Source organism: Nematolebias whitei, chromosome 11 (assembly GCF_014905685.2).
Source record: "Nematolebias whitei isolate Nwh7 chromosome 11, NemWhi1, whole genome shotgun sequence".
NCBI classification, from domain to species: Eukaryota; Metazoa; Chordata; class Actinopteri; order Cyprinodontiformes; family Rivulidae; genus Nematolebias; species Nematolebias whitei.
In genome coordinates this window covers 27,098,307-27,163,712 of record NC_056508.1, presented here as the reverse complement: position 1 = coordinate 27,163,712, position 65,406 = coordinate 27,098,307, and the positions used below count along the sequence as shown (strand labels likewise).

The window sequence follows — 65,406 nt, the reverse complement described above, 5'->3', positions numbered from 1 at the left end:
TATTATTATTATTATTATTATTATTATTATTATTATTATTATTATTATTATTATTATGATGATGATGATGATGATGATGATGATGATGATGATGATGATTATTATTAAAGAAAATGCCACCAGGGTCAGATAATACACACTAATGAAGCTCCATTGTGATGCATCAAGCATTCAGTGACTGCCAGAATGTATGTTGCTGCTGCAGACGGTTCAGTTCCAGCACATACATCTCCATCCTGCTCTGATGCAGATCTGGCAGAGCGCAGATATTTTGGCAGATGGTGTTCACCAGGGACGTCTTGTTAATGTGAATCAGCCATCTGTCTGCATTCAAGGCAACTCTCTCAGCTATTTCTACATCTGTGGGGTTAATGCAATAAAACAGGTGTGCAGGGGCACATTAGGAGCATAATGTGTAAAACAGAAAATGCAGTATCAGATAAAAAAAACATATGATTTTGTAAATGAGTCCTCCAGGCTCAATGGGATTTACCCATCTAAATAAAGGTTGAATGAATGAAATGTTTTCTGTTGAAAGGTGTACAAAAATAAAATTGCCTCAGTTCAAAGTTGGAAGAGTCACTAAAAAAATGATTAGAGGAAAAAAAATAGAATAATTTGTAGCTGATGTACTAATTTTTTTACATACCAGTTGTTTAACTTGGCTTGAGAATCAATTCACTAAAACAAGACATAACTGTTTTTTTTTAATAAACACAAACCTGATATAAACTGAAAGGTTATCTGTCTTGTAGAATAAAGGCAGTTCTACAGCATTACGACATTTCAGATGAGCAAAAATTATGGATTCACTCTGTCAGTGTCAGTGCATTCTGGTTATTTTTGGTAGTTCTTTGTGTTTAAGATCAAGTTTAGTTCCCATTGTGCTCATTATGTTTTAATTTTGTTTTTTTTTATTAAGTACCAATAATGGTCAATCAGGTCATCTGGACAGTTTGTTTTTTGTGAAAAGACGTTTCGCCCTCTATCCGGAGGGCTTCATCAGTCTGAGGAGTCCCAAGTAAACTGTTTTCCCCACTAAGCAGTACACTCCTTTAGTGGACCAACCAACAAAAAACTGTCCAGATGACCTGATTGACCATTGTACCTGGATGATTGAGCATTAACTTTGATGGTTTGAACCACTTTGGCTGTGGCTGCCTGCCTGGGAGGAGTCGATGGGGGACAAGACAGCCCCCAGAAACCATGTTATCACCAGCAAACTGGTTGGTCCACTAAAGGAACGTACTGCTTAGTGGGGAAAACAGTTTACTTGGGACTCCTTAGCTTAGGATCTCGGAGCGACCTCCATCACTGTAACTTTTTTACTCCAGATGTTGGAATCTACCACTCTTACAGTGTCATGTCTGGTCAGAGGAGCTAAACTGCTTGAAGATTTGTCATAGTTAGCTTTTTACTTTAAAGATGTCTCAGTTTCTCTTTAAGCTCTTTGATCCCTTTCTGCTGAACCATAGGGAAGGGAGATGCATAGCCTACGTCCTATAAGAAGCTCAGCAGGAGATTTACCATGTTCCAGTGGTGGTGCTCGGTTACTCAGACAAGGGTCAGATCTGCTGTCTTGAACCTTCTTGAGTAACTGCTTGACAAGGTGAACTTCTTTCTTAGCTTTTCCATTTCACTGGGGATGCAAGGGACTTGAAGTCAAATGTCGAAAACCATATTCTTTTGCAAAACTGGAACTCTGCAATTATAACATGGTCCATTGTCACCGTAGACAAACTGAGGAATTCCATATCTTGCAAATATTGATTTCATGTGTCTGGTAAGACCTGTAGCAGACATGCTGGGAAGTAGCACCGTCTCTGTGTAGTTTGAAAGGTAGTCAATCACCAGCAGATGTTTTTTTTCCATCCAGATGAAACAAGTCTGTTCCACCTTTCTGTCCAGGTTCATCTGGTATATCTGTTACTGCCATTGGCTCTTTTCTATTTTCTGTCTTTTCTTTTTTTTACTTTTGGAGAACCATTCCTTTGCAAAGTGATATTGTTCTTTACACTTGTCATAGACTTGTTGTAGACTATTCTGGACATTGTTTAGGTTTATGTCTGGTTCCACATCTTTTACAGTTGAAAGTATCCTGGTCTTTGCACCTTTTATCATGGAATGCTCTGTTTTTTGTATCCTAGACACAGTGGTTACTGCTGCACTGTCTTCTGTTGTTGTTTCACCAAATGTTTTAGCATGCTGCAAGGCAAGTTCACTAGCATGACATATCTTTACAGCATCAGCTAGAGTTACCTCTGTCTCTCACAGCAAACTTTCTCACAATATTTTGTCCTTAATCCCAAACAATGATCACTGAATCATGCAGCACTCCAAAGTTACAAGTCCTGTGGCTTGTAACGTGAGCGAAACACGTAGCATTCAAAAGACTCAATTTTCACGGGTGAACAATGTTCATCAATTTTTTGCACAACTGTGTCAAACATATCTTTGTCTTTATCATCACTGTACACAAACATGTTGTAGGCCTCTACTGCCAGAGATCCTGCAATGGTAAGAAATAATGCAATCTTCCTTGCATCTGGTTTGCTGTCCAGGCCAAGGGCATGCAGATGCAGCATGAAGTGCTGTTTGAAAGTTCTCCATTCATTCCCAGTCCAGTTCACAGGATCATGTGGCTTCAAACTTTCTACAACTCTTGAAGCTGGATCACACCTAGCACCATGTCATGTTTCAGTGAAAATGCAGAGACATTTTTATGTTTTACAAACTCAGTCCACTTTATTCCAATCACACCTGCTAACATTTATTAACCTTTATTTAACCAGGCGAATCCCATTAAGATAACAGATCTCTTCTCTTTTGCAAGGGAGGCCTGGGCCTGAAGGCAGCCTAACATGTTTTTGGTTCATACCACTACTCAGTACTCTTCTTCATATATAAAGGTGAACACACTGCCACCAAGAGAATAGGAGTACAAAGACTCGTATCACCACAGTCTCTGCATTTAACCTGTCGCACCTGTGATGCACCCAGGTGGGGCAGTGGGCAGCTATGTTATCACCCAGGGAGCAATTTGGGATTAGGTGTCCTGCTCAAAGACACCACGAGATGTGCAATGACAGGGGATTGAACCCAGAACCTTTGGGTCCTGAGTCAGCTGCCCTGCCCCTACACCATCTCAGCCCCATATATTCACAAGGCAGTAAGATATGGAAAGACATACAAATAACTTACCAACATTTTCTCAGTGTTTAGTGCATCATTCATTTTACTTTCATTTATCATAACAGCAAGTGGTGTGCTGCGTTATACACACGGTACAACAAAGAAAACCTCTTATGCTTCTGGATAAATTATTCTTACAGTTAACAGCTGAAGTTATTTTTTATATATGTGGAGTTGGGGATATGAGGGACTCTATCATTTAAGAAATATCTATAGAAACAAGTGTTTTGCAGTAAATAATGCAAATACTGAGAGGAATACATTAAAGATTCCAAATGAAACAACACTTTTTAAAAATTATACAAAATTTTGTCAAATGATAGCCCGCAAGATGTGTTTTGTTTAATTTCAAAATCTTGGTAATATCAGGTTCCAGGCTGTGGTGGCTTGGTGTTTAGTGCTGCAGTCTTGTAATCCTGAGGCAGCAGGTTTGAGCCAAGGTTTCATCAGGAAGGGCATCTGGTATAAAACAATTGCCAAATCTTTCATGCCAGTTTGCTCGCTGTGACGAATCTTGCAGAAGGAAGCAGCTGCAAACAAAAACTGCTCTGATTTGTTTTCTGTTTTAACTCTTATTCAGATTATCAGAGCAATTAACAGTCCAGAGAGACAGTCTAATGATGGCTAATATGTTGTGACACATAAATTATGGAAAATGTTAAAGAATATAATAAACATATTCAAGCACAGTCAAGTATCATAAACTCATCCTGACACATACTAGTATAATATGATGATAAATTCCAAATATCTAAAAACAAAATCTAAATTACGTACAATTAATTCTCCCTAACCCTTTTGTGCAATTATTACTTCCAAAGATAAATATTTGCACTGTTTCGTTAAATAATAATAATAATAATAAATAAAAAATCAACTGAGTCCTGCAATATATTTATTTATCTTTAAATTTTACTCACATACAAATGACTTTCTCTCAAAAGATGTAATCAACTCTTTTATACAGTCTTTTATCATTTTAAACAAAAATAATAGATGTAAGCTTTTTCACAGTGTACCTGAAACTTTACTGACAACAATCAATAATTTAGTTACAGAGTAAATTTACATATTTACAACCTTATAGATTAAAATTTTCCATGTATAAACAAAAATATTTGTTCAGCACGTCACATTCAGCCTTGGTTGTGCATTAAGAATTAGGGGAGAGTGGGTCTGCTAAAGAATTTATATTTTTATATGGCAACAAAATAAAGTGCATTCCAACTATTTCTTTTTCTTTGCAAAGCCGTTTGACTTTGTTTGCACAAGTAAAAAATTGTGGTAGCATCTTGACTAATTGTTAAACAATTAAATGACTGCAGAAGACAACAACACATAAAGGAAATTGTCAAATAATTTAGAAAGATTTTGAGGTTGGAGCATCCAAAGCATGATCGTAAACTATTGTAAATGTTGCATAAAAATCTGCTGACTCAGAGTCTCACATCCGGAACTGAACTGACAGACTCAATGTTTTGATGCTGCATTCCCACAGCTAAGATTCAGTTCTGAGAGAAACACGTTGAACAAAAAGCATTGATGAGACGCCTTCGATGTACTGACGAAAACAGCAGATTTTATAAAGTGGGTGAGAATGATGACTGCATGCAGCTCGAGGTGCTTCATAAATACTTCTGCTACATCAGCACTTTGATTTCTCTGTAATTAAGCTTGTAGCTGAGAGGGTGGAATTACACTTGGACGAGCAGTTATCTTTTCTACTTGAAGTTTTAATGACGAATGCTTAATTCTTCAGATTTAAATTGAAAAGTTAATGCACACGCACCCAATTAAAAACAGTTAAGTAACTAGACAAAGTGGTGGACATGAAATGACATTGCATGTGTTTAAAGAGGAGTTAACTCTACTGCCAGCTTTATCATCCAAGCTGAGGGTGAACATTCTGCTGGTCCCATGTTGGTATCTGCTCGGGCCTGGACACAAGCAGAGGTTTGGTGCAACAAAGTCATACTTCTCCTTTGGCAGATTAGCACTGAGTTGATGCTGGTGAGATGATCCTACTGTTTTTGTTGAGAAAAGATTGGGGGACTTTGCTGGTCAGGAGGTAACCTCAACATGGCACAGGCAGTCGAGATGCACGTCTTGTTGAAAGAGCTGACCAGGGTGTTGTCTCAGGATGGATAAGACATTTAGACACAGGCTATAACACTGTTTCATCGGTTTCTCCTGAATCACTATCAATTGCTCAGTAATGGTACAAACCCAAAAGTTGCCATCTCCTCTCTAGTTTTAACGGCAGCCATAGGAAGAGAAAGTTCATCTGATGCCATTTTATTGAGACATGGCACGAATGACATGAAGTTCTGTAATGCTTGGCACATAATACAACTCTACTCCATTGTGTGGTCTGTCTTGGGTGATCGCAACATTCTTGACGTGTGTACCTGCTGTCATATACTCTTTGGTTTCAGCATTTGTGTTGTCTCACATGTTGGGCAATTTCACAATAGACTCAGGAAAACCCAGTGTGACCCATACCAAGCTCCGTCAAGAGATGGTAATACTGCCTCATGCAAAACATTTTAGAGTCTGGATACCTTTACTCATCGTTTTGCCTGTCTATTAGATGCTCCAGCAACTACCTGATAACAATTTCTCTCCACTCACAATGCCATCACTTGCAGTCTCTTGTTCTCATTCCAGAAGTGTTAGCACCTTACGTACACGTCTATGGTCTTCATTTAAACTAAATTGCATTCAGTTTGCCCTTTAACTTCTGGATTTTTTTTCTTTTTGTCAGTAAGTGCATTTTACAATAAATTAGGGGACATAAATCCCCTTGCTTAAAGCTACACAAAGCATACAGTTAAACTGTAAAATCCTGTATTTCTCACTTCCAGTGCTGTGACTCAAGAAAGTAATCGATGCAGTGGAAACAAAGCAAACTAAGATGATGAATTCTGTCTTTACATTAGGGTTATGTACACAGAATGTTGTTGTTAATATCTGGACAAACAATAACCAGGAATTTATTTGGACATTATAAGGGACATTATAAAGCTCTCAACAACTTAACTCCCTCTTATATTACAGATCTTATTGTTCTATATTTTCCTAACAGAGCACTTCGCTCTCAGACTTCTGATTTACTTGCGGTTCCTAGAGTTTCAAAAACCAGAATGGGAGGCAGATGTTTCAGTTATCAGGCTCCTCTCTTGTGGAACCAACTTCCAATCTCTATCCATGAGCCTGACACATTGTCCAGTTTTAAGACTGAGCTTAAGACTTTCCTTTTTGATAAATCCTATAGTTAGGGTTGGCTTGAGCTGTCCCTTAGTTATGCTGCTATAGGCTTAGACTGCTGGTGGACAAACTGACCACATTGCTTCACTCTGCTAACATCTTTACTTACTCTGCTCAACCTGTTTTGTATTTGTAATTATTTTTTCTATCCTTGACATGTGTTTTTGTTTTTCAGGTACACCTGCAAATTCCTTCTAAAAGGGAGTTTTTCTTTCCACTGTTGCCGCTGTGCTTGCTCAGGATGCGAGACTGCGACAAAGTGAAGATTCAACATGTCTGCTGCCTCCTTAGATAGAGAACTTTACTAACTGGCTTTTCTATGTATGTGAACGTTCCTGTAAAGTGCCCTGAGACAACTTTGTTGTGAATTGGTGCTATATAAATAAACTGAATTGAATTGACATTATAGAAACTTAAAAATATATATTTTTCATTGGTATTTTGGTGTGAATTTTGTTGTTCTTTCATCCACACAATCAATTTGCACAAAACATGAAAATATCTGGAATTAAACAAATGGGTGGGATCTACTCAAGCTTCTGTTTTTACAAGAAACACAAATACTTGAGGCCCAATAGCACTGTCTGAGCCATTTCATGGCAACGTTAAAATAGTAATGTTAAAAAGCAGCAAGAAGCATGCTTAATTCTTCAAAACATGGTGAGAAGAAACATTTTCGAAAGTAAATGGTCTGAAGCTAAAACATAAAAAAATAAAACCCTTCATCACGATTTCGACACTGCAAGAGATGTTTTCATTCTATGTGCACATTCTGACTGATATAAATAGCTGAATATCTTTGGGCATTTGTACAAATTCATATCTACACGCATGCAGATATATACACAAATGTACACCATGTTCGATAAGTGTATGACCCAGGTGAGAGTGGCTCATGACACAGAATAAACACCTACAGTTTGCCATTTTTGAATAAAAGAGTAGAAAACAAAGACATCAGATCCTGAAGTTCACAGTTGGGTTTTGGCCACAAAGTTAAAACAAAGCCAAACAAAAAAATATATATTTATCTCCAGCAGACAGCCCAAAATCAAGTTATTGATATGTTTAATCTTCTCATAGTTAATCTGCATATCGGTAGAAAAATATGAGTGTCCAAAACAGCATTTTTGCTTTGACAGTGATTGTTCAGATGACTGTAACCTTTGGTTGCTGAGTGACTGGCACAACGATCATCTTGCATTTCACTGTTTCTTAGGTTTTTACAATCGTTTTCTCATTTCAGAAAAGTTCCAGTCAGCATGTAACTTCCATCAAGGCAAAGGACATCAGATGAGAGAGAAAAACCACTTTGTTGCCTTTATATACCATCATGCCAGGATTTTCACAACTTGAATACTTATTTTAATTTCATCTAAGAGGTTACATAAAGACAGTAAAGTTAAAGTTGTTTGAAACGTACAGGAGACTAAAAGATAAAGATGACACCACTGTCCCATCATCATTGTGAATGTCTGTTGAAAAGGCCTGTTTATCTCTGCAAACGTGGCTTCTTTTCATAGCAAGGTTTTCCCATGTAGCTCCATGTGTCAGCTGAAATAAAGTCAGACTGCAGACAGCCTGAGGCTTCCTTCATTTCATCTCACAGCTCAGTGTCCAAAGATCAACACTTGATCTTCACAAGTCTGGGCTGGGATTAGAAGAGCGCTCCAAGAATAATGCTGTTTGACTTCATGGGACTACATATTTTCAGTCGCATTTATTCTTTTGTCATAATTTGTTTTTTGGATAACTTTCATAATTAATTAATCAAAATTATACCTCCAAAATTGGGTTTAGTAAGAGAAAATTGTCAAAGAAGGTCAAAGTAACAAAGCATTCATGCTCTGTGAAAACAACCTGAATGAGGAGGAGGTGAAAAAACAAACGCACTGCAGATTTATAGTTGATGCACCTGATTATTTATGTCTAATATTAATGCAGAAAACAAGGTCCATGTTATACAGACAAGACACCGTTTTACTGTGGAAAAGAGGTGACATCATTTTATGGAGAGATCACTAAAATAACTTTTTATTAGTCATCCATATATATCTTCTTGGCTACATCTGCGTACAGATCCCGTTTCTGTTCTGTTCATTTTGGTGTTCCACAAGGCTCTGTTTTGGGGCCATTGTTGTTTCTGCTCTATATGCTTCCTCTTGGTCTGATACGTTCATCTTTTAAGGTTATTTTTTATCATTGTTATACTGATGATGTCTTTTTTCTTCCTAATGAAGTTTCGAAACTGCACATTTTACTTAACTGTCTGGATTCTATTAAAAACTGGATGACTGAAAGTTTTCTCCAGCTAAAGGGAGAGAAAACTGAAGTAATCATCTTTGCACCAGAAAAAAACAACTGTAATGATAAAGCAGATCCTTGGGCCTCTTGGTTATTTTGCTAAATCTTCAGTTAGAAATGTTGGGATAATTTTCATCTCAGGTTTTACTCTGGAAAATCATGTAAAGTCTCTGGTTCGTGCCTGTTTCTACCATCTGCAAAATATTGCCAAGCTTAACCATATTGTCTCTCGTTCAGAATTGGAAAGAATTCATGCATTTGTTTCATCTCACCTAGATTTTTTTGCAATGCTTTGTATAGGTTTGACCAAAACCTCCCTATACCGATTGCAGTCTGTACAGAATGCTGCTGCTAGACTCCTGACTGGATCTTCAAAATTTTGTTATATAACTCCATTTCTAATGCAAATTCATTGGCTCCCAGTTCATTATGAAGTGGATTTCAAGATTTTGGCTTTGTCTTGACAAACTCTGCATGGACAGACGCCAATAGACATTTCAGAACTTTTACATCCCTACACCCCGATCAGGGCTTTGAGGTCTTGTGATCAAGACCTGCTGATTGTCCCCCAGACAAAACTGAAAACTAAAGGAGACTGAGCCTTTTCTTCTGTGGCTCCAAGACTCTGGAACTCCCTTCCTCAAACTCTCAGATCAGTGGACTCAGTGGCTTCTTTTAAAGGCAGCTAAAAACTCATCTTTTTAAATCTGCCTTTGCTTAATTTTTTTTGTGCTTTTATTATTTTGTTTGTTGAAGCACTTTGTGATTTTTATCTCGAGAAGTGCAATATAAATAAACTTACTTTGTACTTACTTGCTATAGTTTTTGTATTGTTCTCTAATCTAAGTATTGCTGTCGCAGAATGACTGGGCTTGTAGTGAATGTTAGCATAAAAGCACTGTAAGAGAGAGAGAGAAAAAGTCTAATACTAAAGTTAAATCCACTGTTTAGTATTTAACACGCTACACTTTACAATGTGTAATAATACTGAACATTGTCTTGGCTGAAAATTCTTTATCCTCCGTTTGAAATAAAAAAATGTAGAAATACCTGATGACTAAAACTGATCCAGGTTAAACACCAGAGGGTGTTTTGTGGTGTAACAGTTTTTTATTTTTTTACATCACCATGGTAACACTCAATGATCTCATATAATCTGCATTAGAGTACTTACTGAGAGTTTAAATTAAAATTAAGAAGGTAAGAAGCATCATGATTTCTGTCTCGTGATAGCGCAGACCAAAAATAAAATAGAAATATTTATGTTGTTAGGCAGAATTCAATATTAAAGTCTATAAAAGCAACTAATTTAATTATCAAATTCTTTAAAATTTTGTAAATTTAACTCTTGATGTTCAGCGAACTTTGAATTTTTCAAATAACTAGCACAAAATTTATAGAGTTGAAAGCTCTTTACTATTGAGGATCTAACCCCAAAGCTTAGTGTTGTGTTAAAAGCCACAACAGAGTTTAGTTTTGTTAGGTTTAAATATAGACATATATGTTTTAAAGGAGTGCAGTTTTGCATAACATCAGGTTAAATGTTTTATGACGATCTACAACCTAACAGATTTGAGGTCAGGTAGACTTTGGACAAACTCCTGTTTCCCTTTTCAGAACTTGGAATTTAGGAATTTAGAAAGCAATGCATTGCAACATATTATACATGCAGACAGGTTTCATTTTCCTTGTATGGAACATCTTTTGATGAACTGTTCTGGTAGGTAAGAAAAATAAAACCTGTTTTGGGGGGAAAACACTGCAGTTAAGCTATCTGGTGTTGAGTCAAAGGTCATTGTTTTTATGTTACAAACAATTTTTTAAAAAACAGACAAGTGATGCACTAAGGGCAGCTTGCCTGTATTCATGAAAAGACACATTTTCCCTCTTCAGGGGTCACCACACTAAGTCATCCTCCTCCATCTCATTCTGTCCTCTGTAACCTCTGTCCTCATTCCAACTACTTCCATATCCTCTTTGACTGCATCCACATTCCTCCTCTTGGCCTTGCTCTTTGTCTTTTTTCTGGCAGCTGCATTTCTAACATCCTTCTACCAGTATACCCATTGTCCCTCCTCTGGACATGTCCAAACCATCTCAGTCTGGTCTCTCTAAGTTTATCTCCCAGATGATTAACCTGTGCTGTACCTCTGATGATTTCCTTCCTAATCTTATCCATCTTTGTCACTCCTAAGGAGAACCTCAACATCTTCATTCCTGCTACTTCCAGTTCTGTCTCCTGTCTTTTTGTCAATGTCACTGTCTCCAGACCATACAACATAGCTGGTCTTACCACTGTCTTGTAATTTTTTCCTTTGACCTTTGCTGCCACTCTTTTGTTTCAGAAAGGTATAGAACTGAAGAGAAGACATGCTCAGAGATGTTTTTGTGACATCCTGGTATAATGACACTTTAAAAAGCCATTTGTCTAATTCTTTTTAAACAACAAAGCATGTTTACTTGAGACAGTAGGTGAATATATTTTGTTATTTTGTTCTGAGAATACCACTTTTTTTGTGACAGCTAAAAAACATTTCAAAGTCTCCACAAAGAGGTACTTCTCCAATCAAAAATCAGGATTGTTATGCAGGTAACTTATTCAAGCTGATGAACAAACATTCATCACTTAACAACAGTAATATGGTAGATCATTTCCAATTGCCAAGACATCAATACTGAATAAGGAAACAGAGCTTAATCAAAAAGTTAACAAAATAACTATATTTTTGCAGGCATGACCATTTTTGGCTTCCATAGAAATACCACATAATAAAAGGAAGAAAGAAAGAAAAAAACTCAATTAATAGTTTGCTGATTGTTTTAAATCCTGACCCTCTAGTAAATTCAACCATGTGAATAATTTTGTTTAAAGGGTTTAGTCAAAACAGACATTGCCAGTATAGGCATCTCTGCAGACTGATCAGTGCTGCCCTCCAAGCTGTGTGTTGAATTTATTACAGGTAAAACTGACATTTAATTCAGAATTATTTTGTTTAGCCCCCTCACCCAAAAACCTTGTTAATAAAGATCATTACACAGTCAAAATACTTTATGACATATACCTGGAGCTTTTAAAAAGTTTGTTTTTCATTTAGCACTAAAACACAACACTTATTTCCTGTTAAATAAGAACAGCAACCCTGTTGTCCTTCAACTTGAGGCATGCATAAATATACAAATATACCATTAAATACAGCAATTGTAAAAAAAAAAAAAAAAACCACAAAGAGTGTATTACCAAGTAGAACATTTCATTCCTGATTCCTTCCTCTGAATCCAGCATTTACTGATTTGCATTGAAACTTCTCAGTCTTGTTTGGTTCATATTGACTGTTCAAAGTGGTACAAACTGTTACTGATGCTTAATGTGACCTGACAAACCTTAATTTCTACACTGTGGATTGCTTAGCTTCCTTAATCTCTTGTGCTGGCATTGAAGGTAGCAATATATAATACAGTACAGTAGCTATGAGGTACAAAACGAGTAATTACAGGGTACATACTTAAGGGTATGAAAATACCCTGTTAGAACTATGAATGTGCCTCAAAAGTATTGGGTTGTATTATGTATTGTTACTTTACTTAACTATAAGGTCTTTTTTTAAGTTCTTTTTTTGGCAGTATTACATATTTGAGGCATAAGACAAGTTAAAAAATCTAAATCAGAATAATAGTTTATTATTAGTCAAATAGTCTCTATTTTTTGTTTTCATTATCCCCCCAAACTTTTCCTTTAATTGCATCGAGCGTTTAATAATCAATCTTGATATTTTCCCCATTTTGTCATTGGTTTTCTTTAGTGCTCCATTCATATTTTTTTCATCTAAAGGAAGTCACTCTGTAACTCATTAGAGAGTTGACTGACAGTCACTTCAGTGTGCCCAGATCCTTTCAGTATCCTGGCTGTCTGCTGAGGGCTGTAACCTGTCAAGTTTTTTCTGGCACCAGTGGCCGTTTCAGTGCAAGGGCAGTGTTTGCAGGTCCCGTGGTTCTCCGGTAGCCCGTTGGACAACCTTGTAGAGTTGCACTCTTCAATGTGATGAGATTGTTTGCACATTCCCTTCTGGGCAGAGCCGTGTTGGCACAAACACCCACAGAACGTACTCCTGCAACGAGCTACATCTCGGCACAGTGACTTGCGGAAATTGGGCTTAAAGGCCAAATAGACAATAGGGTTATAAAGGGTGGAGGACTTAGCAAAGATTGCTGCAAGCGCAAAAGCCATGGGTGGTACATTTGCAGGGTTACCGAACGTCGCCCACATGGAGACTATCGCATATGGGCTCCATGCTGTCAGGAAGCCGATGCAAACTGCCACTGAAAGCTGCAAAGCAAAAGGACAACACTAAAAAAAACACCTTAAGCAAACATTATTTCATTTGCAGACTAATTATAAATAATCTTGCAGAGTAAGCTTATTCATTTACCTTAACAATGAGAGCATGTGCATTGGTGATCTTGTTCTGTGGTGACATGTGCTGCTGCACAGCCTGGCGGGAACCACGCACAGTCAGCAAGATGAACGTGTAGGACAGAAAGATGACGGTACAGGGTACAGTGTAACAGAAGAAGAAGAGGCAGATTATGTAGCTCATAGATGCAGAATTTTGGCTGGGACCATGCCAGTCAATGCAGCATGCTGTCCCGTAAGGCTCCGGCCCATAAGCTCCCCACCCGGAGAGCGGACCTACAGCAAACACTCCAGCGTAGCACCAGATGACAGCAACCAACAGGCCAGCATGGTAGTATGAGAACTTGTTACCTTTAGAAGAGGAGAGGGGAGAGGATTAAGACATGTAAGACCATAAAATTAACAAAAAACAGTGTAGTAACAACAGGACACTCCTGAGGAATAATAAGATATAAGTAAATCATTATTCTCCAAATGAAGAATAGTAACAGGTTGATTTGACAAGAATTTCAGGGCAAGTAAATAATTTTGTCCTGTTTTGGATGATAAGTGTCAGAATGATCAATGAACAAACAGAAGGAGAGTTCAGCTTTTTATTTGAAGCTTATTATGTGATCCAAAAAGTCCTCATAAATAAGCATTTTCAAGAACTCTTCACTATTGCTACCATTTGTCTACGTAATTTTCTTATATAAACGATTTGCAAGGGTAGAGCATAAAACTAGGAACAATTCTTTTTTTTGCCAATACCTGTGCACCTTTGTTTAAATGGTTAAATCAGAATAATTTACACTTTAGTAAACTTAGAAATAATGTATATAACTTTCTTAGTAGCTGCAATTTTTAATCCAACTTAGATTCTATTCATACCAGAGCTGCCCTTGGTCAAGGAACTTGAACAAACATGTGAGCATCTCAACACTATAATGAATGGTTGATGTTCTTGAGCTTTAGAAGCATGAACATCTTTTTCAAAAATTTGTTTTAACCAAGGACTTGGTCCTTGACAACATTTACCCTATTACAAAATGTACTTAAACTACTGGAGCACTGAACAGTGTTGTTTCATGACACAATGCTTTTGATTGCATAGTATGCCAAGTTGTATATCTCCTGTTTCTTAGTTTATCAAAGAGTGAATAATGGGACAAGGAAAGCTACTAAAATAGCCCTCACCACATTCTAGTGTAATTGACTGAGGCAAGGACGTCTTCTGTGCAGGAGGAGAACCAAGACAGTCCTATCTGGCACCACGCAGCCTCTACAGCAGAATGTCAGCCCTTCTTACATTTCAAACTGAGCGTGGGGGAGTGTGATTACAACCGGTGGCACTCGCTGAGCTGTGCAGAGCTAAGGAAGGTAGCCATTGCAGGTTTTATCTAATGCGTAACGTGCCTTCACAGAACAGAAAATTCAGCTTTCCGAGTGACACACCGGGGATTCAACTTGAGCTTTGTTCATTCTCAGAACTGAACTCCATTTCAAAGAAACACTCATAAATATGTGATTCAAGATTTTCCCTTGGGATGTATTGGTCTATGATGTCAAGTCCAGTACATTTTAATTAAATAATGTTAATATATATTAGTAGCTGTAACTCATAGTGAAATGTACGTCAGATCACATGCTCTCCAGGCGAATTCAGATAAGATGGCCTTCAAGGCCAGCCAGGGGAGCCAAATTCAGATAAATACACAGTTGTTTTGAGGACAGGCGGAAATTAATGACATCTACATTGAGTCTGTGTTGGTCCAAACAGTTCCGAAGTGTCCAAATTACATGGCCACACTGATGGAACGTGCCCGAGTAAAATCCCCGAGCTCTGATCCATTCTGCCCAAAGCATTTGAGTCTGGGTACTTGATGCAAAAACCAAGCCATCATAAAGGCAAGCATGTGATTGGGTCCCAATTTTCTGCAGACGACTTCCTTGATTATAGATAAAACCAGCAACCAGCTGAATCCAAAAAGCAGGACCCAGTTATTGTAAATTCAATTAAATATGCGTCCTTAAAATCCACAAATGGCAGCAGAGATAGACACATCATCGAGTCTTCAAGTCGATGAGATATCCAGCTGCGTGTGTGCCAACAGGGCAAATCGGCTAGCCTAAAGCCTGTCTTCTCTTCGAAAAAATGTTGTAAACTGAGTTGAGGGACCAACTGATCAAATCAAGTCCATAATTATAGTTCGGAAGATATGCAAGAAAGTCTCAGAAGCAGTTTCACAGACAGACAGAGCAGCAAAGCAAAGCAGAGAGGGAGGGGAGGGGAAAAGCTTCCTACCTCAACAAGAACAAGTGGTGAAGTGATCTTAAATTGGAGCCACTTAAGTCTTGAAAGGGACATTAAGCATTAAATGTTTTACTTGTAATTCATAGTTATTTAATACACAATATTTTAATTTAATTTTTATTTTTATTTTGTTGATATATTTAATCATCAGGGCATGGTCAGGAACATATGAAATGATGAGACAACTTTTAACCAGCCCATCATGAGAAAAAAAGCATGCCAACCTGTTTTTTTTTTTTATTGTTATTTACCCAAGTAGATTTGCTGCCTGAATCTAACAAAGTAGTAAACAAAAATAAAAGCAGCAATTATTTTACAAAAGGACTAAATTGTTAGGCAACAGAATAAAAAATCTCACTCAGGCACAAACTCCTTTGGTTAAAGGTGTATTAGACATGCAGTTTCATTATTATGCCCTCGGATTTGTACACATGAGCTTTTCACTTCCTCATCTGAAAAAGATAATTTTTACATCTCCCAAAACAAATAAGCTGAATAATTTCCCACTTGCAGTGTTTCTAGACCTCCTAAATATATGTAGTTTCAGAAACTGAATGCCACAAGTACCACAATCACATGTCCATGCCACATAATTCTCTGAGCTAATGTGCAAATTTGAAGTGTTTATATTCAAATATTACCTTTTAAAAGAGAAAAATTAAAACAAATGCCATTTGAAGTGGTATATGGGCATTTTATCATGTCTCATTTGTTGGAAACATATTTAAAAGAGGGGAAACCTCTGACCTCAGTCGTGAAAAGCCAAAACAACTGTTCTTTTTGTAACATTTTGTACAGGAAGACTCACCACTTCAGGGGTAAAACTGAACTAGTTAGCTATACTCAAGCCTCATACTGCACTGGAATGAAACTGCCTTCAGACTTTTTCCAGCTTCTCGAGAATCCAGATGATTGGTCTCCTGAGATCTGCTCTTTGTGAAGAGATGCGTGATGTAAATAAGACGTGATTTTTTTTAGCCTTTTCTTCTAATCTCAGATTTTGTTGTTGTTGCTTCATAGTTCACATACTACTTCCAGCAAATCTCACTTTTTGTAACTGCATTTATATAACAGCCATCTAAATTTTTGCGTCAATAAGGTTATTTATTGAAAATTATACTTGTTTGATGAACATATCTTTCTGTTACAGTGTATAAACTGATTAAATACTCACAGAAGTGCTGAGTTGAGCTGAAAAAAATATATAACCATAAAACCCCATGTGGTCCAGCATACATACAAGGGCAAACAAAGAAAGTTTGTTTGCAGACCTTGGTTTTCTTCTTAATAGGCAGAGTATGCATAGTCAGGAAAATAAATGCAAATCATCTTGTGACTGCAGAAGCAGTAAAAATGGAAGCTACTTGGTCTCAGGATCACAGATTTCTGCTTTGTCTAGTACATGTCTGGTAGGGTACAAATTTAACTAATGAAAATTAGCTATGAACATAAACATTCTTACTTTAGTTGTATTATATTTTGATTTGTCAAGAATTGCATGAGAAAGTTTCCTTTTGAAAAGTGGGATGCCACATCAAAATCCTAAATGGCTGCTGCCACAAATGTCCGTCAGTCTTGTGAGCTTGATAACTTGAATAATAAGTGAGGAATACTGAAAATATTTTCTAAAAATGGACCCCAAAGGCAACATGTAAAGAGTAAAAAGCAGTAGACCTAAAATAGAACCTTGAGGGACCCCACAGATGAGTTGAGCTGCAGATAATGAACATTCCCCTAAATGAACGGAAAACTCCTGTCAGTCAGGTAGGATCTAACCCAGGATAAAACTGTACCTTTGATACCGACCACCTGCTCAAGTTGTGACAAGATGTTGTGGTCCACAGTATCAAAGGTAACAGAAAGGTCTAAAATCACTAAAACTGCAGATCTTCCTGAATCAGCAGTCAAAAGAAGATCATTAAAAACTCTTAAAAGGGGCTGTCTCTGTGCTGAGGCCTGATTTAAAACCAGACTGGAATTTGTCACCAATGCTGTTGGCAGTTAAAAATCTTTTAAGTTGATTAAAAATAACTTTCTCTAAAATTTTAGGAATTTTTAGAAATAGGTCTATAGTTTAAGAGCACTGTTGGATCAAGGTTTTTGTTCTTTCCGAGTGACTGCACCACAGCAACATTTGAATGGAGTTTGCTGATGAGACAGCTGTTGTGGGGCTAATCTTCCACAGCAATGAGAATACCATACCATACCATACCAATTTATTTATATAGCACTTAAAACAGCAACAAGGCCAACCAAAGTGCTGTACAAAAGAACACAAACATGCACAGCAGACAGGAAAACATAAAATAGAAATACAGATACAAATAGCAGCAGAAGCTAACTAAAATGGCCAACAGAGTAGAGAACAGACCGGGCCAAAACAAATCACACCGTGTTAAAGGCAAGCGAATAGAAGTGGGTCTTCAAGCGAGACTTAAAGACTGAGAGTGTGGGAGCCTGCCGGACACTCAGTGGCAACTCATTCCACAGTCGTGGACCTGCAACAGAGAAAGCCCTGTCACCCCTGAGCTTACTACGGGTTTCTGGGACTGAGAGAAGCATCTGGTCTGCTGACCTCAGAGAGCGCGGTGGGACATATGGCTGCAGAAGATCAGTGAGATAGGATGGGGCGGAACTGTTCAGTGATTTAAAAACATACATGAGAATTTTGAAATGGATCCGAAGGTGAATGGGTAGCCAGTGCAGGGAGGCCAAAACTGGCGTGATGTGCTCTCTATAGCCTGTACCAGTTAAAAATCGGGCTGCAGCATTTTGGACCAGTTGTAGACGAGCAATGGAGGACTGACTGATTCCAAACAGAAGTGAATTGCAGTAATCAAGCCTAGATGTTATGAAGGCGTGGATCACTGTCTCAAGGTTCTTTTTGGAGAGTATAGGCTTCAGCTTAGACAGCCGTCTCAGCTGAAAAAAACAGGATTTTACCATCATGTTTACGTGACTGTGGAGTTTTAAGGACGGGTCCATTATCACCCCCAGATTAGTGACCTTTTGTTTCTCTAGCGGGGCTAGAGAGAAAAGGTCAATGTCATGGTTCATGAGTGAGCCACTGGGATGGTGTAGTGAACCTGATCTGAACCTCAAATCTTGATCAGATGAACTGAGACTGTTATTTCATTGATCTGCATCCAGGAATACAGTTGAGCCATCTGGTGACTTTCTTTCTTGAATTAATCAAGCAGAAAAGACAATTCTCTATGATCATCACTGTTTTACAAATGTTTGATAATCAAATTGTGTTAGTTCACTCAATGTTACAGGTTGAAGAGAACTACTCATTTTTATTTTACATAAACAGTAAGTAATGATTTTTATTCCTCATTTAAAGAAGAAATCAGGTTAATATGCATTTCTTGATTTTCTGTCTGAAATGAGCCAAGTTTTGTAAGTATGTTAAAGGTCGGTTTCGGTCAACTAAAATGTTTACAGAGGAAAAATGTCATGTTTAAACTTTTTCAGAAGATAATAAGAGGGAGACGCCACGAAGTCTGGTTTTTCTGCAATTATCTTTCTGTTAGTTGTTGAACAATCTCATTCTCTGACCTCGACTTATGATAACATCTTACATCACAAACCACACCTTTTCCTGGTCCATAGACCAATCAAAAGCTCTCAAATGACCCGGAAGTCGACCCATTTAAAATGTGGCAACTTCCCAGTTCACTAGGAGTTGCAAGAGTCTGGGAGTGATAGAGTCCAAGAGTCTCAGAGTGATGGAGGTTCTGAAGAAGTTCTAGAGTCTGAGAGTTCTGAAGGCTGAAGGAGAAAACTCTGATGTCCGATGGAGAAAGTCTGATGTCTGAAGCCCAGAGTGCTTCCGTTGGAATACAGAACGCAGTGACGATGTTGGGATTATAATTTCTGTTTGAACACCACACACGACTCTCGAAGGATTTCAGCTGCTCAACGGAGACGCTGAAAGAGTCTGAAGGATTCTATACCGAGCTGATTTCATCGTCAACCAGGTAACGATCTACTTCAACCGAGCGTACCGTCGCAAGCTGAGATCCGATGGAGCGTGCACGTTCTGGTCATAACAGATTAATTCCCTCACATATCTCTCTGTAAGATAAATCTCCATTTCCAGCTTAAACTCTGCTTTCTCCTAAAATCAGTACAGATATTTAGAAATATCTGAAGCTAAGTCCTCAATCACCGCCGTGTGATTGAAGTCTAATTTTTGTGAAACTTGTCTGTTATTATTTTCATATTTTGCCAAATTAATGTAAATGTTTGATGTTAAACTTTGATTCTGAAAATAAATGACCGCATTCATTTGATGGGTCAAACATAAATAACGTCTCTCGTTACATTTCTGTTAAAATTCAATGCACGACATTACACAGTCAGAAAGATGAGGAACTCGTGAAAATTGTATGCATATATCTCGTATATGTACTACTACAATGGAACAGCATGACTTCAGACTTCTTCTCATTGAAGCTTAAGAAGTTTAAAGCCATCCAGTCCCGGATGTCAGCCAGGCAGTCAAGAAGAGGCTGAATAGAGTGTGTGCCTCTGTGCCTCAGGGAGAAGTAAATTTGGCAATCATCGGCGTAGAAATGAAAGGGTATGTCGTGTTTGCGGAAGATAGCACCTAGTGGCAGCAGGTATAAAGAAAAGAGAAGGGGACCGAGGATGGACCCCTGCGGTACCCCCCACTGGAGCGCTGTCGATGCCGAACTAGAATCTTTGAAATTGACACAGAAGGTTCTGTCAGATAGGTAGGACCCAAACCATTTAAGGGCTGACCCTGTGATGCCCACCCACTGCTCCAGTCTAGAAATGAGGATCTTGTGGTCGATGGTGTCAAAAGCAGATGTAAGGTCCAATAGGACCAACAGCACAAAATCACCTGCGTCTGTGGAAATGAAAATGTCGTTAAAAACCTTCAGTAGAGCAGTTTCAGTGCTATGGTGAGATTTGAAGCCAGATTGGAATAACTCTAGGATAGCGCGATCCCCCAAAAACTGTTTCAACTGAGACTCCACAATTTTTTCCAGTAGTTTAGAGGTGAATGGGAGTCTGGAGACAGGCCGGAAGTTGGACATGACTGAGGGGTCAAGGTTAGGTTTTTTCAGGAGGGGCTGGACAGCAGCATGTTTAAAAGTCTTTGGCACCACACCTGAGGATAAACTGCTATTCAGAATAGCGAGGATAAAAGGACCCAGGGTAGGAAAAACTTCCTTTAGTAGTCTAGGGGGGACCACATCAAAGGGGGAACCAGATGGTTTCATGCTGCACATTACCTGCTCCAGTGAGGACAGAGAGATGGGCTCAAAGTGGTCAAACACAGCCACACACTGAGATGGGATGGACAGATCATGAGCTGGTGGAGAAATGAGTGCCCGGGTGTTTGCCACTTTTTCTAAAAAGAAATGGAGGAAGTTTTCACACAGCTCAGTTGAGGCTTCCAGAGGTGAAGGCTCACTGAGGTGTAGAACTGAGTTCAGGGTGGAGAAGAGAACTCGGGGGTTGTGGGAGTTGGAGACAATTAAATCAGAGAAGAATTTACATTTGGCAGCTTTAACGGTTTTCTGATAGTGACACCAACTCTCCCTTAACATTTGAAAAGACACCTGGAGCCTGTCCTTCCTCCACCTTCGTTCAGCTCTGCGACACTGCTGCCTAACGGCTCGCGTGACGTCATTCAGCCAAGGCTCTGATTTAAGTTTCGTTTTTCTGGTCTTAAGGGGAGCAACACGGTCCAGAACATTTAAACAGGCAGAGTTGAACTGAGAGGTTAGCTCCTCAGTGGTAAGAGACACCGGGAACTGTTCATCCTCTCAGAATTAAAACCTTCATTAAAACGAGCAGCAGTGAAACGGTTAATGGAACGCGTATGTGCAGGAACGCGCGTCTTAGCAGTAGGACAAGGGGGGGTGAAGTCAAACAATACAGGCATGTGATCTGAAAAAACATTGTCACCGATTTTCAAATTAGAAACAGAGACATCGCGTGTTAAAACGAGGTCCAGCGTGTGACCATGTTCTTGGGTGGGGCCGCTCACCTGCTGAGCTAAGCCAAAAGAGTCCAATAAATCTAGAAAGTCCTTCACTAAGGGCTTCTCCTGACAACACACATGCAAATTAAAGTCACCAATAAACAAAAAGTGAGTGTATCTCTGTGTGATATCAGCCAAAAAGTCAGAGAATTCATTTATGAAGTCCTTAGAACGAGGTGGGCGGTAGATGAGCGCACACAGGACCGGAGGAGAGTGTCCAAGTTCAAAGGTGCTCAGCTCGAAGCTGGCACGGGACACCGGGATGGACAACTGTTTACAGGCAAAGTTTGCTTTAAAAACTGTTAATAATCCCCCCCGCACCGACCTGATGGCCGCGGGGCATTGAAACACAGACAGTCCAGTGGTAGTAATTCCACCAAGGCGCTGGACTCACCATCAGAAATCCAAGATTCCGTGACGAACAGAAAATCCAACTCCTCATCTTTAAAAAAGTCATTGAGGATAAACGTCTTGTTGGAAACAGACCTTGCGTTGATTAAACACATCCTGATATTGTCCAACACAGGCACAGCCGTGGATGGAGACGCGCGCCAGCGGGCGCAGGTTATGAAGAACAGCTCCTCCTGGTCTGCTGGTGCGGCGCACAGGTAAACAACTCCAGGTGTTTCCATGGACTGAGCGCGCGGGCAGCTGGCCAGCAGCCGGGCCCCGGGAGCACCACGGGTCAGAGAGGAGATGATCAGATCCAGAGCGAGTCCTGAAAGAATAATCCACTCTTTTCCTCAGTTTCACCAAAATCCCTGCGCGCTTCCCACGACGTCTGCGACGTTTCCTCCATGGAGAAAGGCCAGGGTCACGCAGAAGGAACGCAGGAATCTCAGATAGGACCGGTGGGGGAGAGTGCTGGCCGCTGTTCAAAAACTCCGCAGGAATTTCAGCAAAATTACGGAGCTCCAAAAGTGCCCGACGATCATACTGAAAATATGACTCCGCACACTGCACAAACCATTGTAAAAATAACAAAAATAAAATACAAGCAGAGAGCGAGAGACGGGCAGCCCTACATACCGGTGCCATCTTGGAGATGTAGTGAATTATTATTAATGTTAGAATGACAACAGGAGAGAGGTCTCCCACCTGGAGAGCTGGTTTCAGGACAATAGCTTCCTGCTGAACGTCAGCAAAACTAAGGAACTGATTGTTGACTTCAGGAGGAAACAGCAGGGTGACATCCATCTGCTCTGGATCAGTGGGTCTGAGGTGGAAAGGGTGGATCATTTCACTTATCTTGGAGTGACCATCACAGGGCCTGTCTTGGGCACTAAAAAAGAACAGTCAAGAAGGTCAGACAGCATCTCTTCCACCTCAGAGACTTCAGGCTCCCACCCAAGGTGCTCAGGAACGTCTACACCTGCACCACTGAGAGCATCTTGAGCAGGATCATCACCACCTGGATGGGCAGATGCACCAAAGAGGACCTGAAGGCTCTCAAGAAGGTGGTCCGCTCAACAAAGCAGGCCATCAGAAAAACATTTATTATAAAAGATGAAGGTCGAAAGCTGAGAAGATCCTCAAACAGCCCAACCACACTGAACATTCACTCCTCTTCCTCCCCCTGCTGCCATCAGGCTGAAGCTTCGCTGCCTGAGAGCAAACACAGAGAGGAAGAGGAGGAGCTTCTTCCCTCAGATTATCCACCTGCTTGACTCTGAACATAAAGAAAACAAACAAACAAACAACAACAGACCTGGATTTGCATTGCAGTATTTCTTCTGCATCCTGTGAGTGTGTGTTATTTTTATTTATTCCTTTTCCTTTAATTCCCTGTGTGTCCTTATTTGCTGATCTTTGGGTACAATAACAACTTTCACTGCATATCACGACTGTGCATGTGACAAATAAAGTTTTATCTTTATCTCTTTTCTCTCTTACACTCCTTGTTCAGTTACAGTCCAGATAAACACGTATGGAAAAATGGAAACATTCATTATTCAAATCCTTCAGCGATGGGGGACAACAGCGTACCACTTGTTTAGTTTAGAGTCAGTAGGACAGCACAAGGTTCCCTGGAAAGATGTCTCGTAAAAAGAGTCATAATTTATGCTTATTTGGACTTTAAACAGTCTTCAGGAGGTTTCTTGTCTTTGTGTGTTATACACGTCTTCATTAAATGTGTTTAATTGGAAAATAAGCAAGAGGAGCTCTTTGAAAATGCAGCTTTCAGTTACAAGGCGCAATCATTAACCAAAGCTGTTATAATTTTATTCTAAAGATGTCAAACTAGATACAGACAAGCATGAATTAGTTCAGTGCTGACGTGTATGTGACTCTTATTATGCAACAGATTTCATTTGGATTTACCTGTGCTCCCAGCTGTGACCTTCATGCTTATCTTGTTTCTTTTTGGACCAGTTTTGCCATTTTACTGAAGGAACATTACTCCGTCAGATTAGGTTCACTCTAATTCTGATTGACGAATTTTGCTCAGAGGGTCTCTGTTTCGTGAACTCCTGTGATGTGTGGAAAAGGAGTGGGAATGTGATAAGATTACAAACAGGAATATTTTTTATTCTTCCCTTCGTGATGCCCAGTCTTGGAGTGGAGTGTTTTCCTGCAGAGTACAAGTCAAGGGCAAAATCTTCTGCCAGATTGTGGGGGGTATTTGCACTTCATAATTTATGATTATCATCCAGTAACTTTAAAAAGGTAAAGTATGTGCTTACTGACCAGTTCGTTTGAAGAGCTACATAAATGAAAATGCATTTATTTCTTGTCCCTTGTAAAAAAGTGAAATACCCTGAAATGCATTTATTTTATAATCATTCATTTATTTGTTGGAGTAGCTAAAATGTTCTACTTTCCCAATTACAGTTAAGACAACTAAATAACAGAAATTTGATTTTGTTTGTTGATCTTATTAAATGTATCCTGACAGCTCTTACTGCAGTGAGATGCTGCTTTAATGGGGGTGGGGGTGGGGCGTCAGTTTTTAAGGAAGAGGCGATTTGTTCAGTAATACTACTGTAATATTCAAAAATTAGGTAAAACTATTTGTATTGTGTGTGTCAATGTTATTTTGAGTTTTTCATGACAAATATTAGGATATCATTCTGTGCCAGTGGAACTTCATCACAGTTTTAAATATTTATTAAAATTACAGCTTTCAGTTCCCAGCAACATCAATATATAAAAATAAAAAAAATACATCACTCTAAAATAATTATCTGCTTAAATGGTTGCAAAATGGCAAAATGAACGCAACAAACAAAACATACAATTAGAGAACATTGTTGTGAGTCAGTGCCTTACACTTGAAGCAACAACTCATCTGAGTTTTTTGATGTGATATTATCAATTGTATTTTGATATTTGATTTGAGAGTTCTCTACCTTCATGTATTAGCTAGCTGTGCTGCAATGCTAACACAAACTTGTACATAAATATTAACAGCTCGTCCTGAGCCTGGTTCTGCTGGACGTTTCTTCCTGTTAAAAGGGAGTTTTTCTTTCCACTGTTGCCATTGTGCTTGCTCAGGATGCGAGACTGTGATGAAGCAAAAACGGCTGCATCATAACGCAATGTAAAATATTAAAAACAGGAACGTGTCTGTGTTGGTTTATGCCATGAACTTAGCAGATGTTTAAAACCATCTAATCACTTTAATATCCACTTTAAAGCTAGGAATAAATAAAAAAACACTTTTTGCGTTAGAAGTTTTTAATTCTAACTTTGAAACTTATCCAACATAAAAAATATTTACCTCAAGTTGCCTTTTTGGACATGAATGCATATATTTGTACAATTGTACTTGAGAGGAGATTATTTCAGCCTCATATAAAATTAATAATGATGGTGATATAAAAACGGTATCGGCTGATATCTAGATTTAGGTATTGGGATCGGATTGGAAGTAAAAAAAAAAAGTGGATCAGTGCATCCCTAGTCGCCATCATTTGGCATAGTTTGTACATTCTTATAAATCTTTTAGCTACCGTTGTTGTAGAAGGTAAAAGAATCAGCTTCTCTTTATGAAACTAACCTTTGGAAACAATTAAATGCTGAATATCATCATGAAAGTCAGTTTATCTTTATGACAACAACCATCGAATCCTGTCAGTAATTATCTGATCATCTCGTGAGAATGTTTCAGGTTGTCTTTTGTTTCCTTGACTACATCCTTATTTCTGTCTGTCAACAAACTCTACAGAGCAGATGTGATTCTTTGTTCATTGTAGAAAGCTTCTTTTCCAGAAATAATTTTATTTTTATTTTTTATTGATTCTGTTTTTGGTGTTTAATTCTTTCAGGACTGCTTCCTTTCATCATAATTCCTGATTACCTCTGATTTTCTGTGTGTTTCACAGGTGACTCACGTTGCTTTGACAAAATCACATGACTTTCTGTCAAGATGCTTTTCTTCTGCAAAATTTTAAATTCTTCTGATTAACATTTGACTGCTGTGATTTGCATTAAAGGCAGTAGAATATAATCTTATTACGTCATTTTTCTTCATAATTGATTTTATAAAAGGAATTGCGAATGTTTCCGATTTTTGATGAAGCCATTGCATAACATCTCAGAGGTAGAAGTGTAGTTGTCATGGACACCAAAATGAGGACGAGTGTCTTTTTTTATAGTATCCAATAAATAAAAAATGAAACTGATGAAAAAAAGCACCAAGGTATTGCACATAAAGTTGCTTTGGTTAAAAAAGTTATAGGCTTTTTGTTTGACACTGCATCAATGGGAAATCTGAGAAGTTATAGTATATTCAAAAAAGAAGTTGCATAAATCTAACAAGGTTGAGTCAGGACCTCTGGACGAGTTCTTCTTGTCAAACATTTCATATTTTATCCAAAAGAGCTCTACAGTGACTGGTCTGAATGACTATCGGCCAGTGGCCCTCACCCCGATAGTCGCTAAATGCTTCGAGAAACTGGTCATGACCCACATCAAAACAACCATCAACATCAACGAGGACCCTCATCAGTATGCATACTGTGAGAATCGATCTACAGAGGGAGCCATCACCTCTGTGGTCCACACTGCGCTCATCCACCTAGAGCAGAAGGACTCTTACGTCCATATGATCTTTGTGGACTTCACGGCTGCCTTCAACACCATGATCCCCCAAACCCTGATGGACAAACTATTCACACTAGGACTAAGCCCCTCCATTTGCAACTGAGTCCTAGTCTTCTTAACAAACAGACCACAGTCAGTGAGAATCCACAACTTCTCCTCCTCCGCCATAACCCTCAGCACTGGCTCCCCTCAGGGATGTGTGTTGAGCCCCCTCCTGTTTACTCTGCTCACGTATGACTGTGCAGCTACTCAGCCAGGCTGTTAAATTGTAAAGTTTGCAGATGAGCCGATGATACAGCGGTGGTGGGATGCATCACAAACAACGATGAGGTCAGCTACAGGCAGGAAGTGGAACACCTGGAGAGCTGGTGCAAAGAGAATAACCTTCACATTAATGTGAAGAAGACGAAGGAGATGGTTGTGGACTTCAGAAGGAACAAACACACCTACCCCGCCCCCCTGAACATAAGAGGATCTGTGGTGGAAGTGGTCTCCAGCTACAAGTACTTGGGTGTGCAAAAGAATGACAACCTCAGCTGGAGCAACAACACCACCAGCCTGATCAAGAAAGCTCATCACAGACATCTACACCTCCAGATGCAGGAAGAGGGTCACCTGCATCATGAAGGTGTAGTGGACTAGGCCCATGTCAAAAACTAAGTCTAAGGTCAAAAATCTTGACCTTAAGAACCTTGTGGGACAGGAACTGTCATTTCATTGATTTGAATCCAGAAATGCCGGTTCACCCATCCTGAGACTTTCTCTCTTGAAGATTCATGTGAAAGAACACTCTCTTTTTTATTATCATTACTATTTTACAAATGTTGATAATCAAAATGTCTTAGTTCAAACCATTTTAGATGTTGCAGTGAACTAATCAATTTTATTAACTGTGTAATGATTTTTATTCTCATGCAAAGTTAGAACTCATGTCAAAGCTGTTACAGAGTAATTATGCATTTTCTGATTTCTGCCTTTGAATGAGCAAGTGTACGTTTCCAAGGTTGGAGTCAAACGCAAAACAAGTTGTTAGAACGAACTGTCATGTTTTTAGAATCCTCTCAGACGTAAATATAGAGGTTTGGCACCTGTTTCTGAAACGCGCCAAAACAAAACTCTCTCTGTCTGTGAGAACATTTCTGATCTTTCCATAACAATTCTTGCTGCCTTCTAACCTCTTACGTCACAAAACACACCCCGTCTGGTTGTTTCTGACCAATGGGAATACTCCCAAAAGTGAACCAGGAAAGAGCTCTTTAAAATGTCGGTACTTCCTGGTCTACTCAGTTTCTACTAAGTTCTGTTAGAAGTTCTGGGATGGTGCTGGAACGGTTCTGGACAGTTCTGTTCAGTTCTGATGGAGTGCTGTTGGAGTTCTGCTGGATACACAGTTCAACCAGTTCTGTGAGAGAAGCCCAGTTCTGTGAGAGACGGGATGATCCTGACATGACAACAGAGCTCTTCCGAGTTCCATGGGATTATAACATTTTCACTCGCCACTACTTCTGACGATTCACAGCATCCTAAGGAGACGCTGGACAGGTAGCGTTAACGGAGCTCCATATCTGCTGATTAACTTCAGAAAGGTAACGAGTCAAGTTTCCTACCAAGCGTACCGGGGAGAGCTGGGTTCTGACGGAGAGTGTCAATTCTGGTGAACACTTCCCCTCCCATACCATCTTTACTCCCTCTAAACTTCTTTCCCATCTTTAAACTTTCTATCAAGTAGATATTCTTCCAGATATTTAGAAATGTCTGTGTAAAATGCTCATCCACATCCGTGTGGGTAAAAGATCATAATTGTACAGTTTCATAAATGTCTGTGGTGAAGCAACGGAAAAATCATGGCCGTATGATTTTTCCTGATTGATTGCTTAAGTTGTTATTTTCATAATTTGCCAAATTAATGTAAATGTTTGATGTTAAAATTTTGATTCTGTAAATAAATGACCGCATTCATTTTGATGGGTCAAATATAAATGACGTCTCACGTTTGCATTTCCTTAAATTCAATGCACGTTTTATTCAGTCCAGAAAAATGAGGAATCCGTGTTAAATGATGAATATATCCGAGCATCTGTTCATCTACAAAGGACCCCACTCATCCAGAGCACACACTTTTTGCCCCGCTCCCCTCAGGAAGGAGGTTAAGGAGAATTAAGTGTAGAACCACTAGACTGAGGAACAACTTTTACCCTGAGGCTGTTAGACTCATGAATCTCTAACCAGAATAACCACTGTGAAAAACCATATCATGTTGCTGCTGATCTGTTTCATGTTGCTGCTGATCTGTTTCATGTTGCTGTGGTCATGCGTGCTCATCTGTTCACACAGACTGATGTTCATGCTTCTGTTCAGCGTATTGTTTTTAATGCTACTAGTGCTTAGTGTGTTTTTAGTTAATGTTTTTCTTAGTTCATATTTTAAATCTTATTACTGTTTTTCTTTTACATTTTAATACTTTTGTTGGATGTAACTGGGACACTGTGTACATAATTTCATTCCACCACATGTTCCACATGTGGCGTGAATGACAAATAAAGAACCTTGAATCCTTGAAAAAACTTTTCAGTCTGAGACGCTCATCAAACTCAGTTTGTTGGTGACAGCCAAAACGTTGTTGCAGCTCCTCAGACTGAAGAAGTTTTTTGTATAAAAGACAAAATGTTTCAACAAAATGAACTCGTCCAGAGGACCTGACTTAACCTTGTTAGATTTATCTACCTGGATTATTGAGCATGAATCAGGACAGACTGATAAATGTTTTTTGTAAGGGAAAGTCTTCTAAAAGCTTAACTGCATTCATAAAGATGTTTAGCTAATATGTTAATTCCTCTCTGTGATCAGGACAGCTGTGCACAGCAGATGTTGTTAATGTCTTAGTGAAGCAGGTCAAGTGAATTTAATCTCTACAATCATAAAAGGATGCCTGAAGGTTTTGTTTCTTTCCTTTGATTCCTTTATCCACAAAGACAATGATTAGGTTATGTGAGGGAACATCTGCTGTATTTCATGAGGACAAATCTAAACTGTGAGCTGAAATGGTTGAGGAGGTATTTTATGAAAAGGCAATCACTGTCATCCCATTTAAGGCTTTTATGCTTCAAGACAGGTTAACAATAGCTATACAAAGGCAACAACAGTCCTCAAAAACATAAACACTAAGCCATTCATCCATTTTTTTCTGCTTATCTGTGATAGGGTTGCTAGGCAACAGATCCAGGAGGGAATCCCAGAACAACTTCAGCTCCTCCTGGAGGATCTGAAGTTGTTCCCTGGCCAGAGAGGATATTTAATTCCTCTTGAGTTTTAGGTCTTCCTCAGGGTCTCCTCCATGGAAAAACTCCAAGAAGAGACACCCTCAAGACATCCTCAGCTGACTCTTTTTATTGATACAGAGGAAAAGGACTCTACTTAAAGCTCCTCCAAGGTGACTGAGCTCCTCATCTGTTCTCCAAGATTGGGCCTGACCTTTTTATGGAAGAAGCAGTTTTTGTATCTGGGATCTCATTGCTCTGGTCTAGATCTTCAGCTCATGACCACAGATGAGGTTTAAAAAGAAGACCAACCAGTAAATTGTAAGGTTTGCCTTTCAGCTCAGTTCCTTCATCACAACAGACTGGAGCACTGCCCTCATTCCTGCAGATGAGGCCCTGGTCTGTCACGCCATTTCCTACTCCATCATGAAAAAGACTCATAAACCTTCCTGTCTGGGACAAAGTCTCACCCCCGACAAGGAGTGAGGCGAGCACTCCACCTTTTTTCAACGACTCAAAGACTTAAAGTGGCTGCTGTATGCTCAGCTCCAAAGAGACCTTCGGTGTGTGCTGTCGGTCTGAAGACCCAAACAGAACCACATCAGCTGCAAAACGCTGAGACAGGACCCTGAAGTTCTCAAACCAGACATCCAGCTCAAACACAAAGAGGATCAAATCATTCCCTGACAGTTCCTCGAGTGTGAGGGTCACAGAAACCTCATGTTTTCAATGCTCAGTCATTACTTTAATGTATTGGATCTACCAGTATTGTTTGGCTAAATTATAAACCTTTAGTGGTTATTTAAATATAACAGGCTTGTTTGAAAAAAAATGCAGTTTTTTTATATATATATATATATATAGACATAAAAACAACAATTTTAATGTAATGCACCATTTTTACCATTAGATCATCTAAATCCTATGCTGTAATAAGCTCTCCTGAATGATATTAAAAACTGATTTTCCGCTGTGAGGAAACAGGTTTAAAACTAACAACGCACTTTGATTATATTAATTTTACAGCACTTCACTGAGAAACATTTTGATTTAACTCACCTCATCATCAGTGCAGACTGAGAGGGAGCTTTTTGAATCCAGCTTGACTGGTTTTGAGAGTCAGGGCCGACTCAAGGCATAAGCAAACTTAGCAGCTGCTTAGGGCCCCAAGGCCACTAGGGGGCCCCCTAAGTGAAATTGAATTATTTTTTAAATGCATTTATTTTGGTAATGATTTCTATATGATTCTATTCCACACAATTTCATTATAAAAGTTGTGAATTAAAAAATATATATATTTTAGTACTCTTTAGTACTTTTAGTACCACTTGATCACACATGTCAAACTCAAGGCCAGTGGGCCAAATCCAGCCCACCATAACCACAACCAGAAGACAATGGCTTGTAATTAAGCATTAAGGTTTCTCTCCATTTCTGGCCTCTGGGAAAAAAAAAAACAGTTTAATAATTTGACCTTTTGTATTTGTAATTATTTATATCCTTAACATTGTTATTTTCTCTTTCCTCCAATAGAAAGCACACCTGGACCTGCCATTCTGTGTCTGTTTGTTCCTCCTTCCTGTTCCTATCAATCCCATCGGGTTGAAGCAGATGGTTGCTCGTCCTGAGCCTGGTTCTGCTGGAGGTTTCTTCCTTTTAAAAGGGAGTTTTTCCTTTCCACTGTTGCCTTTGTGCTTGCTCAGGATGGAAGACTGTGACAAGATGAAGACACAGCACAATCTGCTGGCTTCCTTAGATAGAAAACTTTTATTAATTGGATTTTTTAATGTATGTGAATGTTTCAGTTCAGTGCCCTGAGATGACTTCTGTTGTGACTTGACGCTACATAAATAAACTGAATTGAATTAAATTAAATCAACTAAATATTAAATTAAATTAAAAAATGCACTGAATAGCAATTTTTTTTGTTCGCTTTTTACCTAAATTTAGTTTTTATTTCTGCTTTTTTGTACACTTTTTTATTAGTTTTACAAAAGATTAATTTGTTACTGTGTGGATGAGGCATTATTACATTATGAAGACATTAATTTCAGCCAAAGAACTTGTTGGTTTACCATAGTTTGGACAGCAGACCTTGAGCCAGCAGACACAGGAAAGCACCGTGAGGTTGGTCAAACTGCACAGTCCGAACAAAACACCACAGAAGGCATAGATAGTGCAGGCTGTCATGTTGAATAACCACCTGAATGGAAAACAAAAGAAAAAAGAAATCAATTACTGACTAACAACATGTTCTTGAATGAGTTTTTTTTCCTTCAGGGAAATCTCACAGTTCACATCCAGGAGGATAGACCGGCAATACATTTTCCGGCCCTTCCTCTTGGGTCACGTCTGACTGTGAGGAGCAGTGATGCACTTTGACCCAACACTGGCACATATGACAGCTTGCATCATATATCCTCAGGGGATCCAGGAGGATAACAGAGAAGGTCACCAGCTGAAGCAGGACACACAGCAAGTGACGAAGGTGACGTGTCTCCTGACATTTTGAGTGTTTTTACATCTTGCTGTAGCAAAGCGGGACTTTTCTGTCATGGTGTTTGGGCTCTTGTTGGCAAACTTGTCCTGCAGATATGTTAGAAAAGCTACTGAAGCTTTTAAGTAGCGGATTTGATCATTTTCACTCAAAAGCATGTGCTTAAAACATCGCAGAGAACAGCAATTTCAAAGATGCAGTGCTCGTTTGATTGTGTGATCATGAAGTGGCGGCTGGGTATTTTTATTCTGAAGAGTGCCAATTGCAAACATCTGCTTTGATGCCACTGCAAAAGGTTGTCTATACAGTTATTTTTATTTGTGTTATCATGTGGTGGAGTCACATAAGACATCCAAACAGGCTTTCCCCCCAGTTTTTCTGGTGCTTAGGTGTTTAACGTGTAGATTATTATAAAAAGTGTTGAAGTATGGCATTTTTTTGTAATGACCCAGCAATGTCTTCAAGTGCAAAAAATAAAACTTGAAGTCTCACATCTTGAGAAAGAAAGGGCTATTTATGAGACTGAGTTAAGTACAGCTCCTCAGACTGACAAAGTATTTTGGGTAAAAGACGAAACATTTCAACAATTTCTTTTTTTATCCATCATGAGGACCTGACTTAACTGTGTTGTATTTTTCTACCTAGATTTTTAAAGATGCATGAGATATTAAAATCTCACCATTAATGAGATTACAAAGGCTAAATTCAGAAAAAAGGGCCATTTTTGCATCTTTGAATAAAACGAATATTCGAAGCTGAAGTCACTTTTCATTCAACCTTTATTTATACAGGTTAATCCCATTGAGCCTCGGGGACTCATTTACAAGAGAGACCTGAATAAGACACTTCATAAGTAAAGTTATGCAATAACTTAAACAAACAGTAAAACCCTGTAGAAGAAGTAGGACTGAAAATCACAGAGCTCGTCCGGCAGATGAGTGCATTATTTAACCAAACTAAAATCTTTAATATGAGAGCGTAAGGTTGGATTGTATTGTGCTATGATGATGATGCTACGTGACCTTTCACATCAAACCAGGGATTAGGTCAATATGATACCTACATTATATCATGAGCAGTTCTAGTCATATGACTTGATTTGTCTTACGTAAAGAGACACATTTTTAACAGAATTTTGGAAAAACAAACTCTGAAACTATTGTTAAAATTCACAAATTATGTGTTGGTCAAGATAAATCAAACTCTTTGATTCTTTCTGCAAAACCACTGATCTAAACAGGCATGCTCTAGTTCCTAAAGTTCAAAAATATTCTTCCAACTAGTCTAACCTCTGCTTTTACTCAGGTAAAAAGTAATTGTCTCATTTTGTTTTCTAACATAAATCCAGTAGTCCCTCACTTATTGCGAGGGTGACATTCCAGACACCCCTGCGATAGGTGAAACTCAGTGAAGTAAGGATGCTATATTTATTTTACTATATATATATATATATATATATGGGCATCGGGAGCACCAGGACATTTCCTGGTGGCCTGGCCCGCTTAGTAATCGAGGCTGTCTGTCACAGCAGAGCAGAGACACACTGTTCTGCTCTGCTGTGACAGACAGCCTCGGAAAAAGAAAGGAGGGGGTGGGGGTGCCTGTCTTATACCTGAGTGAGCCACTCGTGCACATGGACTGTTTATTTAAAAGAATCAAGCGCAACCCGAACCAAGCCTTTACCCTTGGCAATCACTAAGCGGGCCAGGCCACTGGGAAATGTCTTGGTGCTCCCGATGGCCAGTCCACCCCTCAGCACAATGCTCTGGTTGGTTGCCTTCCATCAATCAGCCAATCGTGTGTAGTGTACAATTTTATGTTGAAAATTTGCTAAAGAGTGAGCCCGCGTAAGTTGAACTGCTTTGTATCAAGGGACTACTGTAACCTAAGTTAAAAAAAAAAATTAAGACAAAAGATAAACTGAATAAAATATAAATGGCCAAAGGTGACTCACTTGTGTGCCAAGGCTGAAGGAACTGCCAGAGGAAACAGCGTTACAGTCATACTCAGGTCACTGATGGCCAGATTCACAACGAAGAGTTCTGCTGGTTTCAGGGAGGACTTTTTTCTATAAGCCACAAACAGCAGGATCCCGTTACCCAGCACAGACAGCAAACCTAAAACACAGAAAAGAGCTGGTGGATTTAACTTCACACATGAATATTTAAGAAGTGAGGACAAATTCACTTACCAAAAATGGTGTAAAGAGTTCCCATGAGGAAGTCGTAGTTTTTTGATATTCTGGACACGAACAAAAATATTTCAGAGGCATTTCCCATCTGGAGAAATAGAATGTAAATGGAAAGAAAAACTTTTAACTAAAAAACAAACCAGTGGGGTTTTGTACATGTTCAGAATCAGATAAAAACAGGACTAAACACAAGTTCAGTTCAGATTCGAATTCATGGTTTTAAATGGGAGGCCAAACCAGACTCATGGGTTTTATTTCTTTCTTTCAGTCTACATCCAAACTAACTTTAAAAATAATTTAATCAAGTAATTAAACCACAGAAGATAATTCTGCTTCAACATAAAATTATTCTGTTTCCAATTTGGCCATTTTTGTTGTCTTGAAGGCCATTGTGTTCCAATAAAAGGAAGATGAAGACGCTGAAATAAAAATCAGAGCGATTTACATTCACAGCATGGCCTGCTTCGTGACCTGCTTCGTGAACTGCTGCCAACATGGAGTTTGCTGTGACAAAAGCAAGTTGCTGAGACAATCTTTGTGACAGAATCTATAGAGGAAGATAACATGGACATTCAAAGGATTTCTATTTACTCAGTGACATTACCTGTATTTACATATAAAAGGAAAAAAGACAAGTTAAATCACCCGGGGTTAGGAGAGGAGCAGCTTCTAGATAAAGCCAAACCTGCACACACTCAGCTTCAGGAGGACCAGAGGTGGACGGTTCTTTCATGTTATTTTCTGTGGAGCTCTGTTAGAACTTTCTGCACCTTGTAAACTGATACATAAAGATTTATGTAAGAAATGTCATGGATAAATGTGTGCAACTCTTGTTTCTGGGGTTTTAATGTAGCATATACACTAAATAAATGATACATGTCAAATTATTCAACCAAATAATGCTTATTTTATGCTTTTTATTACAATCAAGAAATTTATTTTAATTTAAACCATGCATTTAGTTATATATCATTTACCCCCAATTTGAGGACCTTTGTTGTGATTGTTGCACACAATTTTCTGTGAACTCCAGCTGAATGTGAAAATTGTTGGGGTATCACCCTTTGAAAATTTCTACAAAAGCATTTTAAGATGATATCAGACATCTGCCTCTCATCATTTTTCATAAATTCTCTCTGATGTTCTGCAGGCTTGAGGTCTGACTGTGGAGAAAATAGATGGTACTTCATGGAGCCCTGAAAGAAGTTTGAGATGTCACAGCAGATGATAAATCTAAAGATAAAGCCCTGAAGAAAACAGAGAATGCAGTGTTTGAACACAGGTTCATCTGTTAGTCCAGTTGCATGCACACAGCGAGCAAGATAGTCAAAACAATTCATTAATATTAGGGGTGATTCCAACAGGAAGTGCTCTTCCCTGCAGCGGGAACAACCTCTGACTCATGGTGTCAGTTTACAGCCAATAAATAAATGTCAAAGCAAACGTGAATAGAACATTAACAAGAACAACCCATTTCCAAAACAAGAAACATCATAAACAGTTATAAACATTGCACACATAATTGCCACATGGTTACCCAGCATTCTTTGCAGCTCAGAGTCTCTCTGGGACTTTCTCACAGAGAGACTCTGTGAGTTTGGAGGAAAATAAAATAAAGTTAAAAGGAGACATTTTTCCTACGGCGTTTCTCTCTCTCCCTCTTGGACCAGAGGTTTGGTCACACTTGCAAGCTGCACATATCTGTACAAGGATGACAACGGTCCAAAAACATTAAGGTTTTATACAAAATTAGATTTTCTATACAAAAATCCCGGCGACATCGGGAGTGTGGTGCGGTAGGTCTGTCAATGACGACTGTGCACATGCGTGGTTTGTTTGCAGTGTTTCTACACTGAACGCTTTGAGATGGAGAGGGGCTCACCGCTGAGCCACTGCTCACTGAGTTGGAAACACCCAGGCTCACCAAACATCAGATGGTGTGTCAGTATTTGCCATGTGGTAGAAAAGCAACATATCAGTTATACAAGACACATTAAAAAAACGGTCATCATAATTTTTCATTTTGAAAGGCATACACCAGTCCTTGACCCCCTTCCTCCTAGCATATGGTTTGTATGCTTGTGAAAATGTTGAAAACTTTCACTCACCCCTTACTGAAAATTCATTATGGCAGAGAACGAGACAAATGTGTTAACTGGAACAGAGTCTTAAACTGTACTGAGCTTAAGGTTGAAATGAGTTATAGTATATAACTAGTAATATTTGCCCTGACATTTAATTTCTGCTGCTGACTGCTGGTACTAGGAGTCTTTAAGAACTGCGCATAAGGACTGAACCTGCCCAGAACCCTGAAAGACAAACACACTAACGCAACCATGAAGTATGAAAAAAGTCGTATTTATTCCTCAGTCCATCAGCACACCTATGGTTCAACGGCTCCTTATTGAATCGTTGCAGCATAATGTCATTTGTAAAACTATAATTTGTGTGTTTGTTTTGGTAGCTTCTCTATATTGTACACGCTTCCATCCAAGTTGGGCAAATACTTGCTGCACACTAGTGTGACACAAAAGAGGATTTACAAGTGCGCATATTCACTGTGTCCAAAAAAAAAGAAGGTATATCTTCACTCATCACTACAACATTGTACTGGTGTTAGTTATCCGTGTCCAACACTGACACACGGTATGTCAATGGAAACTTTGTTCATTTGTCCAAATGTTTAACGTTGTGAGGAAGCCGGAGTTAAGGAAGCAGGGTGGAGCAACTGGTAGAGCTGCTGCTTCTCAGCGAGAAGATTGCTGGTTCAAATCCCAGTCCGGAGGGCCTTCCTGGGTGCAGTTTGCATGTTCTCTCCGTGCATGTGTGGGTTTTCTCCGGGTACTTCGGTTTCCTCCCACAGAACAAAAATATGCACGTTAGGCTGATTGGTAATCCTAATTGTCTCTAAGTTTGAGTGAGAGAGTGAATGATTGTTTGTCTCGTTTGTCTCTATGTGTCCCTGTGATGGACTGGAGACCCGTCCAGGGTGTACCCCGCCCCTCGCATAGTGATTGCTGGACATGGGCACCAGCGACCCCCGTGACCCAAAATGGAAGAAGTGAGTAAAAGATAATGGATGGATTTCAGTTCAGTATTATACTACGATTAGTACTGAAATAAAATGTTAATAAAATGTATGTATTGCTGTGTGCCTGAACATGGTGGAGTTACCCTATGGTGCGACTCACAAATTTAGCTTATTTCTTGTGTTGTTACATTTGTTTGTTTAGGTTTCCCATGTTTTAACATATCTTAGTTCTATCTCTACAATAATATATCATTAAAATATACTACAGCCGTTAAGCCTCTTTTCTTTTCATTCAACCTTTTATTTATACAGGTTCACGAGGACTCATTTTCAAGACAGACCTGTTTTAGACAGACAACATAGAGTACAAACAATACTCGACAATTAAAAGCAATTAAAAAATAAAAACTAGCGTTTTAATAACAATCAAATCAAATTGCCACATAAAACAAAGTAAAATACTAAAAATAAGAACATATTTGCTTAGATTTTTCTACTGACCTAATCAAATGTTTAAAGCCCCTTTAAGAAATGAAGGTGGACAACTTCAGATCTTATTACAAAGTGTTCCAAGTTACAAGAGCAGAGTAAGAAAATGCCTGTTTGCAGAGTTCAGTCAGCACTGAGGGAACGCTGCAGGTAATGATGTCTTGAGAGTGCACGCTGTAACTGCACTGACGACGTGACATATGGGAGGAGATATACGAAGGTAGCAGACCAAGGAGTGATTTGTAGATGAAAACGAACCAGAGATCCATGACCTACTGACCAATGGGTACAGAGTACTGTACTCATATTAATCTTACCATGAAATATTTTATTTTAGCTATAATTATTAGGATAATGTTATTTACAAACAAAACTATGGAAATTTGGACATCTTGTTGGTGATAGCATGCAACTCAATTTTCACTAAACTTGCCCAACAATTTTGTAGGGTACATTATGACAACAACAACAAAAAAAAGTAATGAGTCAGAGAGTCAGAGTTTCTTTATTGTCATTCGCACCTCATGTGGTACATGTGGTGGAGCGAAATTATGTACGCAGGGTCCCAGTTACATCCAACAATAAAATGCACAAGAAAAACAGCAATAACATCTAAGATATGAACCAAGAAAAACATCAACTAAACATACACTAAGCACCCATAACATAAAACATTGAACATCAGCACAAACATGAACACGAGTCCGCGAGCAGATGTGCACGCATGAACACATCAACACTGAAACAGATCAGCAGCAACACGAAACAGATCAGCAGCAACACGATATGGTTTTTCACAGTGACCATTCTAGCCAGAGATTAATGAGTCCAACAGCCTCAGGGTAGAAGCTGTTCCTCAGTCCAGTGGCTCCACACCCAATGCCCCTCAACCTCCCTCCTGAGGGGAGCGGGGCAAAAAGTGAGTGTGCTGGGTGGGTGGGGTCCTTCATGATGCAGGTGGCCCTCTTCCTGCATCTGGAGGTGTAGATGTCTGTGATGGTGGGGAGACTGATTCCAACAGATTTCTGTGCAGCCTTCACCACTCTCTGCAAAGCTTTTCTTTCTGCAGCTGTGCAGCCTCCATGCCACACATTGATGCTCGAGCACAGGATGCTCTCCACTGCACACCTGTAGAAGGAGGTGAGGACTGAGCTTCCCAGACCAGCTCGCCTCAGCCGTCTGAGGAAGTAGAGTCTCTGATGAGCTTTCCTGATCAGGCTGGCGGTGTTGCCGCTCCAGCCGAGGCCGTCATTCATGTGCACACCCAAGTACCTGTAGCTGGAGACCACCTCCACCGCAGATCCTCCCATGCTCAGGGGGGTGTAGGTGTTTTTGTTCCTTCTGAAGTCCACAATCATCTCCTTTGTCCTCTTCACATTGATGTGAAGGTTATTCTCTCTGCACCAGCTCTCCAGGTGCTCCACCTCTTGCCTGCAGCTGGACCCATCATTGTTCGTGATGCATCCCACCACCGCTGCATCATCTGCAAACTTTACAATGTGACAGCCTGGATGGGCAGCCGCACAATCATATGTGAGCAGAGTAAACAGAAGGGGGCTCAACACACATCCCTGAGGAGAGCCAGTGCTGAGGGTTATGGTGGAGGAGGAGAGGTTGTGGATCCTCACTAACTGTGGTCTGCCTGTTAAAAAGTCCAGTACCCAGCTGCAGATGGAGGGGCCCAGTCCCAGTGTGGATAGTTTGTCCATCAGGGCTTGGGGGACCACGGTGCCGAAGGCGGACGCGAAGTCCACAAAGAGCACACGGACGTAAGAGTTTTTCTGCTCCAGGTGGCCGAGTGCAGCGCGGACCACAGAGGAGACTGCACCCTCTGCTGATCGGCTCCCACGGCACGCGTACCGATGAGGGTCCTCGTAGATGCCGATGGCTGTCTTGATGTGAGTCATGACCAGTTTTTCGAAGCATTTAGCAACTATCGGGGTGAGGGCCACTGGCCGACAGTCATTCAGACCAGTCACTGTAGAGCTCTTTGGGACTGGGATGATGGTGGCAGTCCTCAGGCAGGTGGGAACCGTCTCCAGGGTAAGTGAGGTGCTAAAGATGTCCGCCAGCACAAATGAGCATAAATAAATAGCATCAATACTGAACAAATAAGAGCAAAATGACCTTTATAACACATATCATTCTCTGTGTTACTGTATGTATTTCCTCTCTGCCTCATCTCTTTATCTTCCACACATTTAATGGTCTGTCATGTTTCCATTAAACTTTAATGCAGAACACACGCTGCACTTCTCCTGACGTCTTGTGTCATTTGGAAATGTATCAAATTTGTTTATCATGGTAAATTCCCACTTTCATCAAGTAAGCGTCAAAATACTTGAGTCTTTATTTTATTTTGACTTGCTTTACTCAAATTTGAATGCAACTGAAATATTTTTGTTAAAAACAAAAAAAAAAAAGGAAAAGAAAATTTCTGGATTTCAGCTGCCTAAAGAAAAAGACTAAACATGTAAAAAATAATGTGGTTTATGATGACAATGTTAGCTCATGATGGTGCATTTTGAGTTTTGCACCCTTTGTTTAGTAAAGCGCAAGTCCAGACGGGATAGGGCTGAATTTCAGTCAGGATTTTATTTGCCCTAAAGCATAAAAGTTTAAGATTTGCAATTAAAGTGTCTTTGTTTGGACTTAATAACTAAGTTGAAGTCATCATGTTTTCACTAAGTCTTTCTGAATAATGAATATATATATATTCTCTTCAGCTGGCAGTCAACAAGGTCTTTTAAGTTAACGTGGGTTTATGGCAAATACAGGTTTTCCATCCATCCATCCATCCATCCATCCATCCATCCATCCATCCATCCATCCATCCATCCATCCATCCATCCATCCATCCATCCATCCATCCATCCATCCATCCATCCATCCATCCATGATATTTTTCCCGCTTCTTCCTTTTTGAGTCATGGGGTCACCGGTGTCCATGTCCAACCGTCACTGTGCGAGAGGCGGTGGACACCCTGGACAGGTCTTCAGTCCATCACAGAGACAAACAACCATTCACTCTCTCACTCACACCTAGGGACAATTTAGAGTTACCAGTCAGACTAACATGCATGTTTTTGGTCTGTGGGAGGAAACCAGAGTACCTTGAGAAAACCCAGGCGTGCACGGAGAGAACATGCAAACTTCACCCAGAAAGGCCCCCAGCCAGGATTTGAACCGGCAAAGAACAGGTTTTCTTAATGTGTATTATTTTCCTACGGAAACCAAGATGGGTAGCTCTGCACACAACAGCACTGATTATATATATATATATATTTATTCTTTAAGCAAATGTAACAACAAGAACAACTGAAATAGCTCAACTAAACAAAATATTAAAAGTAATTTATCAGATTCTACATCCTTTTAAGACATTTTATACTTTTTACCCATCTTCTGTCTATTTTATATCCATCTTATTTTTTGTCAAAAGTAGAAACTTTCATATCAAACATGGCTTTTTACATTAGTTGCAACAATATAAAAAATTAACTTGAACAATGAAAGCTAAAATTCAATCGTTAGGTGATTCATCCCCGATTGCTTGTCTGATTGTTGACCATTTCCTCTTGGACCGTCTCCCCCTCTCTCTGCAGTGTCAGGGCTACTGAGGACAACGCTGGATTAAGAGTCTGAGAGGAAAAAGTCAGGAGAGAGACACTTTCAATAAAAGGAGTCAGGGTCGCAGTGCTTTCACCAATTTGTTGGCGAGGGAAAGTGTCATAAAGAGCGTCTGAAAGTGAGAACGTGCCTGTCAGCCTGTTGCTAAATTGTGAGATTGAGGTTAATCACTGCAGAGGACGTCTGTGACAACTTAAGCCTGCTGCCGTATGAATGGAAGTTGCACAGCAAAAAGAGAGAACGAGAAATTGTCAAGGAGAGTGAGGGAGAGGGTGTAAAAGAACCGAAGGCTGGAACAAATAATAAGAGACAAGTGAAGGATGAGACAAATCCCATAACGGAAGCTGTCAGAAGCAGAGGATTGAAAAGAGAATGATGGAGATTAAACATAAGCAGAATGGGACACAGAAGAACTGAAAACACATCAGAGCAAATGTAGTCGCAGGAGTTGGATGTGAGATAAACCAAAAACAATCAAGTGGGTTTTTTTTTCCACTGAATATTCCAGGAAAACAAATGTCCGTTTTTTTTCAGATCCTCTGTTTGATTCACTTTGATCCATTTTAATAAACAAATAAGTCTGAGGATGGTACGGGCTGCGAACGTAGGAGTAACTTTGTTCTCACTCTATCCTTTCTAACACCATAGCAACTTAACACCTTAGCAACATGTTTTTTTAATTATTATTATGTCACTTTGACTAATTTTGAGATCAAGAACTGAGAACAGATGAGTTTGAATAAATGAATAATTATTTCCAAGTTCACTGCTTTGCAGATAAAAAAAATAAAAGGTTTGTCCTCTGTACATTTAAAATGGACTCATTTACCAATAAAACAAGCTTTGTTTTGAAATGTTGTATTTTATCAGGTCCTCTGGACGGGTTCTTTCCAGAGGACCAGGCTCAGCCTTGTTAGGCGTCTCGACCTGGATTATTGAGCATGCATCAGAATATTTTATCTTTGAATTTAATTAACTCTAAATGTGTTTAAAACACTGACAAAATATCAAAAACATTATTTTGTGAAAACAGTTGTGCTGGTGCAACAACGTATCTTAAAGGAGCTATAGCTTTGCAAGCCATGCGAGTAGTTGTCCTTGTTGTGCACTGAAGTAAATGGCCTTTGGAGAAGATGCCCCCCATGCAGCATCTATACCTCACCTACAGCTCCCCGTGGCTCCAAACAGAGAACCAATGAAACCATCACTTTATTTTCAACAAAACAACTTTGTTCATCTCAAGATTCATGACTTCTCCATCTTTTGTTTAAATATAAATGAAAAGAAAGTGAAAACCGTTTTACTTGGTCTCAGAATGAGTTGTTAAAGGAGTGCACACATTTCATTTTGTTACATAACTTGATTATATTTACCTTGAATCAAATTGTGTGCATCTGTTTTTGACATTGTTCGTGAACAAAAATTGGGAATCCTGTTACTTGGCTCATCAACCAGTTCTCATTCTCATGGCCTCGAAGAGAAGCTTTTATCAAAACTGATAGCGTCTCTGAAGCACGCTCTCCTCGGGCATATAAAAAGTGGGCAGGCACTCATGTCGTGAAATAATTCATAGAAATTCACATTCTTTTAAATATACGACTCAGTTTTATTTTCAAAGCTAATAGTGGAGTTTTTTTGGTCTTTGTTTTCAGCTTCGTTCTCACACACTTTAGGCTCCCAAAAAACAAAGTTTGTCTGATTTTTCTCTTTGAAATAAAACTTCAGATTGACTTTCTTTCTTACATTTTTAAGTAAATTAATAGGATTAAAAAAAACAAAACAAAAAAAAACACCTCTCTAGGATGTGTAAAGTCTGTGAGGTATATGAAAAACTTGTAGACAGACTGAAAGTTCGAATGTGTGACATCATCATTCTCCTAGTCGAACATTTCATGGTAAAACCTCTAAAAAAACACCATACATAAACTGTGATTATATCAAAACCATTAAAAATATATATAAAAACACTAGTTTAGTCATGTAAAGTTGAACTTGATGTGACATGTTTACACTTCAAATGATGTTTCTTCTGTGAAGTATCCCTGAGCCTTAAACCTTCAGAGGACTCATTTAGCCAAAATCCCATTATCATCTATGGAGATTTAAAATAAAACATAGCTTCTTTTTTTTTCTCCAAATTTTGTTTAATCTACATTATAGACTGCACTGCTATCAAAAGTAAAGCACACTATTCTTGATTTAATTGACCAATTTGATGTATTTTAATGATTTTTTTTCAAAGCTACAGCAGGAAATATAAAAGAAATGAAAGAACAGACAAAAAGTAAAAAGGATTCAGTGTTTATACTGTGACACCCTAAACTACTGTGCTTGATTATCTGACATGATTTTATGGCAAGCACATGGCAGTGATATGAAACAAAATATGATCTATAGTTTGTTTAACTTTAAATTTAGGGATGAAATCAAAGTCACCAGAAAAAGAAAAAAAAAAAAACTAAATAGTTTTGCTTTTAAATCATTTTGTCTCTTATGCATTTAAGTTTCCTTCCCCATTAAGACCACTCTTATTGTTCTTCAGTCCTTTGTGAAAATGCCAAGATCCAGTGTTTGATTAAATACAAATGTTTCCTTTGTACAAGACATTACTCATCCAGCTCTCATGTCTTCTTCAACTCAAAACAACAAATTATTTCTGCAAGGGTGGAAATTCCACCACATTGTTGGGAGGGTCAGAAACCAGGGAGTTTTTGAATAGACATTTTTGGGGTCACTTATGATACAGTCAAATGTTGTAAAATGAAAACTAAACATGCATTACCAGGTTCACCAGGTAGACAAACGTCAGAAACTGATGAGAGCACTGACCGTTTTTCTCTGTCTGTCCCTGCACTACTGTATTTTTGGCCTATAAGTCACTTTTTTTGTTGCATAGTTTACATGCCCTGCGACTTATACACCAAAGCAACATATTTATGGATTTTTTCCCCATATTTATAAACCAATATCTTGAACTTCTTTGAATTTACCATGTCCGGGATGACTGAGAATCTTCACCAGCTATTAATGACACAATCGGCTTGCCTTAGAAACCCCACCTTCGTTCTGCTCGCTGCTTGGAGCAAGTCAAACCAGCTGCACCACCCCAGTGAAATGCAGCTAATTTGACCATTAAAATGCATTTATTAAGTTAAAGTTCAACTGAGACACACCTTTGCTATAATTTCAAGCAGACAAATAAATATTTTATGTGTTTATCTTGTTAAATTTCAAAGAAACGAGCAGCGTTCCTCCTACTTTTTCCTCTTGGTCTGCGTGCTCCCGGAGCACCGAGGCAGCAAATACAGCTGATTTGATCGTTAAAGTGTATTTATTAAGGAAAAGTTCAACTGAGACACACCTTTACTATAATTTTGAGCAAACAAATAATTGTTTTTAAGTGTTAATCTTGTTAACTTCTTGTTAAAGTCCTCCTGTGCACGCTCCTGCGGCCGCCATTTGGCAGTCAATCGATTTTTGGCACAACACCGGCCCCACATTTCCGGGTTCGGCCCACATTTCCAGGTTGTCAGCGGTGACGTGTGACAAACGCGACGCGTCAGCGGTGACGCATAATAGATGCGACGTATATGGTGAAGCGACATATTTATGGATTTTTCCACTTTTTTAGACATATTTGGACAGATGCGACTTATAGGACGGTGTGACGGGTACGGTGGAAAATACGGTAATTGTTTGCCTCTTTAAAGGCTTGAATCACTTCCTGGTCATGAGGTCATTTGACTTACGACAACAGCTTATTCTTTTTTTACAAACATATAAGAACATACGCAGCAGAAAAATATCCCACTTTTTATTTGATTTTATTTTTTCGTACATTTTTCTCTCCTCGTGCTCAAAGATTTTATGTTTTTAATTTAAGTTTTAACGTCTGTTTAAATTAGTGTGATGTTTACATTTACCATGTCTGATATCAGTCCTGATACAGTTTTCTTCAAACATGTTATTTTTTTCAGACAATGTTTTGATATTATTGCAGGGTTATTTATTTATTTATTCATTATTTGTTGTTGCTTTTTCCATAACCAAGGTTGTTTTAAAATCGTGAAACGTTAAAGTACTGAGGTTCACATAAAGTGCATTTTCATAGCACAATTAGTCACAATTCTCTTTTGAATTAGCATTCTGCACTTTTTTTTTTTTGCAGTGTGCGGCCTGTGAGTCATGACAGCATTTACAGTCATACTCTGACCAAAGGTCACAGAGTATGTAAGTCTGAGCCACATCCTTTCAATAAAAACAGGATTTCTTAAAAAGTTCTGTGGAGATTAAGTTCAAGGGTCAAGACTAAAATTTTCTGCAGTCGTCTTTCATGAAACTGAGGGATACAGGGAGGGATGAAGCAGCAGAGGGCAGAGCTTGAGACACAGGCAGCAGGGAGTGTTCATCACCAGAGATGACTGTTCTAAGGATTTTTAATCTTTGTCACTAATTACTTTAATTTTGTCAGTTTATTTGGCACTGTGTCTGCATGAGGGACGGATTATACAGATCATTTTTCTGTGCATTTGAATCTTGTAATTCATCCTGCAACACCTCATCTTAAAGCAAAGAAAACTAAACCCTTTCACTCTTCAAAATGTCAAATGTTACAAAAGATTTTTTGTGGACAATTTGTTGAATTTTGACTCAGGTGCAAAGTGATAATAAGTGCTTTGAGTTTCTGCCCTCATGAAAACGTCAGGGCCGTTTAACATCTTTAGGGATGTTATTACTCTCTCTGAGGGTCACAGTCAGTGCTTTGTTATACAAGCCGTGGAGCCAAATGGAGTCATCACTTGTGTTTTTAACGTTGGCTCCATTTCCATTTCCTGCATTTTATACATGACCTGCAGGACCACCTCATCAATAACATTTCCATTACTGAGCATGGAGTTTAAACAGCCTCCATTATGGCTCTTTTTCTACTTGGTCTTTTGTAAGGAAGTTAATGAAAGGAGAAAATATAAAGAAGAGAAAATGCTTTTAAGCCCAACATATTACTCATCTTTTATGATCTTTCATTTTCACGTTCAATTTAAGGACTTTCATTTATCTAATCCTGCATTATAATCCCTCCTCTCTTTTACACTCGACTTCTCTTTGTTCCAGTTTAAATGAGTACAGTTGTCAGAATTCAGACAAAGACAATAAAAACAACCATAAAACAGTTGTGGGTCAGTGGTTCAGAACGTGGGTAAGCAACTTAACGAGACGAGCATGCTCTGTCTACTTCAGGTGCTGGCACCAAGTCCGGTTAAATGAAGAGGGTTGCATCAGGAAGGGCATTTGGCATAAAAAATGTACAGAAACAAACATGTGGATCAATGACTTGGCGCAAGGGTGTTGACTTAGCCTGATGGCAAAGAGGCTATTGGTGTTTACGAGGAGGATCCACGGAGAGGTTCTGCTTCAGACACAAGGACACTGTGTTCCTCCATGATGAACCACGGAGCCAGAACTATGACGGCGCAAGGGAATATTCAGGTTAGAACAACTTATCAGAGATAGGGTTGTATGGCTGTCACTAGTTTACCTGTTGGTATTACAATGTTCCAGCAGAGAATTGATCCAAAGAACCTTAAACACACCCAGCGCTCATCAGTCAGGATCAGGGTCAGCTGGGGGGCGGTGGCTCCACCCTGCCACTCAGGAGCTACAAGAATGTGATTGATGGTACAGAAAATGCTGGAATCCCACAATCATACATCTTTAATGGATTGGTCGGGGTTCAGGTTAACAACATCTGCCTCCTGTGTTATTATAGGCAGGGTGTTGGTGGAAACTGATTTTGGAGGTAGATGATCTGTTGTGGAGCAGCCAAAATAAGAAGTGAACAATTAATACTAAGAACTGTGCATTTATGAGTCTATTTAAACATATCACCAACATGAAACAAGCCTTTCTTGAACAAAGGCTCATCACCTTGCATGCCAAAGTTTAAACAATGATCTCAGGTGATTTGTTCACACAGCATGTCGGGGGTGAGTTTCAGCTACCACATCATATCATATTTGAGCTAAAGATCTGTGAACTTGACTGAGATGTTGTTATTTTAGTTTACTAAAGTTGTTTAGTTGTGGTGGCCATTTTGAAGCAAGTTGAAACCAAAAGTTAATCAGCGGTAGATGTCCATCCAATGATTACTTTAATGGTTTTATTAAAATCTATCCAGTAGTACATGTGTAATTGTGCAAACAAACAGACAAAAGGCATTATCCATCCATCCATCCATCCATCCATCCATCCATCCATCCATCCATCATCTTATCCGCTTCTTCCTTTTCGGGACGCGAGGGTCATTGGTGCCCATGTCCAGCCATCACTGTGCGAGAGGTGGGTGACACCCTGAACAGGTCTCCAGTCCATCACAGGGACACAGAGACAACAAGACAACCGTCCACTCTCACTCACACCTAGAGACAATTTAGAGTTACCAGTCAGCCTAGCATACATGTTTTTGGTCTGTGGGAGAAAACCGGAGTACCCAGAGAAAACCCACGCATGTACGGAGAGAACATGCAAACTCCACCCAGACAGGTGGTTCCCAGTTTATCTCAGAGTTACCTCTAGACATATGTTTTATTAGTTGTCGGAGGCCAGGGATCTTGTCCTATAAGTTCAGTGTTTTGTTAAATAAAGATATTTAATCTGTTCTTGGACTCATTCCTCGTGCCCTCAAGAGAATCCTGACAGCAAGTAGCTTAATAAAAGAGGTAAAAATTAACTGAATTGCCACCACGTTAGCACATTTTCTTCCACCTGTTGTCAAAAAAAAACCTTAATGATTGTATTTGTTCAACTACAGCAGTAGTAGGTAACTAAAAAAATCTGTATTGGAAAATAGATTTTATATTTCAAAAAAATGAAATTCGAATGATCTGAATGACGTTTGCAAATCAGTTGAAGTGGTTTGACTCAGGGCTGCAGGGATGAGATAAACCTCAGTTGCAGGCAGAATGAATGCATTTCAATAGGCTGTTCTGTTTAATTCAGTTGATATTGTCCCTATACGGTGCAAATCAGATTTACAATTCACAGAAGTGATGACAGGATCTTCTCTATAGCAGCATGGGAAACCATCTTAGCCACAGTACAACTCTCTCATTGAATATGTAGGGACGGGAAGAAGGGAAAAGAGAGAGTCTGCAATACCACAAAATCTGCACTGGTGTGTCCGTCAATTTCACGCTTCATTCTTCTCACTCATGAACAAAACCCCAAGATGCTTGAACTTGTCTAAATGAGGCAGCACTTCACCCCCAACCCAAAGAGGGCAATCCACTCTTTCTTGACTGAGGAGCACAGCCTCAGATTTGGAGGTGCTGGTCCCAGCTGCTTCACACTCTGCTGCAAACTTCTTCAGTGAGAGCTGAAGATCATGGAGGTCCAACAGGACCACATCATTCAGAAATAGCAGAGATGGAATCCTGATGCCACTGAACCAGACTCCTTCCACCCCCTGGCTGCATTGAGAAATTTTGTCCACAAAAGTTATGAACAGAATCAGGGGCAACAGCCCTGGCGGAGTTCAACTCCCACCCTGAGGGGGTCTGAACCACTGCTGGCAATGACCACACTCTCGCACCGCTTGTATAGAGACTGAATGATGAAGTTTTACTTAGTAAATGAACTCCAAAGTTGTTGCCATATTTCATTTGACTTTCACTTATAAATTACATTATTTATGTCATAGGAAATACTGACTTGACATTTTTATTTGGAATCCAAGTCGTGAATGGGCACTTTTTGAAAATGGACAAACAAACTAACATAAGTAAATAAATCAACTTTTTAATGTCATAAAATTGGAAGCTGAGATGACTATAGAAAATTATCTGACAATGACCTCTATTTGCAATGCAGAGAAAATTTGTTTCATTTGCTTCCTTAGATAGAGAGCTTTATTAATCGGCTTTTGTATGTACTTTGTATGTGAATGTTTCTGTTCAGTGCCCTGAGACAACTTCTGTTGGGATTTGGCGCTATATAAATAAACTGAATTGAATTATGCCAATTATGCAGAAACAAAAATAACAGTTTTTATTTACCTGTATAAATAAAGGTTGATTGATTTTACACGTTGATGGCACAAATACCAGTGAACCTTGCTACATTGATAAAATATGACAAGACAAAAGGGGTGAGCAGCTAACTAAAGTAAAGTTTGTAAAGTGGCTGCGATGTCCTGTGCCAACATGAGAAATTAGTTTGCTTGTATATCTATATGACGAAAGTATTACATACACAATTGCAGTGCAGCACTTGTTTAACAAGCAGAATTACTTATCTTGATGAAAACAATCTATTTTATGGACAGTAATGTTCTTTAGAACTTGTTGCTTTACATTATCATGTCTGCTTGACTGTCAATTTCTTGTATTTTTGTTGCAAATCTCTGAACATGGTCCACACAAGACTTTTATACTGTTAATAGTTGAGTATTGATTGAAAATCTTTTTGGCATAGATTTATGCACCAATATTCAGTATATACCTGTAAACATACCTTTGAAGAAAACAAAGTGGTTAGATATTCTTAAACCTGTACCTTTTTAAAATCTATGGTGGCCCTAAGATGTAAATGAACAACATTGAAAAAACGGAATTACATTTGAAAAAACAGAATTACATTAAGCCAAAGCGGAAGTGGCCAGAATCACATTAGACAACACAGAATTACATAAAAAAAAATTAAAAAAAATCACATTAGAAAAAATGGATTTTGGTCAAAGCAGAAGTGACCAAAGCGGAAATGGCCAAAGCGGAAGTGGCCAAAGCAGAAGTGGCCAGAATAACATTAGACAATACAGAATTACATTTGAAAAAACAGAATTACATTCGAAAAAAAGGAATTATATTAAGCCAAACAGAAAGGTTTTTTTTAACTTTATTAACAACTTAAAACCGAACAACAGAACAATATATATATTGTACTGTTGTTCAGTTTTATGTTGTTAATAAAGTTTAAAAAAAAGTCCTGTTTGACTTAATGCAATTCCGTTTTTTCAAATGTGATTCTGTTTTTTCAAATGTAAATCAAATTTTTCTAATGTGATTCTGTTTTTTCAAATGCAATTCCGTTTTTTTCAAATGTGATTCCATTTTTTCAAATATAAATCAGTTTTTTCTAATGTGATTCCGTTTTTTCAAGTGTGATTCCGTTTTTTCAAATGTAATTCAGTTTTTTCAAATGCAATTCCGTTTTTTCTAATGTAAATCAAATTTTTCTAATGTGATTCTGTTTTTCAAATGTAATTCTGCTTTTTCAAATGTGATTCTGTTTTTTCAAATGTGATTCCGTTTTTTCACATGTAAATCAATTTTTTCTAATGTGATTCTGTTTTTTCAAATGTGATTCAATTTTTTCTAATGTGATTCCGTTTTTTTAATGCAATTCCGTTTTTTCAAATGTGATTCGGGCCACTTCCACTTCTGCCACTTACGCTTCGGCCACTTCAGCTTTGGCTTAATGTAATTCATTTTTTTCTAATGTAATTCCGTTTTTTCTAATATGATTCAATTTTTTTTTATGTGATTCCGTTTTTTCTAATGTATTTCCATTACTCAGAAAGTTCAGTGTAAAAACCTGAGACCTGGTCCCTTTTCAGAGATTATATTCACAAAATATGGTTAGTGGCAATATTATGTCCATGTTGCCATAATCCCATTAAACACTGGAAAATTCCAAAAGTCCGCTTGAGTTCCATTACTGCACTAATGTGCTACAGTATTTTGTGTGTTGTTTGCAACAACTGTGCTTGACATCATATGTATGAGTTGACTTTAACGTCCCTCCAGCTATGTGGAAGACTGTTTTGTCATATTCTTTGCTTCTCTGCCTTTTTTTTGCACCCCTTTTTCATGTACCATTCATTCCAGCCATGTCTCAAACAAATTCATGTAAATTAGATTTGCTGCCGTTGGCTATTGTTTTCCTGATATGCCCTGTCATTCCTGCATTTATGCATCCTTCTGTTCACCTCTTTACTTCTGACAAATGCTTTTCAAGCAGCACCACAATGACAGTCTCCCTTGGTGCTGTCACTTTATCTTAACAAGTGGATTTGGTAACTCGTCCTTTACACTTCCATCTGCTGACCTTTTGTTGGCTACAATCAAAGGATTCAAATATTTACGCAACTCAAATGGACAGAGGAGGAGGGTGACAGGCAAATGTGAATGTAAGAAGCTGGTCGGCTTTGAACTTCATTCCTCAAAGAAATGAGTACAGATGTTTTTATTGTCCACTCTGAAATGCTTTAAGAAAGCCATCCTTCAACAAAAGCATTCAGCAAACATGGATTCAGGAGTAGTTGTGGTTAGCTGTTGTTCCACGTTTGCCTCCTGCTTGTGACATTTCTGTGTTTGCATGTTCTTCCCGTGCATGAGTGGATTTTCTCTGAATTCTGTGGTTTCCTCCCACAAATCAACTAACACTAACGCTAAACCTCTAAACAGGCTAAACAAAATGGAAACTGATAACCGCTAACTTTTATCATACACTGTTGTTGCTGACACTGTAAGACTGTTTGTAATGTGACAACGTTGTAAGTGAACATAACTCAAAATGGTTAATAAATCTCAGATTAAAGTGCCCATGTCCCGTTCAGAGGTAAGATTTAATCCGGTCCATTGGAATCAAAGAGGCAGAGCCGAACTCTGCTGTGCTGAAGCAGAGTGATGCATTCAATGTGTGTCGGACGTCTCCCTTGTGTCATTTACTATTATGAATTAACTTACTTTAGCAATCTTATTTGTGGTTAACTATTTTTTAAACTACAAAGTTTTTATGCATCATATCAATATAAATCTGTTTGTTGTTGTTTAATCCCGCAAATGGGTGTTCACAACTACAGCACTTTCGTCAGTTCATTAGTTGAGACAGACCTTTCTTGCACCGCAGAAGAGAGAAAAAGAGAGGGTCACTGCAGCAGCAGCACACAGCTTTGCCACTAGTGTTTTTGTTGTTTTAGTTCTTAGAATAAAACATTAACACTAAAAGATGAATACTTGTATACCCCAAATTAAAGCAAAGATGTGTTAAATATGTGTGTCGCATCTGAAAAAGACTGTGTGCTGCAAATATGCTGGATAACCTTGTAGGAAATATGTGCAATGTTAGTGCACAATGTTTCTGTCTGTTTACAATGTTTCTGTCTGTTTACAATGTTTCTGTCTGTTTACAATGTTTCTGTCTGTTTACAATGTTTCTGTCTGTTTACAATGTTTCTGAGTGTGGAAATGGGTTGTTTTTGGTAATATCTTGTTCAAGTTTGGTTTGGCATTCATGTTAAAGTTGCAGTTATTGGCTGAAAACCAGTGATGGGAATAACGGAGTACAAATAAACGGCGTTACAAACGGCGTTATTTTTTTCATTAACGGGTACTCTAAGTCGTTACTATGTCTATCGTTACAACGCCGTTACCGTTACAACCACTAAATGGGGTACGTTATTTTGTCGTAAGCTGTTTGTTTACTTTTTTTCCTTGGTGAGGGTAGGAGGGAGGGGTGAAACAATCATATAAAGGATGATGATGATTGGCTAAGGTAGAGTAACAGGTAAAGAGAGGTAAGCCAATCAGAGGTTTTGTTGTTCAGTTCACTCGCAAACCACACGCTGCAGCTCCAAATCTGAAAAGTTAGCAGAAGTCCTGCAGCAATGGCGAGTCCGGAGGGAAAGCTGGCGTTTTCAAAGTGGAAATACAGACACTACTTTACTCTCCTTGAGGTAAAAGGCAAGAACGTGAGTGTGAAGTGTACATTATGTCCCGGAGCGAAGTGTTTGTCTACGTCCGTCGTAAGCAACTCTAATCTGATGAAGCATCTCACAACTGCACATGGTTCAACAAAACTCGTGGCTAAAAACACTGCTGTTGACAGTACTGATGATGATAGCAGACCAGGTGTGGCTAACATGAGCTCTGCTAACGAAGAAGAACGCGGAGCTACGCCGTCCAAGCAGTTAAAGGTGGATTTTTTTGCTCCAGCTTCACAGAAACTTGTGACGCAGAATGAACTAAACCGATTGATAGGCAGGTATGTTGTTGAAAACATGCTCCCATTATCAACAGTTGACTCAGACTCATTCAGAACCCTTATTGGCAAAATACCGGGGAGAGCAGGCGTCGGTCCTCCATGCAGAAAGACATTTTCTAAATACATAGATGCTGAGTACGCTAAAATGAATGCCGAGCTGAAGACTGGATTTGAAGAATTAGAATATGTCTCTACTACTGCAGACATTTGGACTGCACATAATAAAAGTTATCTTGGCGTAACTGCCCACTGGATACATCCACAAAGCATGGAACGAAGAAAAGCAGCCCTGGCATGCAGACGATTTAAAGGTCGTCATACACATGACAGTATTGCAACTGAGCTTGACAACATTCACTCATTCTATGGCATAACCCACAAAATAACATCAACTGTCACGGATAATGGCTCTAATTTTGTCAAAGCCTTCAAGAAGTACCAGCCTGTGGAGGATGATGAGTCTGATGATGATGAAGATGAGGTGACATTTGTGAACATTAATGATGTCTTGCAAAACAGTGTTGGTGATGATGATAATGATGATGTAATTACTTTGCCACCACATCAGAGATGTGCATCACACACTTTAAACCTTGTTTCATGTACTGATGTTGACAAGTGGATACTGTCAAGACCAGAAACAAAAGCAATATACAGGAGTGCTACAACCAAATGCACAGCTTTATGGAACAAGGCTAGCCGTTCAACTGTGGCTGCAGAGACTGTTGATGATGTAATCGCAAGGAAGCTGCTAGTCCCTTGCAGTACAAGATGGAACTCGTTTTATGATGCCCTTGCTCGCATCTGTGAGATCCCTATAGTTGCACTGAACACCATCTCTTCCGAGTTTGTTTTGAAAGCCATCACAGAACGGGAGCATCAGTTCCTCAAGGAATACTGTATGGTAATGAAGCCACTAACAGTAGCCTTAGACATACTTCAGGGAGAAGACAACTGTTTCCATGGCACACTCCTACCCACACTGGAGACATTGATGTTGAAGACCCTGGACCTGAAGAGTGGTCTGCAAATCCTCGTTGACCTTCCAGAGGCAATTGTTACAGTAAGAACTAATATATATTTTTAAACACATAATGAAAAGATACAATGTAAAATTAAATATATTTGTAAACTTACAATGTGTAATGCTGTGTGTGTGTGTGTGTGTATGGATAGTCAGTATAATATTTACTTTGTATATCATTGCAGGCTATCAAAACAAGATTTGCAGAGGTGCTGGAAAGTGAGAATGCCGTCTTGGCTGCTGTGACTCTGCCCAAGTTTAAACTACGTTGGCTGCGGATGCAGGACAGGAAGGACAAGGCCAAGGCAAGTCTGCTAGCAGAGTGCCGGAAAAGTGCTCAAAATGAAGACCAGCGAACAGGTACTACCATCACACCAGCATGCACTGAGTCAGCCATGGAGGATGAGTTCTTCTCCTTTGAGGATGAGGATGACACCTCTGCTACTGCTGAAAGCCAAGTTGCTGATTATTTCAAATCAGGAGCACAAGGGATGGACAGTCTTAATGGATTTCCACTTGTAAAGAAAATTTCACTCAAATACAATGCAGCCACTCCATCTAGTGCCCCTGTGGAAAGACTGTTTAGCTTAGGGAAGCTTGTCTTCACTCCAAAGAGGAACAGACTTTCTGACCAGAAGTTTGAAAGGCTTCTACTTCTAAGATACAATCACTGGTTTAAGGGGTAAGATGGTCAGCAGATGACTGGGTTGACTGAGTGGATAAATGAATCCATCTATGCATGGATAGTTTAGTAGCTAATGTTGGGTTTGTTCAGGTAATTCAGATTTTCAGTACTGTTTTAAAAGTACTTCGTATTGTTAAAATGGTTATTTTGTTTTTAAGAAAATACTTGAAGAACCAGTTGTGTGAGGGTTTGATTTTATTTTACACTACAGAGTTAAAACACTTATTTTAACTGTTTACTTTTATTTCTAAGAAAACACTTGAACAGTACAGTGTGTACATAAAGCTAAAAACACAATTGTTATGTTATTTTGTTAAACTGTATTTTTGTAATGAAGAAAAAACTTGAAGTATAGTATGTCAACCAGTCATGTTCTGTTGAGGTGCAGTAAGTATTAAAAGTTTTGTGTTAAGTACTTGTCTTTGCAATTCTACTTTAAATTCGTAGATATATCTCAACTTAAACCAAACAAACAAACAATAGTTACTTTAGTTACTTTCCCTGGTAACTAATTACTTTTATAGGGGAGTAATTCAGTTACTAACTCAGTTACTTTTTGGGAGAAGTAACTAGTAACTATAATTAATTACTTTTTAAAAGTAACATTCCCAACACTGCTGAAAACTGACACCACGAGTCAGAGGTTGTTCCCAATATGTATAAGGGGGAAAGCACTGTGAAGGCAGAAGATAGTATCCAAACTTAAGGGTGATGTCACCAGGTGACAATTTGCTTTGCTCAGTTTAGCTTTACTTGGCATAGCCTTGTTATGAGTAAGTCACCATTCTCCTGTATGCTTTTTGTGGAGTGGAGAGAGGTCTTCAAAAAGTGTTGATGACCTTAAAGTTACTGGAACTCAATTTAGAGAAAGCTAAATGATCTGCTAACGATTTCCAAAGTCAGTGGAAATGCTAATCCGCTAAACTAACAGTTAGTTCCGCAATTAGATGTGGAACTGTGCCCACCACTAGATTCTAAAGATCATTCAAAGTCAACATGACATTAAGTTGTACCAAAAATGAACAAGACATTATCACACTTGTTAAACTAATACATACATTAAAGACATTGCACTGTCTTTCAGACTTGCTAAAAGTGGTGCTATCCAAAAAAGGCAAGGTAATCACAACTGAAGGGGTTGAACTACCTGAAGGCAGTATTGCAGATGTCCAGGGCAGCTACAAATACCATGAAATCCTACAGGTAAACAGCAACTATAATGAGGCAGGAAGGACGTCAGCCACAACCAAGTACCTACAGAGAAAGGTAGGTCCTGAAGAGCCAGCTGAATGCTAAGAACAAAGTCTGAGTCATCAACATGTATGCCTTAACATCAGATACCCTGCTGGTATGATAGCCTGGTCAAAGCAGGAGATAGAAGCATCTGACATGAGGGTACAAAAGTTCCTCACAACATAGGGAGGGTTTCACCCCAAGTCCTGCACCCTGAGACTGAACACTGAGCTATACCTATATACATAATGGAGACAGATCAGTTTTATGAACATTTTATAATGAAGCAAAAAAGATGCTCTTCTTATGTTGCTATTTCTAAGCTTTTGGGTTTGACTGACTAAACTGATATTTTTAAAACAATGACAATGGCCTCATTTTCTAGAACGGCATGCTGTGCTCTGCCAGCTACCCCAGCAGACAATCACATACACATACATTAGTGTAGCCTACACAAGATAATTAGATTTCAAGGCTAGCTCCACTGTTTGATAAGACCATCTACAATGCCACATACATCTTACAAGCAGAATGAAAAGGTGGAACATGGGTAAAACTAGTCTCATTAAATTGACAGAGTTGAAAAAGGTTGTTGTCACATTCTTTAGTGAAAAAACTTACAAAACTCAACTAGCTATGGAGTCATAGTCTAGCACAGACAATCGGCTCAATTTGATTGACAACATATATTCAATGCACCTTAATTGTGCTATGCCAGTTCTTTTGCGTTATGCTTGAGTGCTGTTCACTTAAAACACTATGCTCATTTTGACTGAGCATAACTTTTTACCTGTCAGAATGTCTAAAAAGTGTGCAATTTTTCAAAAGCATGCACTCACAGAGTCTACGTCTAAAGTGTACTCCTTGAGAAAACTTGTATTAGATCTGAGATGGGACACATGATGTGCACAGTCTTCCATGTCAACTGGTTGACTGAAAGGCATAATTCAATAAGTTTTAATTCCATCCATCCATCATCTTTACCTGCCTTTTCCTTTTTTTTGGTTGTGGAGGTCACTAGTGCCCATATCCAGCCATCACTGTGCAAGAGGCGTGGTACACCCACGGACAGGTCTCCAGTCCATCACAGAGACACAGAGACAAACAACCATTCACTCTCTCACTCACACCTAGAGACAATTTAGAGTTACCAATCTGCCTAACATGCATGTTTTCGGTCTGTGGGAGGAAACCGGAGTACCCAGAGAAAACCCACGTGTGAACAGCAAGAACACGCAAACTCCACCCCGAAAGGCCCCCGGACGGGATTTGAACCGGTGACCTGATCGCTGAGAGGCAACAGCTTTGACAAATGCACCACCGTACCACCCTAAGTTTTAATTCACAACAGGAATGTGAAAAATCACATCATGTTGCTGCTGATCTGTTTCATGGTGATGTCTTCATGCGTGCTCATCTACACACACAGACTCATGTTCGTGCTGTTGTTCAACGTACTGTTTTTATGCTACTAGTGCTTTGTGTATTTTTAGTTGATATTTTTCTTAGTTCATATCTTAGATGTTATTATTGTTTTTCTTTTACATTTTATTGTTGGATGTAACTGGGACCCTGTGTACATAATGTCGTTCGCAACACAAGTACCACATGTGGTGCGAACAACAATAAAGAATCTCTGACTCTGAATTATTGCGCTGTTTTGCATTGTAGCAGATGTGACAGTCAAATAAGTTTGACTCTCTTCAAAGAAAGAACAAAAACAGAAATTATTTCCTTTTTCATGTTTTGTCAAAGAATGATCAATTGTTTGAATGTTGGGCTGCATGCAGGTCCATCTTGTATGTCTCATAAGATCTCCCATGAGAAAAACAGAAGATTTGATATAAGAAGATATCCTCCTGCTTAACTGACCTTCCTGCCACAGACCACATGGTATCTGGCAGAAACAAATGATTTGATAAGTGATAAGTACTGAAACACTGCAAGCGCCATATGACAGTACATGCATGTGGTGGAATGGTACCAGTCTGCATTTTCAATGTTATTCATAATATTTCCAGAAGAAAAAAAAATACATCTGAGCATTTATAACAATTTTTGAAGCATTTGTGAAGTTTGTTTTGTGTCAGTGTTGAACAACAGAGATTTTCCCACATGAATCTTTTAAATGTGAGTTTAAGATTTTTACATATAAGTATGGTTTAAGACATTACATCTGTAAGGTGTGAAATTTAAAAACTGCAGTGCACTGAGTGGATATTTAAATACAGTAAAAAATAAAAGTTAATCCATTTTTGTAAACTTGTAAATATTAGCACTATATTAACGATAAAGACATTTATAAAATGGCAAGGAAAAAGAAAATAGTCTAATGACAAAATATGTTTTTGTGAACATTATGTCACACTCAAAAAATAAAACATTTCAAATTAATTAAAACAAGTCTGGAGGGAAATATGTATCAGACATTTGCAAAGTTACTATGAACAGCATATTTTAATAACATATATATTTTTAATTTATTTTAGCTTTAATCAAGTCAAGCAATTACTTTTTCTAAAGGCCTTTAAATATTTCTCTGCAGGTTTCGCAGTTTCAAGCACATGCCTGTATTTTAAACAAACAAATATGGTAAAAAAAGTACATTTGTATTAAAGTTGCATTATCTTGAATAAAAATATCCTCTATTCATCTTACTTAAAGAAGCCACACTCAAAGACACAAAAAATATGTTTTAACTGGTTTAACTTGAGAGGGCAGACTTTCACTCACTGGTTTACACAGATGCATAAAAGTTCTACATCATGGAGCCCGGTCAGGAGACTCTGCACCGGGCAGTGTGCGAGAATTGCTTTTATATATGCTTATCAGCTCTCACAGAGAGTCATTGATGACCTCGGACTCCCAGCTGTACACGCAGGATCAAATGAGCTCCTCTTTGAGAGGGAAAAGAACTCTCTGGCAACTCAAACACATGCTTCATTAACATTAGTAGTGATAAACATCCATAAACCTTGACCAAAAATCCCCTGACACATTATAAGAGCAATGTATAAATTAAAGCTAATGCATGCTCACGGTCCCATTTGTGTCCTCTGGTGATTTTCATATCGGATTTAATTTGCCTTTATCTCAAACTTTGTAGCTGTCTGAGTGATAAGAGTTATTTTGTTTTAAAGATTGTTATGATCAAATCAAGAACTTGTTGTAGAAGGCTCAACGAATGCTGAACCACATTTACTGAGAATGAGCACCGTAGTATGAAAAATTGCAAAGATAAAGAAAACACCAGATTTCACAGTGTTTTGGAAGTGTCCAATGGTCAGTCAGTTGAGTTAAAGACTTACAGAAAGCAACGTTAATTCTTTAGCCAATTTGTTGGGTTTTTGTGCGAAAAGATCAGTCAGAATTTTTTTGTCTGCTTTTCAAGGCAAGTCTGTCTGCATTTTTGAACAGTGTTAAAGCAAGTTAATATTTTGAATTATTAAACTATCCATGATCGTTGAAAAAGGCCTTTTAGAGTATAGTGAATGTGAGAAGTAGGGATGCACGATATTATCAGCATGGTATTGTTATCGGCCGATATTAGCGATAAAGTTAAATATTAGACATCGGCCATTCCATCAAAAATAACTCACCGACATAAAATGCTTCTGTTTTAAGTAAATTTTTAATTTAAGAAACTGTTATGTATATCTATCAATGCACTACTACTTATGCACTTTTCACTTGTCAGTTGTGAACAGGTTGAGTTTAGATTTGTGAACATTTACAAGCTTGCACTGTTCGAGTGTTGTCATTGTGCTAGAGAGAGTTAATGTCATAAATACATTTGACAATAAACATAAGCCAAGTTGAAGTGTTACATCTTTTTGCATCTGCATTTGGTAGCAGGTTAAACTGACAAAGACCATGTAGAATAATGTAGTATTTTAATTCCACAGCAGAGAAAGATATGTAGTCTCTGTAAGTAGGTCTAGGACAAATATATATATCGGCATTGGTATCGGTTATCGGCAAAATAAGTTTTAACATATCGGCATATTGGATATCGGAGACCTTCACTGTTTATCATCGTCAGGCAAATTTTGCACTTTTTTTGTTCTGTTTAAATACGTGCACTTCATGGCACAAGACCACTGGATGTCATGAGCACCAGGATCTCAGTCCAAAACAGTCTGAATGGAAACTAAATTTAAAATCACTAGAATATTCTAAACCAGGATGCACTGTAGTTCCATCTAGTCCTCAGCTGGAACACGGTTGAGTGGGAACTTGTGATCTTTTTATATAATTCATTTTTTAATTTACAATAGGGTATTCAGTTGAGAAACAAAAAAATTAAAAGCCTGCTTTCTTTGTCTTGTACACCAAAGGATCCCCATCCTGCTCAGTCAGACCAGCAGACAAACCTCAGAACAAAGAGTCTTGGGTTATGACAGAGCAGGAGCAGCTTCACTCTATAAACCAACATTAGTCTTCAGTAACCTTCAAAACAGAAAACAGTCATTTGGGTTGTGTTCGCTGTCACAAGACTAGTATTTGAAATGTTCAAAGAACCTTGAAAACAGTAAATGAGTGAAAACGGTAAAGGAGAGATGGAAAGTACAGATCTGTCAGAAGATCAGGCAGGACTCTTGATCATTTAATGGCAGCTGGGTATCAGTGAAAACTAAGGAATCGTTGCTGTCTCTATGAAATACCAGGGCATCCCAGGGCTATATTTTCTTGGAAAACTTTCCAGTGAATGGAAAAGAAGCCAAATAAAATAACAGGTGCAGGATTTGAATGGCCAACAGGTACATTTGTACTTACACTGTCCATAAGGAAATGTGTGCTGTGAATTATGCAAAAACGGTTGAGGTTATGTCACTTAGGGCATGAATAGTCAAAGATATCACCCATTTGTCATTTGCGATTAAAACAATTTTGTTAGGCAGCACGGTGGCGCAACTGGTAGAGCTGCTGCCTCTCAGCGAGCAGGTCCTTGGTTCAAACCCCGGTCCAGGGGCCTTTCTGGGTGGAGTTTGCATGTTCTCTCCGTGCATGCGTGGGTTTTCTCCGGGTACTCCGGTTTCCTCCCACAGACCAAAAACATGCATGTTAGGCTGATTGGTAACTCTAAATTGTCCCTAGGTGTGAGTGAGAGAGTGAATGGTTGTTTGTCTCGTTTGTCTCTATGTGGCCCTGTGATGGACTTGCGACCCGTCCAGGGTGTCCCCCGCCCCTCGCACAGTGATTGCTGGACATGGGCACCAGCGACCCCCGTGACCCAAAATGGAATAAACGGGTAAAGAAAATGGATGGATGGATGGACAATTTTGTTAACTAAATATATGAACAAGAGTAACTTGTGATGCTTTTGTTTGTATCAATAGACATTTCAGTCTTTGCTGTTATCCATTTTACACATGAATAGGAAATGTGAGTATAAATCCAGACTGACTGCATCCTGCGTGTCTCTTGCAAAGATGATTATTGTGATTACAGTGGGGACAAGAGGAACTAACATCCTTGTAGCCTTGGGTCCTTGCATCTGATATTTTTGGCACAGGAAATTGTTAAAACTTATAAAACCATAAATATATAGATTTGGCTGAGTAAACAAATGAACCGCTGTTACAGATTTCTTGCCTTTCATGGCATATTGAAACAAAAAGAGCTGGACTGAAGTTATTTTCAGAGAAACTGCATAAAAGGCTGCTGTTGATTGTTCCTCAAACCTTATTCAATTTCAGATGAACGCTCGTGTCTCTGGGCTGGTTTGGTTTTGGCATCTTTATTTTATCATGTGAGCTGTTTTTTTCCATAAATGCTGCCAACAATTTTGAGGTCAAAGAGATGTTGAATCACGTCTGAAATATGTTTCTTCTACTTGGACAGTATAGATATTTAGATGCACAATTAAATCTGTAACTAAAAAACAAAGCCATATTTTCTGATCAGAGACCACGAGCTCAGTGAGAAGTATAAGAATGCTACTTATGACAAATAAAATTTGATTTAAAATAATAAATAAAAAAGTAGTTTTTCATTTGTTATTTTGGATATTGTAGAAAATAGAAAAGTACTCAAGTATTTTTTTCAGTTCTGTCCAAGGTGTATTCATTGTCTGGATTTCACACAAATGAGTCCCAAAGAGTCAGTCCATTTTCTGGTAACGAAATGTCCCACCACCATGAAGGAAAGGACTATTTTATTTTAAACTGGCATCTTTTTTTCAAAGCATCTTACCATCAGTTTCTTTATGAAATCAGCATAAAAATTGACCTGTATAAAATGTGAGAAAGAACATGTTTGATATGTGGATGCATGCTCAATAATCCAGGTAGCATGCTTAATACTTATTCCTGTAATAGCTTAGTTCTTCAACAGTAAAATTATAATAGGAAAAAGATACAGAATATGAAAAAAAAGCCAAGTGTTTAAGCCAATTTACGAAACACAAAATACTTTGAATTTGGTCCAAATCATTCACCAGTGCAGGTGTGAATGCAGCTTGCACTGTCAAGTTAGAAGCTGTTCGTGCTAACATTTAGCATTTAAAACATCTTGAGTCTCATGGTCTAACAACCCTCAGTCACTTAAACAATCAGTACAAGTAAACACTGAAAGATTTTACAAATGAATGTTTGTAGTATTTGAGGAGTGTTTTTCTGGCCTGGAAATGAACAGGGAATACAAATCGTAATGTTTTTGACGTGAGCTATTCAAGTGGGTGTTACACTGAATATAAGAACGGGGTAGGTTTTTTTTTTTTCCTCTTTGTTCGAGGGGGTGCAGGGGTGACAGATCCTGGTGAGCACAGGAAGCTATTTTATCCACTACCAGGCACAACGGCGGAGCTAGGGGATGGCCTATGGTGGCCTTGGTCACCATAAATTAATCTATAACCACCTCAATCATTTGAGGAAGCTGTACTTTTAAGCAATATTAAAAAAAAAAACTCCAAACACATAGTTTCCTCAAATTATAGGGGTGACTGGATTACATAAAGCAGATAAAGATGGATGGATGGATATATGGTGGTGGCCATCTTGGATTTTGACTTGACATCCCAATTTTCATTAGGAACCTTTCTTATGCGAGCTGGTCTGGGAAGCTCAGTCCTCACCTCCTTCTACAGATGTGCAGTGGAGAGCATCCTGTGCTCCAGCATCAACGTGTGGCATGGAGGCTGCACAGCTGCAGAAAGAAAAGCTTTGTAGAAAGTGGTGAAGGTTGCACAGAAGTCTGTTGGAGTCAGTCTCCCCACCATCACAGACATCTACACCTCTTGATGCAGGAAGAGAGCCACCTGCATCATGAAGGACCCCACTCACCCAGCACACATACTTTTTGCCTCGCTCCCCTCAGAAAGGAAGATAAGGAGCATTAAGTGTCGAACCACTAGACTGAGGAACAGCTTCTACCCTGAAGCTGTTAGACTCATGAATCTCTAACCAAGATTATCACTGTGAAAAACCACATCATGTTGCTGCTGATCTGTTTCATGTTGATGTGTTCATTCGTGCTCATCTGCTCACACAGCCTCATGTTTGTGCTGCTGTTCGGCGTAATGTTTATATGCTACTAGTGCTTAGTGTATATTTAGTTGATGTTTGTCTTAGTTCATATCTTGGATCTTATTACTGTTTTTCTTTTACGTTTTATTGTTGGATGTAACTGGGTCCTTGTGTACATAATTTCGTTCCACCACATGTACCACATGGGGTGCGAATGACAAAGAACCTTGAATCCTTGAATGCAGCCACACACAAAAATCAAAATCGCCTAATTTATTTTTCTAGTTATTGTACTCACAGATGAACAGACATATGGACGGAGGGTATTTCAATTTCCAATGGGACGAAAAAGCAAAAGTCATCACTGAGTGAACTGGGGTAGGGATGGGTGCTGGAATTAAAAAAAAAAAACAGAATGAAGTGACATTTGAGAGCCGAAAAAAACCAACTGCATCTTCTGGAAAATTGCAGTAATTCACATGACTGAGCTAGACTTATTGTCTACGTGGGTGTGTCAACCTAGGCCTACCTCGGTCTTCTCCACATATGTAGAGAAAGTGGAAGAAAAGGAATTTGAATTAATATTGTCAAGTTTTTTTTCATCAATTGAACATTTGGTAAGCATGAAAAAGCTCTCTACTTACTAAATGATAGGAGGGTACAGTTCGTGTCGGGGTCAGTGCTGCTTCTCTCTGCTACAGATCAGTGGTGGAAATGGAGGAAGAGGAAGCTGTGAGTCCTAAACTGAATATAAACTTAAAGAAGCTGTGTGATTGGATGAAAGTCTGCAGGTGCTGCAACCTGTTACATACCACTTTTCAAACTTGGGGTTTCATTTTAATTTGATTGTGTTCTGACAGAGTGTTAATTTGGTTTTGTACCGCCTGCAGCAGTTGTCTTTGTAATTGCACCCACTTTCAGCTCTGCATACAGATTTGCTCTAATTCTGGTATTATCTCTCTCTCCTCTTGCACACATCCGGTCACAACCTATTGCAAACTGTCACACAAAGGAACTCTTTTGAACCTGAATAAACTGCTGAAGTCAATCATCTAAAATGTTTAAACAACCTAACCCAGAAAAAAACTCCACAGTCCAACAGAATTAAACTCTTTGGTCAAAACTGTCGTTCATTCGGCAAAACTTTGAGCCAGTTGGCTGATCCATCATTTCAAGTCCAAACATGTTGCAGTATTTCTAGGGATTTAGTTTAATTGTTTGAGAGTGTGAGGAAAGAATCTGGCTCTCAAACTGCCTAATCACAATGCTCAAAAGAACATTGTGAACAAGCTGCAGACAGTATCGTGTTTTAGTGGACGACAGTATTTT

At 38.9% G+C, this 65,406-nt stretch overlaps 1 protein-coding gene across 1 annotated transcript; it reads right to left on the bottom strand.

Moving 5' to 3' along the window:
- Positions 1-12,586: 12,586 nt before the first annotated feature.
- On the bottom strand, positions 12,587-34,568 carry opn7b (opsin 7, group member b). Its single transcript, XM_037684085.1, has 5 exons — positions 34,481-34,568; positions 34,244-34,406; positions 31,868-31,995; positions 13,191-13,525; positions 12,587-13,087 (listed from the first exon to the last, which is right to left on the bottom strand). The coding sequence occupies exons 1-5, from the start codon at positions 34,566-34,568 to the stop codon at positions 12,587-12,589; spliced, it is 1,215 nt and encodes a 404-aa protein (XP_037540013.1).
- Positions 34,569-65,406: the final 30,838 nt, after the last annotated feature.

Coding starts and splice junctions, on each gene's coding strand:
- opn7b (XM_037684085.1), bottom strand. CDS start 34,568: ATGGGAAATGCCTCTGAAATATTTTTGTTCGTGTCCAGAATATCAAAA. Junction 31,996..34,243: donor CCTTCAGCCTTGGCACACAA/GTGAGTCACCTT, acceptor TTTTCCATTCAG/GTGGTTATTCAACATGACAG. Junction 13,526..31,867: donor GGTCTGCTGTCCAAACTATG/GTAAACCAACAA, acceptor CCTCTTCTAAAG/GTAACAAGTTCTCATACTAC.